This window comes from Globicephala melas, chromosome 15 (genome assembly GCF_963455315.2).
Source record: "Globicephala melas chromosome 15, mGloMel1.2, whole genome shotgun sequence".
NCBI classification, from domain to species: Eukaryota; Metazoa; Chordata; class Mammalia; order Artiodactyla; family Delphinidae; genus Globicephala; species Globicephala melas.
The window spans coordinates 7245752-7312073 of record NC_083328.1 but is presented as its reverse complement, the minus strand read 5'-3'; the positions used below and the strand labels follow the sequence as shown (position 1 = coordinate 7312073).

Below are 66322 nucleotides of genomic sequence, written 5' to 3'. Positions count from 1 at the left end.
AGGAAAAGACACAGAGCAGTGAGTTCGAGAGACAGGAGACCCATCAGCCTCACCCCCAAAACCCCACAGGACCACACAGGCAGGCTCCTCCTCGCACAAGACCTTTTATTACAACAGCGCTCTGAGGGCTCGGCCCACTGCCCTGCCACAGTCCCTGGGAGCAAGACTGGTCTTCCCTGGAGGACAGGACACGAGCTTCGTTGGGCTCCTCTCTTGGTCCAGGGGGAGCGCCTTTCCTTTCGGTGATGCCCTCTCCGAGGCCAGGTGATGCAAGGCCTTCCTCTCTGCGGACGCCTAGGGTCATACAGTCCACTTCAGGCACCTGCAAGGCAGAGGAGGCCCAGGATGAGCAGAGGGTCCAGGAGGCTGTGGGGGGAGGAGGGGGAGGGTGTGGACCCGGGGGAGGCCCCTCTCACCTGGTCTCCTGGTGGGTGCCCAGGCAGCGCACAGTACAGTACCGGGCGCCACAGCTGACACAGGTGTAGGGGGAGGGGAAGCCACAGACAGCACAGAAGGGGCGCTGGGGCCGGGATGGGGGTCCTGCACAGGCCGTCAGGTAGTTGGGGCCCTCAGCCACACTCAGGTTCTGCAGAGACAAGGGGGCTGGCCCTGTGACCCCTCTGTCCCCTTGCAGGAACACCTGCCGGGGCCAAGGATGTCTGCAGGTGCATCCCTGCCCTGTGGGGTCCTCCCCAGCCAGCTCCTCTCACCTGCTCCTCCAGCAAGGCCTGAAAGTTTTTTCGGAAGCGAAGTTTAAAATGATCACCTCGAGTTTTCTTCTTTTTCTTTCCTAGAGGTCAAGAGCAATGAGTTACTTGGCACGTGCCAAGGAAGACACTGGTTCTTTGCTTCACCGTTCCGATCCCCCATGTCCATTCATTGCCCAGGTGCCCACCTGGGTTCTAAGCCGGCCTCTCTCTACCACCCTTCCCTGCCCCCCACTTCTCCAAGCCAAGCCTTCCTCCATCTCCACCCTCCCTATATCTAGAGCTTTGTGTCCGAGCTCAAGGGATCTCAGAGCTCATCAGCTCCCGCTTCTTCATTCTATTGATACATACAGGAAAGGAAACTGAAGCACAGAAAGGGAGAGCAGCTGGCTCAAAGGAGCCAGAGGAGCTCCTGGATCACCCATCCCCCAGCCTGATGTCCTTACAAACCCTGACCAGGGCAGGCTCTTCCCTCCTCCTGCAGCCTTGTCTCCTGGCACCTGGCCCCCGCTTCCTCCTCCACCCGACTCACCAGTGTCTGCATCATCATCAAACTGAGGCAGCCGCTTGCCGAGCTGGGGGAGCCCTGCGTGGGGGTCGTCCTGGAAGTTGTCATTCTCCAAGGCCTCCAGCTGCCTGTTTATGCGGCGTTGCCGGGCCGCCCGGTCCAGCACCCGCCGCTGTCCAGGGTCCTGGGAGCGAACTAGATGGGATGGGGCCAGAAGAGTTATGGGGTCAGAGAAGAGAGAAGCTGGGGCAGCCTTGGCTCTGGGCCGTGTGTGGAAGACTTCCAGGGGTTGGGGAGGCACAGCTCTCTGATCTCATCCTAGTCCCCCAGCCCTTGGCCCCTGTATCTTCTCCCAATATATCACCCAGTCTGGCTGCTTCCTTCCCAGCTACCTAAGGCTGCCGTTTCAGTCACTCATGCCTGTTTTCTTTTTAAAAAAATATTTATTTATTTACTTATTTATTTATTCGCCTGCGCTGGGTCTTAGTTGCGGCACGCAGGATCTTCATTGTTGCATGTGGGACCTTTAGTTGTGGCATGCGGGATTCTTAGTTGCGGCATGTGAACTCTTAGTTAAGGCATGCAGCATCCAGTTCCCTGACCAGGGAACGAACCTGGGCGCCCTGAACTGGGAGCATGGACTCTTAGCCACTGGACCACCAGGTAAGTCCCCATTCATGCCTGTTTTCTATCCTTTTGGCCCCAGCCTTTCCTCCCAATCCCAGACCCAGCCAATGAAATGCCTCCTGGAGACCTCTCACTGCTGGCCGAAATCACACAACCATGGTGACGGAGACCACAGTACACTCGGGGCTTCCAGGCTCCACTGGGACCTTGATGCACTCAGACTTCACACTCAGCAATCTCATTTCCCACCTAAAAGGAACTGAGCCACCATGGAGAGATGCTCAACCATCAGCCTACCCTCAATCATAACTGCATGGGTACCCCCGTCCCTCCATTCCAAGTGGATGCACCCCCAGGTCCCACTGCTAAACCCAAACCCTCTACCTCTAGCTCGAGTCCTCCCTGACTCTTGCATCTTCAACCCGTCCCACTCAACTGGTACTTTCCCCTCCATAGAAAAACCTGATCAACTCTCACGTGTCTATCCAACTTCATACCTACTCTGCTTTGAGAGCGCAGTCCATGGTAAGTCTTATTTCCTTACCTCCCATCCACTCCTAACCAACCCCTGGCAAACCAACTTCCATTCAATGGGAACCACTCACACTCAGGACACCAGTGACCATCTAGGGCCAAATCCGGTGTGTTTGCTTGAGCTCTCCATAGCCTGAGACTGTGTCTATATGTCACATTTTAGTAATTCTTGCAATATTTCACACGTTTTCATTATTATTATCTTCGTTATGGTGATCCGTGACCAGTGATCTTTGATGTTACTATTGTAATTGTTTTCGGGCATCACAAATTGCGCCCATACAAGACGGCAAACTTGACTGATAAATGTGTGTGTGTTCTGACTGCTCTGGCAGTCGGCTGACCCAAGTCTCTCTCCCTGTCCTCGGGCTTCCCGATTCCCTGAGACCCAACAATATTGAAATCAGGCCAATTAATAACCTTACAGTGGCCTCTAAGTGTTCAAGTGAAAGGAAGAGCTACATGTCTCTCACTTTAAATCAAAAGCTAGAAATGATTATGCTTAGTGAGGAAGGCATGTCAGAAGCTGAGACAGGCCAAAAGCTAGGCCTCTTGCACCAAACAGCTAAGTTGTGAATGCAAAGGAAAAGTTCTTGAAGAAAATTAAAAGTGCTAGTTCAGTCAACACCTGAATGACAAGGAAGCAAAACAGCCTTACTGCTCATATGGAGAAAGATTTAGTGGTCTGGATAGAAGATCAAACCAGCCACAACATTCCCTTAATCCAAAGCCTAATACAGAGCAAGGCCCTAACTCTCTTCAATTCTACAAGGGCTGAGAGAGGTGAGGAAGCAGCAGAAACAAAGTGTGAAGCGAGCAGAGGTTGGTTCATGAGGTTTGAGGAAAGAAGCCAGGGACTTCCCGGGTGGCGGAGTGGTTAAGAATCCACCTGCCAATGCAGGGGACATGGGTTCGATCCCTGGTCCGGGAAGATCCCACATGCCGCGGAGCAACTAAGCTCGTGCGCCGCAACTACTGAGCTTGCGCTCTAGAGCCCACGAGCCACAACTACTGAGCCTGCGCGCTACAACTACTGAAGCCCGTGTGCCTAGAGCCCGTGCTCCGCAATAAGAGAAGCCACCTCAATGAGAAGCCCACGCACCGCGATGAAGAGTAGCCCCCACTCGCTGTAACCAGAGAAAGCCCGTGCGCAGCAACAAAGACCCAACGCAGCCAAAAATAAATAAATAAATAAGTAAATTTATTTAAAAAAAAAAATTTTTTTTTTAAATAGGAAAGAAGCCGTCTCCATAACATAAAAGTGCAAGTTGAAGCAGCAAGTGCTGAGGTAGAGGGACTTCCCTGGCGTCCTGTGGCTAAGACTCCACACTCCCAATGCAGGGAGCCTGGGTTCGATCCCTGGGCAGGGAACTAGATCCCACATGCTGCAACTAAGAGTTCGCATGCCGCAATTAAAGACCCGGCACAGCCAAATAAATAAATAAATATATTTTTTTAAAGTGCTGTTGTAGAAGCTACAGTAAGTTATTCAGAAGCTCTAACTAAGGGAATTCCCTGGTGGTCCAGTGGTTAGGACTGTGCGCTTTCACTGCTGTGGGCCCGGGTTCGATCCCTGACTGAGGAACTAAGATCCCGCAAGCTGCGCAGCACAGCCAAAAAAAAAAAAAAAAAAATCAGAAGATCTACCTAAGATAATTAATGAAGGTGGCAACACTAAACAACAGACTTCCAATGTAGACAAAACTGCCTTCTATTAGAAGAAGCCATCCAGGACTTTCATAGCTCGAGAGGAGAAGTCAATGCCTGGCTTCAAAGCTTCAAGGGATAGGATGACTCTCTTGTTAGGGGCTAAAGCAGCTAGCTGGTAACTTTAAGTTGAAGCCAATGCTCACTTACCCTTCTGAACATCCTAGGGCCCTTAAGAATTAGGCTAGATCTATTCTGCCTGTGCTCTATAAATGGAAAAACAAAGCCTGGATGGCAGCACATTTGTTTACAACATAGTTTACCGAATATTTGAAGTCCATTGTTGATACCTACTTCTCAGAAAAAAAAGATACTTTTCAAAATATTACTGTTCATGGACAATGCACTTGCTCACCCAAGAGCTCTAATGGAGATGTACAACAAGATCAATGTTGTTTTCACGCCTGCTAACACAATATCCATTCTACAGCCCATGGATTAAGAAGTAATTTTGACTTTCAAGTCTTATTATCTAAGAAATATATTTCATAAGGCTATAGCTGCCATAGATAATGATTCCTCTGATGGAGCTGGGCAGAGTCAATTGAAAACCTTCTGGAAAGGATTCACCATTCCAGATGACATGAAGAACATTTGTGATTCATGGGAAGAGGTCAAAATGTCAACATTAACAGGAGTTTGGAAGAAGTTGATTCCGACCCTCATGGATGACTTTGAGGGATTCAAGACTTCAGTGGAAGTAACTGCAGATGTGGTGGAAACAGCAAGAGAACTATAATTAGAAGGGGAGCCTGAAGATGTGACTGAATTGCTGAAATCTCATGATAAAACTCATGGATGAGGAGTTGCTTCTTCTGGATGAGCCAAGAAAGTGGTTTCTTTTTTTTTTTTTTTTTGCAGTACGCGGGCCTCTCACCGCTGCGGCCTCTCCCACTGCAGAGCACAGGCTCCAGACGCGCAGGCTCAGCGGCCATGACTCACGGGCCTAGCCGCTCCGCGGACTAGGGGCACGAACCCATGTCCCCTGCATCGGCAGGCGGACTCTCAACCACTGCACCACCAGGGAAGCCCAAGAAAGATAAGATTAGATTTTATCTTGAGATAAAATCTACTCGTGGTGAAGATGTGTGAGGATTGTTGAAACAACAACAAATGATTCACAGTATCGCATAACAGGGAATTCCCTGGCAGTCCAGGGGTTAGGACTATGAGCTCCCATTGCAGTGGGCCAGGGTTCAATCCCTAGCTGAGGAACTAAGATTCTGCAAGCTGTGTGGGGACAGACGGAAGGAAGGGAGGGAGGGAGGGAGGAGAAAGAAAGGGAAAGGAAAGGAAAGGAAAAAACAAAGACTTTTAAAAAATAGAATATTATATAACTTAGTTGATAAAGCAGTGACAGGCTGAGAGGATTGATTCCAATTTTGAAAGAAGTTCTACTCTGGGTAAAACGCTATCAAACAGCATTGCAGGCTACAGAGAAAACCTTCACGAAAGGAAGAGTCAATCAATGTGACAAACGTCACTGCTGTCTTACTTTAAGCGACTGCCACAGCCACCCCAGCCTTCAGTAACCATCACCCTGATCAGTCAGCAGCCATCCACACTGAGGCAAGACCCTCCACCAGCAAAAGAAGTTACAACGCGCTGAAGTCTCACACGATGGCTAGCATTTCTTAGCAATAAAGTACTTTTAAATTAAGGCATGTACATTTTTAAAAGACATAATGCTATTGCACACTTAACTGACTATAACGTAAAAATAAAAAAGATTTCTTTTGGCCGCGCCGAGCAGCATGTGGAATCTTAGTTCCCCGACCAGGGATTGAACCCGTGCCCCCTGCAGTGGAAGCGTGCAGTCTTAACCGCCGGATAGCCAGGGAAGTCCCTAAACATAATTTTTATATGCACTGGGAAATAAAAAAATTTGTGACTCACTTTATTGCGATATTTGCTTTATTGCAGTGGTTTAGAACCAAACCTGCATATCTCTGAGATCTGCCTGTACTAAGCTCTTTGCATAAATGGAATTCTTTAATCTTTACGTCAACCTTATGAAATAGGTATCATTATCATCCCCAGTTTACTGGAGTTCAGAGGTTAAGAAACCTGTCCAAAGTTTACACAGCTATTAATAAGCACCTGGGTCAGAATTCAAACCCAGAACTGCCCAGCATCAAAAAAGATCCTCTTCAGCGCTGTACTATACTGCCTCCCTTCCAAGTACCAGGCGGTTCTGGGAATACAACCAGAGCTTACAGTCAGGTGGGGAATATAAATGATCAAATAAACAAGCACAGTACAGGATAGTACATGCTAGGACAGGGAAGTACAAAGTACTACAAAGCACATGACAGAAACACATAACCGGGGCTTGGGGTAGTCAGTCAGGAAGATTTTCCAGAGGAAAGAATAGAAGTTAGCCTGATTGGGATGGGGGTGGGGTGTCTTAGGCCTTGGTACCAGCATGAGGGAAGGCCTGGATGAAAGACTGCAGTGCCTTCAATAAATTTTTTAAAGTTCTGTATGGCTGGTACATAAAGTATGTGTGTGTGGGGGGGGATGGGGATATGAAGTTAGGCAGACCATTAAGAATCTTACCTTTAAGTATCTAAAGGAATTTGGCTTTGGGACTTCCCTGGTGGTCCACTGGATAAGACTCCGAGCTCCCAATGCAGGGAGCCCGCGTTCGATCCCTGGTCAGGGAACTAGATCCCACATGCATGCTGCAACTAAGAGTTCACATGCCACAACTAAGGGGCCCGCCTGCTGCAACTAAGACCCAGCGCAACCAAATAAATTAAAACATTAAAAAAATAATAAAATAAAGGAATTTGGATTTGGGGATTTTATGGTGAGGGTGATGGCGATCCAGTGAGGGGTTTAAAGATGACATGACTGTATTTATTACAAGTCAATCTGGCAGAGTGTTCTGACCCTCATCTCTTTTTATCTGGATTCCTCAACAGCTTCCTAACTGGCCTTCCAATCTCTGAACCTGCACTACACAATAGAGCAGCCACTAGTCACATGAGGCTACTGAAATTTACATGTAGATTAATTAAGATGTAATTAATTGGGCTTCCCTGGTGGCGCAGCGGTTGAGAGTCCGCCTGCCAATGCAGGGGATACGGGTTCGTGCCCGGACCCGTGAGCCATGGTAGCTGGGCCTGCGCGTCCGGAGCCTGTGCTCCACAATGGGAGAGGCCACAGCAGTGAGAGGCCCGCGTACCACAAAAAAAAAAAAAAAAAAAAAAAAAAAAAATGTAATTAATTAAGATACATAAAATTTTAAATTCAGTTTCTCAATCTTGCCACATTTCAAGCGCTCAATAGCCACATGTGGCTACTGGCTGCCATACTGAATAGTGCTGATTAAGAACATTCCCATCATCCCAGAAATTTCTATTGGACGGCGCAGCTCTAGTCGCTCCAATCCATCCTCCGCATTGAAGCTGAACTCCCTTTCTAAGAGATAAATTTGTCTGGGTCACTCCCCTGCCTTAAAAGACCTTGATGGCTCTCCACCGCCCTCTCCAGAGAGTTCAAACTCTTCAGCAGTGTATACAGTGCCTTTCAAGGGTACCTTTTCCTAGCCTTCCAGCCTCTCTCCTCTGCAAGCCCCAGAACTGTGAACTTGGCTTCCTAAGCGATTTGCTTTTTCTTGCTCTCCTACCTTGGCAGGTGCGGTTCCCGCTGCAGGGAAGGAGTCCCCACGCACCTGCACTGAGCGAAACTGTGACTTTCAGGACTCAATCCAAGCGTTTTCCTTCCCTCCAGTCCCCTCCTTCCCAGAAGCTGGGTTGGATGCCACTCCTCCCCAAGCCCAGGCACGCTGCATCCCTCTACCATAGCACGTATCACTCTGAAATGCCGTGGTAAGTCTGCGCGTCTGCCCAGCTCCCGGAAAGCCAGTTCTTGGATGCTAAGGATATTTTTTTCTTTCTCCATCCCCAGGGCCCGGCTTGCAGCAGGCATGAAGAAAACGTGAACGGATGGTTTGGGGGTCTGCCCCGACGTCAGGACCCGAGGTCCTGGGTAGGAATTTAAGACTAATAACTGGTTGAGGGAATCCTAGGCCAGATTCGATTTTAGAGGAGGATAGGGGGCCAAGAGCCAGGGGCTCACATACCCGAAGTTTTCTTCTCCACCATTTTCACAACACAGCCGCCAGCTGAGCCTACTGCGCACGCGTTCTAAATCACGCGCTGTGGTTGGGTCATCACGACTTCCTGTGGCGCGTGCCCCTACGCGTGCGCAGTGTAATCCACCGCTTTGACTACGTAATGTTTCCTTAGAGACCAGAAAGCTTTCCGCCATATTTTATACGGGCAAAACTACTTCCGACCTCGGTGTAGTTGTGTATTTTGCGGGACCCTCGAAATGGGTCATTTTAAAGAGATGTTGCCAGTGATCTTTCAAGAAACGTCATTTTCCTTGGGTCTGTCTGAAGATACAGTCATCACAAAGGCATCCCATGGAGCTTCTCCCCTGGGCAGTGAAGATGATGGGCCGGAGTACCAAAGAACTTGGCTTCAGTGGGCAATCCCAGAGGTCCCCGGTGACCCTCTGCCTAAACCTCAACCCCCAGATCCCTTGGGGCCGCAGACTCCTCGGCCTTCTCCCTTCCTGCCGTCAAACCCGCTCCGCGCGTCCCCACCGCCTCTTTCTGAGTCTTCCGCCCGGCTGCTCGAGGCAGGGTTGTGGCAAAGACCCGCCTCCGCATCCCGCCGGACCCGCAAGGGGTCACTTCCCCTCTCCGCGTTTCACTTTCCTGAAGTGTTAGGCGCTGTGGGCCGGGCTGGCTCTAAAAGACCTCGGCTCGGGATCGCCAGCCCTAGTCCCCGCCCCTACCCCGCCTCCGGGCTGGGCGCCTCCTCCCGCTCGTTCAGTTCTGCCCACCGCCCGGGACAATCCTCGCCTTGTCTAAGGCCCGGCATCTCGAGTTTTCTGTAACCTCCGGGTACGCTTTTTTTTTCCCCAGGGCGGAGCCCCAAGCCGGCTCCTCCTAGCTACGGGCCGCACAGCCCGTAGTCCCAGAGCCTCTCTCCGGAGTTCGGGTCCAGGCGCACAGCCAGAGCCCGGTGCGGGCCTGTGTGCCCCTCGGCCAGCTCCCCGTCATGGCCTCGGGCCCGGGACTCCGGCTCCTGCTGCTACTGCTGCTACTGCTGTCGCCGCCTCCTGAGGCCTCGGCTTCAAATCGTCCCCGGGGCAGCGACCCTGTCAACCCAGGTGAGAACCCGGGGAGGGGCGAGTGGCGCCAGGCTGACCCTGGGGAGAGGGTCGAGGCGGGCCTCTCCCACGCCCAGCGGGCTCTCTAGGGCCGAATCACACGGCCCCTCGCCCACTCCTCGCTCTGAACTGTTTCCACCCTCCCCATGGGAACTGATCCTGAGTTTCTGGGTGTTACTCCCATCCCGCTTTCACTGGGGTCAAGTTTCCCTGGGTGGGAAGAGTTTAAGAGGGAATGTGGAAAAGAGGGGAGGAACCGGAGCAGAGTCAGAGGGAGGGGAAGGGGGCCTGCGGTGAGTGGAGCGCGCCGGGCAGCGAGCTGGGCGAGTGGGTCCTGAGTGTCAATTCCTGGCTGGTGACAGAGAAGCTGCTGGTGATCACCGTGGCCACAGGCGAGACAGAAGGATACCGGCGTTTCCTGCGGTCAGCGGAGTTTTTCAACTACACTGTGCGGGTGAGGAGAGGAACACCCTCATGGCCTCTAGAAGGGGGTGCGGGTGGGGTCTAGCCTAGGAGTGGGCTGAGGGCTGGATGCCTGGGACCCCACGGTGAGCCTGGTCAGGGCGGTGGGACCGCCTGGCCGCCTGAGCCCCTCCCTGGCATTCTGGGTCTCCTCCACAGACCCTGGGCCTGGGACAGGAATGGCGAGGGGGCGATGTAGCCCGAACGGTTGGTGGAGGACAGAAGGTCAGGTGGCTGAAGAAGGAAATGGAGAAATACGCAGACAGGGGGGATATGGTCATCATGTTTGTGGACAGGTAAAGGGGCTGGGGCTGGGGAGAAAGAAGAGGGGTGGACAGAAAGAGGGGGTGAGGAGACTGAGGTTCCTAGTGGCTGTCCTGCTCATCCTCCCCTTCCTCCCCCAGCTACGATGTCATTCTGGCTGGCAGCCCCTCGGAGCTGCTGAAGAAGTTTGTCCAGAGTGGCAGCCGCCTGCTCTTCTCTGCAGAGGCCTTCTGCTGGCCCGAGTGGGGGCTGGCGGAGCAGTACCCTGAGGTGGGCACGGGGAAGCGCTTCCTCAACTCTGGTGGTGAGTGGCAGAGTGTCCAAAGTGGTGGGGCATGGAATGTTCCAGGTGCCTGAGGGCTGGAGAGGGAGTGGGGACAGGTCCTGGGACCCTGGGAATCTTGGAGTCAGCACCTCCCCTCCCCCCACCCAGGATTCATTGGCTTCGCCCCCGCTATCCACCAAATCGTCCGCCAGTGGAAGTACAAAGATGACGATGACGATCAGCTGTTCTACACTCGGCTCTACCTGGACCCAGGACTGAGGGTAGGGAGGGGCAGAAGAGGGGGCCCGACTTGAAGCTCTGGAGGTGGCAGGCCTCTCAGGCTGAATGGGAGGGAAGGGGTAAAGAGGCTTCTTGAAAGACGTAAAGAGAAAAGAGTGGGAAATGGTGTCCCACCGCCTCTTTAATTACCTGCCCCATCTCATCCCATCCAGGAGAAACTCAGCCTTAATCTGGATCATAAATCGCAGATCTTTCAGAACCTCAACGGGGCTTTAGGTGAGGAAGAGGCAATCCGAAGGGGTGATGGGAGGCTGCTGGGGGTCCTGAATGTGGGAGAGGCTCCTGGTAGAACTGGGGTGATCTTCAACTCACCTCGATGTTTACTTCATCAAACGTCCGAATGGCTGATAGAGTTAGTTGCGCTGTGCTAATAGTAACAGAAGCAGCAGTGGTCGTACCTAATGTCTGTTTGACATACTACGTGGCAGGGCTCTGGGCCAGGGCTTTACTTCTGTAATTTCATTTAACACAACAATTCTACAAAGGGCAGGTCTGTGGTTATCCACAGATGGGGAAACTGCCTCTTTGAGGGGCCAGTGACTTGCCCAGGTCACACAGGTAGTAAGTGGTGGGGTGCCCCAGGGTGACAGCAGCCTGGTCAGTGCCCTCAGAGAGAAGATGTCCCATCCCCGCCCCACGGGTCACAGTCCTTCATCCTCTAGAGAAGCTGGGCAGCCCCCGCCCCCCCATATTTAGAAGCACATGCTGTTTGGCAGCTTTGGGGGAAAGGGAGTCTGAAGGCTGGCCTTTCTTCCCCAGATGAGGTGGTCTTAAAGTTTGGTCGGAATCGCGTGCGTATCCGGAACGTGGCCTATGACACACTTCCTGTTGTGGTCCATGGGAACGGCCCCACTAAGGTGCCCAGGTTGCTTATACCCTCAGCCCCAGCCCCAGTCAGTCCTGCCCGCACAGCCCCTGCCCCAGACCTCGCCCCAGCCCCCAGGTTCCTCCAGCCCTTCCAAGTAGTGAGTCCTCCCCAGCCCCAGAAGCACAGGTGCTGGGAGGGTTTCTCAGTGGCCACCGCTCCCCATCCTGCCCTGTCCCCTCCCTGTCTGCCCACCTCCCTCACCTCTGGCCCCAGACTCGTCAGCCTCAGCCTCTCACCGTCTCTCCCAACAGCTGCAGCTGAATTACCTGGGAAACTACGTCCCCAATGGCTGGACTCCTGAGGGAGGCTGTGGGTTCTGTGACCAGGACCGGAAGCCACTCCCGGGGGGGCAGGTGAGGAGGGGGTGCCAGCGTGGGTGGGAGAGCGCTTGGAAGCAGGAGGTGCAGGGAGGGCATTCCAGGCAGCAGTGGGTGGGGGCAAAGCCCCTGGAGACCCGCAAACCTGCCAGGGTTGTGGAGGACAGACTGGCGGGCTTTCCTCTGAGCCCCATCACGTTGTATCTTCCAGACTCCCCCCCGGGTGCTTCTGGCAGTGTTTGTGGAACAACCTACCCCATTCCTGCCCCGCTTCCTCCAGCGGCTGCTGCTCCTGGACTATCCATCCGACAGGGTCACCCTCTTCCTGCACAACAACGTGAGACACCCCAACTGACAGCCTCTCCCTCCCAAGGGACCCCGCCCCTGCCCTCATCAGAACTCCCACTCCCTATATCCCAGACTCCTTCCTGCACCCTTTCTGCTCACCTCCTTCCCCGCTTCTGTCCCTCAGGCACCATCTTTTCTGCCCTCTCAGTCTCCGCATCTCCCCCTTCTCCCCCCCGCCATCTCCAGGAGGTGTACCACGAGCCCCACATTGCTGACTCCTGGCCCCAGCTGCAGGACCACTTCTCAGCTGTGAAGCTGGTGGGGCCCGAGGAGGGCCTGACGCCAGGCGAGGCCAGGGACATGGCCATGTGAGTGAGCCTCGGGCGGGCGTTGGGGGGGGCGGGGGTGAAAGCAGTGGGGGAGGGGCTGCCACCCGCTGCAAGCCCCCTTCCCTCTCCATTCCCCATCCAGCCTCTCCTCAGCCTCCACAGTGGCGCACTTCCAGCCACTACGTGTGCTGTCCCTCCCTTGCCCCGCACAGATGGAAGAATCTGGGGGTCCTGGGGGAGGAGGCACAGAGGCCTCGGCCTCTCCCTTTCCCGCCCTCCCCCTCCCCCCCCAGTCTTTTTCTCCCTCCTGTCCTCTTGCTGATGCTTCTACCCACTTTCCTCCTCTTCTCCTCAGCGGGTAGGGGGAGTTCCACCCTCTCTACAGTTCCCTCTCCCCCCCAACCTGCTCCCGTTTCAGCTCATCTGTCTGTTGGTCTGTCACCTCCAGGGACATTTGTCGGCAGGACCCCAAGTGTGAATTCTACTTCAGCCTGGACGCAGACGCGGTCATCAGCAACCCGCAGACCCTGCGCATCCTCATTGAAGAGAACAGGTCACTCACCTGGTTCAGCCAGAGGGCCCCCAGATAGTCCCCAGGGAACCCCCCACTCCTCCCCTGGGCGTGGGGCACAACTCCGCCCGGCCCTCACCTCTGCTCGTCCACAGGAAGGTGATAGCGCCCATGCTGTCCCGCCACGGGAAGCTGTGGTCCAATTTCTGGGGAGCCCTGAGCCCCGATGAGTACTACGCACGCTCCGAGGATTACGTAGAGCTGGTGCAGCGGAAGCGAGTGTGAGTCCTGAAGCCCCTCCCCTGCCCTGGCCTGGGCCCTCGGAGACCCCTGCATCCTGCCGCACAGCCCCAGTCTCGGGGGTCCAGGGGGGCTGTGGGCAGGGACTGACCGTGCAGGGGGCATGAGACCCCTGCATCCTGCCGCAGAGCCCCAGTCTCGGGGGTCCGGGGGGGCTGTGGGCAGGGACTGACCGTGCAGGGGGCATGAGACCCCTGCATCCTGCCGCACAGCCCCAGTCTCGGGGGTCCGGGGGGGCTGTGGGCAGGGACTGACCGTGCAGGGGGCACGAGAGGCTTGACGGGGGAAGCCAGCGGGACCTAGCAGCTCACAGCTCTCGAGGGAAGGGGCCCCTGGGAAGAACAGGGCAGGACTGTGGGGCTCGCCCACCTAGCTGACCGGTGTGGGCGCCTCCAGGGGCGTGTGGAACGTGCCCTACATATCCCAGGCCTATGTGATCCGCGGGGAGACCCTGAGGACGGAGCTGCCCCAGAGGGAGGTGTTCTCGGGCAGCGACACGGACCCAGACATGGCCTTCTGCAAGAGCCTGCGGGATAAGGTGAGTGGGCCTGGGGCTCGAGGCGGGGCAAGGCCCTTGCCCCCTGTCACCCTTCTCACACCCGCCCCCCACGCCAGGGCGTCTTTCTCCACCTCAGCAATCAGCACGAGTTTGGGCGCCTCCTGGCCACTTCCCGGTATGACACGGACCACCTGCACCCTGACCTCTGGCAGATCTTCGACAACCCCCTGGTGAGTAGGCGGCCCTGCGCTCAGAAGGCAGTTTCCCTTCCTTCACTAAAGGAGGATGCCCCAGGCCTACCGCACGCTCATGCGCGCTGTGCAGGCTCTCCTGGTGCCTGGGGAGGGGGCTTCCTGGGTAGGAGCAGATGGAATGAAGAGGGCCCGGGTCAAGGTGCACCTCCCCCCATCCCCCAGGACTGGAAGGAGCAGTACATTCACGAGAACTACAGCCGGGCCCTGGAAGGGGAGGGACTCGTGGAACAGGTGAGCCCCACTCAGGACCCTGACCCATCGCATGGCCACCACCCCCTGGGTCCACCGCCTGGATTAGTGGTGCCTCAGGGTTTTCTGCTCAGGCATTGAGGGCAAAGGCGGAGCAGACAGGCCTGCAGCCCCCATCCTGGCATTAATCAGGGTGGTCCTCTCTTGTCTGTTGGGTATATTGGTGTATGGGTGAAATGATACTTTTTAAGATGAGTTTGAAATCCACTATCCTAGAACCCGGGGCTCCAGGACCCCCGTGCCATTTGCGCCATGTTTTCAGCACTGCTCCCACCTTCCCTGGCCCAGCGCCTCCTGGCCCGTCCCACGCTCAGATCCCCATTCCTGCAGATTCTCTCATCTCCTGGCTTCCCTTTCTGCTCCCTGCTTTCTCTCCCTTCCTTTGGCTGCCTGTCCGCTCCCCGAGCATGACGCAGCCCTGCTGTTCTCGCCCTGTCCCGCCCGTCCGCAGCCCTGCCCGGACGTGTACTGGTTCCCTCTGCTGTCTGAGCAAATGTGCGATGAGCTGGTGGAAGAAACGGAGCATTACGGCCAGTGGTCAGGAGGCCGGCATGAGGTGAGGGGCTGGGGCAGGGGGGAGGGGGGCCCCAGGAGGAGGGAGGTGAAACTTCCCTGATTGAGGGTAAATGGAATCCAGAGAGTGGGAGCAAAGAGGGGTCCCCAAGGGGGAGGGGCCCACAGGAGGCACAGCTGTATTCACTCACTCATCCATTCGTTCAAGTAACATTCACGGGGTGGATCCTAGACGCCAGCCCCTGACCTGGGTGGTGCAGGTCGAGCTCTGCCCTCCTGGGTCTCACCTGCTGTCAGCAGCAGCAGCAACCCAGCTTCTAAAGGCTGTGATGGGCAGCCCGGGTGCTGCAGGAGTCTCAGGAGGGACCCTTGACCCAGACGTGGGGGGACCAAGGGGCTTCACAGAAGAGGTGACATCTTAGCTGACACTTAGAGGACAGGAGGAGTGAGTCAAGCTAAGAAGTGGTCGAGACTTCCAGACAGAGGGAATACAGGCTGTAAGGCCTGGGAGCAAGAGGAGGGGGAGGCTGGCACTGCCCTGTCGGCTCAGTGCCCGCTGCCCACAGGACTCAAGGCTGGCTGGAGGCTACGAGAACGTGCCCACCGTGGACATCCACATGAAGCAGGTGGGCTATGAGGACCAGTGGCTGCAGGTGCTGAGGACGTACGTGGGGCCCATGACCGAGAGCCTGTTCCCCGGCTACCACACCAAGGTGGGCCGCTGCACTCGCCACCCCTGCACCTCCACCTTCCCACACCCCGTCCCCGTTGGACGTCTCCACATGATGCCTTTTTGGCCCCCGTGGTGTTTGGGGCCCCATAAAATGAGATCCTACAGGAGGGCAGCCCTGGGGGAGGCAGCCCGCAGGTACCAGTGAGAACCCCTCCCCTCCCCCGGACCTGATGGCCATCCCTCCAGCCTCTCCTCCCGTGTCCCTGTCACAGACCCGGGCGGTGATGAACTTCGTGGTCCGCTACCGGCCAGATGAGCAGCCGTCTCTGCGGCCACATCACGACTCGTCCACCTTCACCCTCAACGTCGCCCTCAACCACAAGGGCCTGGATTACGAGGTGAGTCCCTACTGCCCTCCACTTCGGGGCGCCCCCAGGGCCCCTCCCCGCACGCAGGACCCTGTGGCCCGCCCCCTCACCATCCCTGCACACACGCCTCGGTCACCTCCCGCCCCCTTGTCTGCCTTCTTTATATTTCTCAGTGACTTCGTGGGTATCCTCTGGACCCCTTCCGGGCTGGCAGCCTCACCCTTTCTCCTGGGTCTCCCATCTGCTGATGCCCAAACCTCCTGTGTCCTCCCTCCCTGATTCCCCCGGTCAGGCTCTCCCCGCTCTGTCAGCCCGCCGCCCAGTCCCCACTTCCGCTCACTCTGCACTCCTGCCCCTTCTCGTCTTCCCAGGGAGGTGGCTGCCGCTTCCTGCGCTACGACTGCGTGGTGTCGTCCCCCCGGAAGGGCTGGGGGCTCCTGCACCCTGGCCGCCTCACCCACTACCACGAGGGGCTGCCCACCACTCGGGGCACTCGCTACATCATGGTGTCCTTTGTGGACCCCTGACGCTCCACCACTCTGCCCAAGCTTCCCTGCCATTGTGCCTTCCTGTGCCCCCCTCCTCCTCGGAGGGGGTCTGTCCGGCTCCTCGCCTCCTGGGTGTATGTTCCGTGTGCCTGGGACTGAATGTGTCACCTCGCTCCCCACCACACGGCCCTCAGGAAGCTCAGGGAGCCCCCTTGCTCCACCCCTCAGCCCCCAAGAGTTCCCAGGGAGAGGGCTTCTGGGTGTTCACCACGTGATAAATTATTGTTTTTCAGTCTCCCTCTCAATAAAAGAGGATTTGTAATTCTTGAGTCCATTTATTCTTTCATCTACCTGTGGACCCCGTATCCCTCCCGCCACCCAGTGTAGAGGGGAGACCCGGGGTCTTCCAGAGGAAATGAACAGAGAAGAAGAAAAGGCAGAGACATGATTTTAGAGCAGAGCGGGAGCCTGGAAGCTTCCCTGGCTCCCATGTCTAACTCCCTGTCATTGCCAGAGCTGGGGGAGGACGTGAGGAGGGCCAGACCGAAAGAAGGACTTCCCTTGTTGGGCTGAGGTGAGAACCCCCCATCCCCACCCCTGCAAAGCCCCCAAGCTCTCCCCCCTGATTCTCTCCTCACCTGATGGCATCTTCTCCAGTGCATGACGTGTGGGGTGGCACAGCCCTAAGCTAAGCTCCAGGGACATTGCTGGGGAAGTAAGTCCCCCTGGGGGCGTGTGTTCTTTGAGGGAAGACAGGCTGGAACCTTACTGTGGCTTCTTGCATCTAAGCTGTTAGGTGGAATCAGGAGAGGGGAATCCTAAGGGTCAGCCCAGGAAAGCTTCCTGGAAGAGGGGGGATGGGATGCAGCCTTGCAAAAGACAAGACTGGGACTTTTTTTTTTTTTTACCGGAACTTCTAGTGGTCCAGTGGTTAGGACTCCTGGCTTGCACTGCAGGGACCATGGGTTCCATCCCTGGTGAGGGAACTAAGATCCCACAAGGCAAGGTGCAGCCAAAAAAACCCCAAAACAAGTGACGTTCCCTGACCTGGAAAAAGTGCTGGCTCTGCAGGCCTCTGGTCAGTGTTAAACAGGGCCACGGTCACAGTGATGACTGGCCCCAGCCCACTGGAGGGTGTGCCCACAGACCAGTGGGCTCTCTCTTGGAGGGGTTCCCCAATCCTTAGCCTTTCCCATAAAACCCTTCCCTCTGGAGGTCTCCCCACAGAGCCCTAAGCTACTCCTTAGGGAATATATCCTCCTGCAGGTCACCTACCGTTTAGGCGCCAGGTCCGGGTGACAAATGGGGAGCTCTGCTCTTCAGGGTACACACACATGGCAACCCCTGCTGGCCCAGACCTCTCCCAACCTTGCTCCTCACAGGGAGCCGGTCCTGACTTCCACAAAGTTAAACACCTTCCTCACCCCCAGGCTCCAAGCCACAGCCCTGGTCTTTCCTTTTGGTCCTACTGGTCACAGCCCTGTGAGCCCAAATAGTGGTTAACCCTTCCATGCCGGGGTTCACAGTGCTCCAATGTGCAGGTCAGCAGCGGGGGTGGAAGCGAGGGCAGAATCCAGGCCAGGGGTCAGGACCAGTGGGTTGGGTCAAAGAAGGTACGCTTCACGGCCGTGGTGGCTCCTGGGTGACTCCCCTCTGCATCCTCCTCCAGCCACCTCTTCCGGGGCCTCCAAGTGTTTGCCGTCCTGCAATGGGTCTTCCCCTTTTGGGGGGCTCACTGAGTCCCTGAAGACCTGAGGAACCCTGCGCCTGGCACTCTGCTTCCCCATTCCAGTACGGGAGGGAGGGAGGCAGGGCAGGGGTCTGTGGGGTGGAGAGAGGGAGAAAGACGTAGATTGGACAGATGCGCCTGAAACCATGGAACAGGGAAGGGGGAAAACGGGGGACCTGGGACTCGAACCTCTGGATCCTGAGTCCCCACACCCCCACGCACCGCCACCACCTCCCGCCCAGGTGTGCCTGGGACTCGAACCTCTGGATCCTGAGTCCCCACACCCCCCCAAGCACCGCCACCACCTCCTGCCCAGGTGTGCCTGGCTGCCTTGCTCCTGTATTCCTGGGCCGGGCCTGGATCCTAGCGGTCCTCGACCTGGTCTGACTCCATGGAGACAGAAACACACCTGGGGCAGGGGGCCGCTGCTCTGCCTGGGTCCACAACTGGGCCATCCGGAGACATATCCGTGACCACCTCCCCATCTCGGCAAGGCGCTCGGGAACGGTGCGCTGGCTGGGAGCAGGGCTTCAGAATGGACTCTCAGGACCTTCACCCCCGAAGTCCAATGTCAGCTCCCCAGTGGGGTGTCCCCCAGCTGGTTAAAACCGCAGGTCCAGATCCCTCCTGGAACTGCCTCTTTGGCTTCCACCCTCACGGGGTCCTGGTCAGAGGGGCCTGCAGCAACTTCTGCACAGAGGCCACTGGCTTCTCCCACCTCTTCCCTCACCTCCAGCCCCACCTGCTCACGCTGCCCTGTTGGTTCCAGCTCCCTGTCTTCCGGGACTACATCATGTGTGCTGGTGAGGAGAGCGCTGCGTCTCAGGAGCCCCAGTCCCTGCTGTCACCTCCTAACTGCCCTCCTCCTCCTGCATGCGGGCACTTGGTCCCACCTCTACTTACCTTCCCAGAGCCCTGCGCCCTCTTTTCTGGAAGAATCAGGCGTCAGGTCCCCCAGCCTCCGCCCTCTCTCGCAGGATCAGTGCCCTCGGACAAGGCCAGCGCCTCCTATCTCTTGTCCCTGCCTGGGGGCCTCCTGGCCGTGGGAGGGCCCCTGGAGGCGTGGGAGGCAAAGCCCGGAGCGCTGAGCTTGCGAATCCGGAATCAGAAGAGAGTTGTCAAGTTGGCACTGGAAGAGGACAGCGCTGCCCGGGAGGGAGCGCAGCGCGCGCCGGGCGGGGTCCGGAGTCAGTTGCTCCCGCAGGGCCTCCCTGGTGCCAGTCTTCTCTTTCGGAGAGAACTAGCTCATCCAGCAGTTTCCGAACCCGCCGGGCTCATGGGTGCGAAGGACACAGGAAGCGCTGCAGCCACTGCTGAGAGTGGCCCTGCCGCTGTTCCACGGCCTCCGGGCCCTCCTCCTGCCCTTCCGTACGCCCATCCACACCGTCGGCGAGCCCCGGCCTCTACCCGCTCCGCTATCCGGCCCGCCCACCTGCTTCTCCCAGGCTGAAGGCCCCTGCACCCTCCCCGCGCCGGAGGTGAAGGTCCCCCCGGTTGGGGCGTGAAATCCTGGATTCCGGCCACGCCTCCAGGCTGCCTTTGGCAACCGCGCCAGCCCTGAACTCTGTCCCAGTTAATCGCGGCGAGCGAGAAGGTGACCTGCGGGCGGCTGCTAGCGACCATCCCTCTGGCCTCCTGTTCCGCCCACAGTGGGGGCCCCGATCCCGGCGCAGTGAACCCCGCGGCCCAGCCGGGCGCAGGTAGACGCGCAGCACGAGGTCTACTTGGAGCGGCTCAAGCAGCTGTTGAAAGAGCACATGGCGCGCTCTGGCGTCCCCGCCGACAGGCACCTCCCCCCACCTAGACGCGCCGCCGGCCCCCACCGGTGCCCTCGGTGACTGCGGGTGAGGACTGAAATTAAAGGCGGGTACAGACCTGCGGTGTGTGTGTGTGTTTGTACTTGGCGGGGCAAGTTCGCGCGCCTGGCCGGGCCTCGGAGGGGACCAGACACTCCCGGAGACCCGCAAACACACCCGGGGCGTGCGTCCAGGATCTGCCGGCCGCACTCGAGATCAAAGAGTCTCAGCTGGGACCCAGTTGGTGGGCTCTCCGGCTTCTTCTGCGACCGCTCCCCACAACGATTCCTAATGCACGCGGGGGTGGACCTCCAGCGCACGGCCCCTACCCCGGCTCCCAGCCCCGCCCAGCGGCCAGCCCAGACCTACCGTATGGAGTTCAAAGATCAGTGTGTGAAGACCTGTGGCGCTCCGGATCCCAAGGTCTCCCCATCCACACAGCCCTCTACAAGCAACTCCGGGAGGCCCCAGGGGCGTGGCCACTCAGACGAGAAAGGCTTCCCCGGCTCGTACCGAAATCTTCATCGTTTGTCCTCCGGGTCCTGGAGCCCTGCTGGCAGAAGGGGAGCGAATGGGAGTCTCCACAGCCCCGCCGCCCTCCCGCAGTATGAAAACCCTGAAGAAGCGGCGGCTAGAAGTACTGAGCTGCTGCTATACTGAGGGCCTGCTATACTGAGCGCCTGCTATACTGCGCGCCTGCTATACTGCGCGCCTGCTATACTGCGCGCCTACTATACTGAGCGCCTACTGCTACGTGCGCACTTGCCTCTTCACGGGTGAGTGGTGCCCGGGGTCCACTGGGGAAGGAGGCAAGTGGGAGGGTGGGGGGAGAAAGGCTGGAGCCCCACCTGCCAGGATGTCCGAGGGTCAAGGGAAGGGGGAGGGGCCAGAGGTCCAGCTGGGAGATGGCCAGTGATCTCATTGGTGAGGGTGGAGGGGAGGAGCCACTGGAGTTTCAAAAGCTACAGTTCATTTTTCTTTCCCATGTTTCCCCCAGGCTCCTTCTGTTCCCTTCTTCTCTTCCTCCTCTTCACGTCGCTCTGGTATTTCTCTGTTCTCTGCTTGGTGTGGTTCTTCCTGGACCGGGACACACACCCCGCCCCCCAGGTGAGCACTAAACAAGGACCCAAGTAGTGAGAGGTGATAAATGGTGACTCCAGGAACTCTCCCACCCTCATCTGTCTGCCCAAGGAGGAAGGCGTTCTGAGTGGATGAGGAACTGGACTGTTTGGAAGCACCTAAGGGATTATTTTCCCATTAAGGCAACAGGTCACCCTCCAAGGAGATGCTCTGGTTCCTCCCTTTCCCCTATGTACCCCCCTATTCACCCCTCCCTATGCTGAAGTCTGAGCCCCCAGCTGCCTAAGTTCAGGCAATGGGGGAGGGGTGGGATGGTGTACCAGAGGGGGCCCCTTGTGCCCTTGACCCCATCGTAGGACCTTGAACTCTAACCCTAAGTTAAGTCTGTTGGTGTGGAGGGAATTCTGTTCAGCAGGTAGCCTGCTGTCTATGCTGTCTTCCCCTCCTCCTGCCCACTGCCCCCAAAACTGGTGAAAACGGTAGAGCTGCCCCCTGACCGGAACTACCTGCTGGTCGCTCACCCACATGGGATCATGGCCATGGGAATCCTCTGTAACTTCTCCACTAAGAGCTCCAGCTTCTCCCAGCAGTTCCCCAGGCTTCGGCCCTTGACGGCCATGCTGAATGGCCTCCTCCATTTCCCAGTCTATCGAGGCTACCTTCTATCCTTTGCTGAGTCTTGAGCTAAGGGGAGGAGGCAGCCACTCCCCCCACAGTGACCCCCACCCACCATTCCGCCCAGGGACCTGGCTTGAACATTGGCCAGGCTCACAGTGGGCGTCGGTGAATGGCTTTGGAGCAAGCGTCCTGCATCCTTGCTGGGAGAGGTGCTGCAGGGCGCACTGACATGGGCACAGGGGTAGGGGAGCTTGGAAGGAAAGGGATGGGGGGCTCACCCTTCCTAGGCTAAGGGGTGGGGTAAGGGGCTAGGGAGCCAAGGACGGGGTGGTGACTGTTCCCACACCTCCTCGTACCTGCGGGAGGATGTTCCGTGGACCAGCAGAGCCTGGATTTTATTCTGTCTCAGCCTCACGTCGGGCAGGCTGTGGTCGTCCTGGTTAGGGGGCCCACGAGTCCCTGTATGCCATCCCAGGGGAGCACTGCCTCACTGTCCAGAATCGAAAAGGCTTTGTCCACCTGGCACTGAGACACGGGTGAGTGGGTGCCCAGGGGTGCTGCCCTGAATGCTCAGAAGCCACAGTGCGTCTGGGGATCCACACTGTCTGTCCCTACACACCCGCACCCCTGTAGGTGGGCCTGTGTGTCCCCAGAGCTTACACTGTGACCACACCTAGAGGGCACTCTTGCCCCTTGAGTGTTTCCTCTGTGCCAAGCACCGGTGCCAGTTCCCCAGGCTTCCTCCCAGGCGGAGAGAGACAGGATCACAGTGCAAGTCACAGGACCCCGGGGCTCAGACGCCCTTGGTTCAAATTCTTTTATGACACCCTCTCAAAGGCAAATGCTTGCACGCTTCCTTACTTGTGAAATAGGGTTAATACCTACCTGGTCACCATGTTGCAGTTGTAGACTGTATGAGAAGATGTATATAGGAAGGCCCAGTACACAGTCTTTCCTCAAGTAATGTAAATCCCTCTTTCAGATCTCTTTTGTAGCCACTGTCATTTGCTTCAAATGGCCTTGGGAAGTGGAATCATGCGAGGGAGGAATTTGGGGCACTCCTTGAGACGCTGATCTGACCACCCGTCTTCTCTCTTGTCGCCCCTTTCCAGCACTTCTCTGGTGCCCGTGTACTCCTTTGGGGAGAATGATATCTTCAGAGTTAAGGCTTTTGCCCCAGACTTGTGGCAGCATCTGTGCTAGAAGATGCTGGGCTTCAAGAAGCTCCTGGGCTTTTCTCCTTGCATCTTCTGGGGCTGTGGTCTCTTCTCAGCCAACTCCTGGGGCCTGGTGCCCTTCTCCAGGCCCATGACCACTGTGGGTGAGTGTGCCCGTCTCCAGGGGAGAAGGCTGCCATCAGCTTCATAAGCAGCACATCACCTGTGTCTCCCCTCTCCCCTCAGTGGGCTGCCCCATCCCGGTGCCCCAGTGTCCCGGGCCCACCGAGGAACAGGTTGACCACTCTCACATGCTCTACGTGAAGGCTGTGGAGCAGCTGTTTGATGAGCACAAGGAAAGCTGCAGTGTCCCAGCTTCCACTCGCCCCACCTTCATCTAGCCCTGGCCTTACCCCTCCCCCCACACTCACCAGCCCCACCAGCCCCTGATCCCAGTGCAGTGAGACCCCCACCTACTGCCATACTACTGCACCAATAAAAGGTAGTTCTCTCACACCACTACTTCATAGAATCGGACGCCCACCATCGGATTCCCAGCTCCACCAGCAACTGACCGTAGCCTTATCCAAGTCACTTAAGCTTTTCAAACCTCAGTTTCCTCCTTATAACACGGGGCTACCTACTTCAGAGTTGCAGGGTTTCTAATTTTTATTGAAATACAACACAGAGAAGTGCACAGATCACAAGGGCACGGCTTGATTTTTCATCCACTGAACATACACGGGGTTGTCCTGGGAAGTGAATGAGAGGTACTCAGGCTCATGGGACGGCTGCACTGGCATCCTTGTGTATGGATTGAGAAGAACTGTCAGCCATCGTCCTCCCACCCATCTCTACCCTTGGATTTCTCTGCTGGGTGGGTGCCCACTCACCCAGGATGGAGCCAGGAGGAAACATCTGGAAGCCTTTTCAGAGAAAGAAGAGAGCGAGCGGTCAGCACTTGGATGGGCTGGGCTGGGGACGAGCCTTTTGAATGGGTAGAGGAGTCGACCCAGCAGGCTGGAGGAGGTTAGGGTCCATTAGAGCATCATTACAGCTGTTTCGGAAGCTCCAGCCCCAGACAGTGAGAATCCCACTGCGCCCGGGGCTATCCCCACTCACCTGCCACCCATGCAGACCCTAATGTGGGCTCTTCTACAGACCTATTTCTGGTCATTCTTCCAGAGCTCCAGCCCCAGCGGGTCCTCCCCTACTGCTAGTCCTTGCAGCCCTGAAAAGCCAACCCATCTGTAGACAAAACATAGCATCTGCATATCCGAGGAGCTTAATATCCTGCACTGCCCGCTGCCACCAGACGTTATCATTCCCCGGTAACATGCTAGGGATGCCAGAATCACCCTCACCGCCTTCCTCTCTCCCCACCTTCCAGAACCCCAGTCACACTTCCTGGCCTCCTGTCTTCTTCTTCCTGTCTTCTTAGCTGCTTCTCTTACTCCAGGCCCCCATCCCTCCCGTGGACTTCCTCTGGGACCATTCCTCAGAGAGGAGGGGTCTTGCCTCTCATCTCCCATCTAACACCTTCTCACGCTGGCAAGATGCTCTCCCTAAAACACTGTTTTCATCATGCCATTCCTCCTGTTCACTGGGACCGGATCCTCATTGTCAGAAGGTGTGAACTCCTCAGCACAGCATTTGAGGCACCCCGCAAACAGAGCCCTACCCTGTAGACACACAGGGTACCAGACAAAGAAAAGTGCTGTCTGCTTTTGCCTGGGTGCTGTATCCACCGAGACGTGGTCTTTGTGCAAATTAGACAAAGAATGTTCCAGGTTGGGCGGTGACAAACATGTGCTCTGGAATCTTCTCTTTGGGGGCCGGTGCCACGTGCACAGAGAGAAGATGGGTCACTAAACTGCCTAAAGGATCTATTGTAGTTTCAAGAGCTCTGGACTCCACAGTACAGAGCCGTCAAGGTTACCTGTCCCATTTCTCCTGCCGTGTATCTGGATAATAACCCCCAACACTGTGTGGTTTCTCCTCCTATCTGGAAGAGTCTAACTTACAAATATATGAATATATGCCTTAGGGGCACAGCTCATTGCCTCCTGGCAGGCCTTCTTCCTTCCCTGCCATTGTCCATGTGGCCACCAGAGGGCAACCTCTACTCACAAGGCCAATCTGTCACTCTCCTGTTTAAAGCCCACCCCTGGCTGGCCAGCCCCTACCTACAGGATGGGTGCAACCCAGAATTGCTTGTTCTTGCCAAGCAGGCTGTTTCTCAGCTTTGGGCTTTGCTCAGGCTTCCCCTTGCGCAGGAGGGACCCTGCCCTTCTTTGTCATCTGGAGGCGATTTTTTTTTTCTTGCCTCACCCCGTGGCATGTGGGATCTTAATTCCCAGACCAGGGATCGAAGCAGCTCCCCGGCCCCGGCATTGGAAACGCGGAGTTTTAACCACTGGACCGCCAGGAAAGTCCCCAGGGGGGAATTTCTAAGACGCACTTCCCTTGACCAGCCAACGTGTCAGGCTGGTCCAGGGCATCCCCTGCTCTGCATCCACGTAGTGCTTCCTGAAGATCTAGCACGATCCTCTGTGTCGCTTTAAAACATCAATTTATCAAAAAAGTTGGCTAGCTTCAACATTCATAAGGGCAATAACAGCACTGGATTGCAGCACATTAAGCCTGTTTAAAATCAATGGGTTCATAACGGTCTGAAAGTAATAACTGATCACCACTGAAGGATGCTGAGGAACGACCACATTATTTGAACAGTTAACAAATAAAGGGAAAAATGTAAGCATTTATCCGGTCTTTCCTTCAACAAACTACCTCTAAGGGTAATCATAGTAGAAGAGAACAAGTTTCCTTTTATAGGCATATTCCAACGGGGGGGGGACCCAGAATGACAGATTAAGAATATCGCCGTTTTGTAACCCCTAATAAATGATTGGATTTAGGTCAAACATCAATATTCGATAAAATTTCAGTAAGACAACCATATTTGAGCCTTTGGGGGAAGAATGCAACACCACCTATAGCTTGGACATGAAAAAACTGGAACTTTGGGAAACTTTCAATTCTGATTGGTTGAGGAAAGTAGAGGTGGGTGAATGTTGGACCAATCCAAGCGTTTCTGGTGAAAGAGAAGGAATTAGGGTGTGATCGCATCTCCTTTCGGCCACTAGTGACGTTTTCCTCCAGCACCTTTAACTTTTGGAGGTCCTTTCCCACACTGGAATGTATTCCACCTTGACTGCAGCTTTGTGAGATGCACAGTGTGTTAGCAGTTTCAAAAAATCAGAAATGGGGGGAAGTCTTATTTTTAAAAAAAGGTTGAGTGACTTATTTATTGGCCTATTGGCCTTGAAGTCAAGAGATGACTCTGATCCCTTTAACTCTTGGGGTGGCTTTGTGTGTGGAAGTCCAGGAACACGATCCTCCATCTTTTCACATTAGCACAGCCAGTGGGATTACCAGGTTATGGAGTGATTACCTTGGAAAGTATAAAACTGGGATGAGGTAGGTGAGAGGTCAACTTCTGTGGGAAGCGGGGGGTATGGGAGCTGGGCAGGAACGAGAGTGGAGACAAGGGGGTGGTGTCCCATCCTCTGCAGCACTTTACAGGTTTTAAAGGACGTTCACATCCATCCCTTTCCTGGTTCCTTGCAGGTAGAACTGCAGGTGGTTTTGTCTCACTTTATGGGGTGGGGAGCTCCCAGGAGTTAAGAGCCTGGGTCACCAGCTTGTCCAGAGTCAACAGCAGAGCTGCAGCCACTCCGGTTCCGGGTCTGCACTGCGCTCTCCCTCCCCCCCTTCGTCCACCCACCGGGTTAGCACGGGTGCCCAGCCGTGTGCACAGAGGTCTGTGTTCTTGTACTCGGGTGTCCCCAGGTGTACATTGAAGTCTTTCTCTCTGCGTGCTGCCCCGCGGGGGCCTTGCTGCCTGATGGCAGGTGAGATGCCCGCGGCTGAGATGTCCGTGGCTGAGTGGAGCTGAGCCTGCCAGTGCGGAGGGCTGGGAGGGGGGCGTGAGGCTGCTCGGCGACCCCCGGGGAGTGGTGGCCCGGCTGACCCGTCTTGGCCTTGCTCTGCTCCTTTCAGCTCTTGGCTTCTGCCACTTGGTGTCTCTACCCTTCCTGATCTTCATGGGTTTCCAATTTCCTCTATCAGTTTCTCCGACCAGGTCCCCAGGGTGTTGGGGTCCGCGTCCCCTTTCCAGCCGCTGTTACTTGTCTAGCAGCCGGAGGTCAGAGAATGGGGCTGACGTTGCGGGAGGTAGGGGCGTGGCTCCCGGAGAAGGGGGACTGGGCGTGGGGGATATTCCCGGACTCAACATAGAGATGCTGCGGGCATGGGGCCATAACTAAGCCAGCAATCAGGCCCCTCCACCGACGCTCAAGACGCCTCCCCACCCTCAGTCCCGCCCCCCACCGGGACAAGGGGCGGACTCTCGTCTGCAAGGCTAGAGGCCACCCAGCAGCGCCCACCTCGCCGCCCAGGGGCCACTCCGCTTTCCCAGGCGGCCCGCCACCCCACCGCCTGCCCCCAGCGCCCGCCAGCCCCCGGTGGCAACCTAGTCCGCTCCAGATCCGCGCCACGTTTCCTCTGCATCACTGGGGTTTCCTCCCCTCGGCCGAGCCCGAGCAGAGCAGCGACCGCGCGTACCGCCCGAATCCCGAAGCTCTGGGCGCCCGAGCCCGCGTGCAGGACTGAGCAGACCCGGCCTTCGCATCGGAACTCCGAGTCGGGACCGGACGGCGGCGGCCGGGTCCCCGCGCGTCATCGGAATTTGACCCTCGGAGCTCCGAGGTGACCCCGCTCTAGGTACCGTTCGCTGTCTGCGCGGCCGGCCCCGATCGGCTTCTCAGCAGCCAGTCCCTGGCCCTGGCTTGAGAGAGGTAGGGGGGCAGCCAGGCCTGGGGGCGAGGGGCTGGCATGCTCCTCCCCCGCGGAATGGGGGCAGCAGAAAGCCACGCCCCTCAGGGGAAGAGAGCCTCTGCGCCTCCTACCGCCCAACCCATCCCAGCCCCGCGTCCCAGATAACTTGAGACCCGACTTCGCCCAGGTGTTCAGAGGAGCTTTCCCTCCGCCTCCCATCGTCATTTGGCTCCCACCTGTCCCAGTCTGGTGGGACTGGTGCCCAGGGGGCCCCCTGCCTAGTACACAGCTTCCTTCGGGATCTCCCTCCCGCCTGCTTCCCCAAAAGACCGGGGACCACCCTCCAATACAGCCGCCCCTTCTCCATGATCGTGGCCCTCTGAGGCACCCCCTCTCCCCAGTTCGTTGGTCCATCTTCCTCATCCCCTGCCCCTGCCTCACTTCATCTTGTCTCCCCTGCCTCTGCTCTCAAGTCTCTGTTCTCTTCCAGCCTCTGCTGATTTTCTCCTCCCCGTGACCCCTTTCCCCACCACACACCACGGGGAGAAGGGGGTGTGTCAAGCTGCTTTCTATTTCTGGTCTCCTTGGGGAGGGGGCGCGTGCTAGGACTTGTTTGGCATCTGCTGTGCCCTGTGTCACGAGGTGTCATGTCTGTGACTTGGTATCAGTGCCTCTCCCCCACCCCCCATCGTCTCCAGGTTGCCTTGGTCTCCTTTCTGCCTCGGCTCCAGTCCTTTTCGCTCTCTTCTTTGGGCGCTTTGTGTAGCTGCGGTCTCTTTGACTCCGCCTCTCCTCTCTCTGCTTCCTCTGCTCCGTGTTCCAGCTCAGAGAAGCTGCGACCTCAGGGCCATCAATATTTCAGGTGTGTTTGGTGGGAGAGAGATGGGGTGGGGGATGGGCTCCCGGCATGCCCAGCGACGACTCCAATCATCCTCTCGCCAGAGTGGATCATTCATATTTATGAGATTGAGAGAAAGGATACAAGGATGATAAGGAAATGCTGCCCCCTTTCCTGGAGCTTGGTCCAGGGGGTGCTTGGACTACATTTCCCATAGTGCCCAGGGGCACAGGGCTGCCTCTGTCTCTGCCTAGACACCTAATGGGAGTTAGAATTCAAGGAGCCACATTGGAGGGTGGGAAGAGATCAGAGCGTGGAGCAAGGGCTGTGGGGCCAGCTGGCTGCTTTCACTTGGCCTGTTACCCCTGACCTGCTTTGTTCCCAGCTCCCACCTCCTCCAGGGTTGAAGGACCTTAGAACTTTTGCATCTCCCCCAAAGGGAATAGGAGTAGAGTGCCGGGGAAGAAAAGATGCAGGGTGAACTAGCAAGTTCCCCGTTCTTTCCTGTGACCCTGGGAATCCCCTCCCCTTACACACATCTTTATCTGAGATGCAGACACTCTTTGGCAATAGTCTCCCCATCTTGAAAGTAAGAGGGAAAATGGAGCCTAATGTCTGCACCTAGTAGGATGTGTTCCGGTCTACAAGTTGCTCACATTCTGCCCCCTTATGGGGGCAGTGGGGAATTGCTGGAATATCCCTGAAGTACCAGCTTGTATGTTCCAGGGACCCATGAACAGCTGATGAGGTTGTCTGGAGATCCAGATGGGAGCCACAAGATAACCTGCTCCTCTCTGGGACTCATCATCCCCAGAACCTGGTGCAAGTAATCTGACTGAGCTCATTTTTGGCATAGAAATTATTGACGGTGGGGAGAGGGCAGTGTGTGTTCCTCCCGCAATCTCATCTCTGCTTCTGAGTCAGCTTAACCCTTAGCACTTGGAAACTTTGACTCCTGCCAAGGACCCAGTCATGCCTATCCTTGCTCTTCAGGCTGGGGTCGGAGATCTCCCCACTGGCCTGAGATCCAGGAAAATTTAACTTTTAGCCCAGCTTTGTCCAAGCTGACTCACCTTAGGCAAGATCTTAACCATCTCGGGCCTTGATTGATTTCCTCTCTGTGAAAGGAATGGGTTGAACCTGACGGTCCCTAGTGGCCATAGCAGGGGCTCTAAGATCCTCTAAGAGCCTGTGCTTCTCCCTGCCCTCTGATGATACTGGCCTGAGCTGTCTTAACGTCACCCCAGCTTACCTGGGAGAGTCTTAAGCCTAAGAATTAGACGGAAAAGAAAGCGGGAGATGGAGCCCTGGTTTTGAAGCTTGTTTGTGTTGGAACCACACTGTGCTTACATAAGCCATGTTTGTGACATGGAAGCTAAAATTATCCCTAACCCACCCCTTGGTGCCCCTGCTGGTCCCATCTCCTAAACCTAGGTCATGTTCTTGTAAAAAAAAAAAAGTCTAATCACCCTCCTCAAAGTAGCTGGTATGTGTGTCCCCTGGGATGTTGGTTACTGAGGCTTATGTAGGTTATGTGAGTGGACAATTCTAATTGGCTGAAAGAGAGAAGAGGGGATTTAATTGGTTGATTTGGTTGGTCTGGAGGAGAGAGATCTGGAAATGAGGAATCATCCGGACTTGGGGACGGGCCTTTCTCTTTCGTCCTGTCTCTGGTCAGGGGAAAAAGAAGAGCTGGATGCCAAAGGGGTACCACAGGCCATTGACCCAAACAGGAAACTCTGAGGAATGGGAAGAGCAGGGGTAGCCTGAGTGGGAGATGAAGCAAGGATTACAGGAAGAAATTTCCCAAAAAGAAGAAAAGAAGAGAGAGAGGAGGGCGTGTGGATCCAGGGGCCCAGCCAGTGAGGGTGCGTGGCGGATGTGTAGAACTCGGAATAGCGGAGGAACCTGACAGCCTCTGTAATTTAGAATTCCGAGCACAGAAAGAGGGGAGCAGACAAGAGGGGGTAGTCTGGGGTTGGGAGCAGCTAGAATGGGGTCTGGACCCCTGAGTAGACTGAACTCTCGCACAAGAGGGCCTGAATGCAGGAGCAGCTAAGAGATGGGCTCCGGGGCGGAGCTAAGAGGAAGCTGGGAGTAGCAGGCTCCTGGGAGTGGAGCCAAAAAAAGGGGGCGTGGCGAGTGGGCAAGGACCTGATGCTCAGGGGTCTGGAGCATCTAAGAGGTGGAAGAGACGCCCGCGAATGATCTTTCCGCGGGCTCTTGAATCCAAGACCCAAGTGCTGAGGAGAGCTCCCTGGGCAGGCCCCGGGTCTGGCCCAGCGCCCGGGGTGGTGACGACGGAGTGCTCAGCGTGTGGGAAGAGGCGAGCCCTTTGAACAGAGAGCCCTGGCGGGGGTGAAGGCGGGGCGGGGGCCCCCTAACGGCCTCGGCCCGCAGATCGCCCTGGGGTCGGTGCACGTGATCGACGCTGGGGAGACGGCTCTGGTGGAGGGGCTGCGCGCGGCGCCCTGGGAGTGCGGCAAGGGCGTGGCTGGGATGCTGCAGCGCCTCTGCTCGCAGCTGGTCAAGCGAAGGCACCCGGGGATCAAGGTGGCACGACTCACCCGGGACGACCAGCTGGGGTCCCGGGAGCTGAAGCAATAGCACCTAATCACCAAGCAGGTGAGAAGGACAAGGGAGCTCGGATGGGCGGGCCTGTCCCCGAGGGGCCTCCGGGCGTTGTCACCCTATATGCAGCCAGTTGCCGGCTTTCCTTCGCTCCCGGCTCTGCCGAGTGGGGGCGCCCATGAGCCCTGCCCTGGGACTCCCAGTCCTTACCCAGGCCCTTTTGCCCAGGGAAAGTCGAACAGCTCCCGACTGCCCGTCTTTAAATCCTCCGTCCTTACTCCAGGAGGCTGGAGCCCAGGCGTCCCGACTTAGCGTCCCCGCCTCTCTTCAGGGACCCAAACATCCTAATCTGAGCCTTTGTCCTTCCCCTCCGTCTCCCGCATCCTACTGACTGATCAGCTTCCCTCGCTTCCACTCTTAGGGTCCACATCCCCACGACCCTGACTACTCCACATTGATCTCCACTGTCATTGGGGATCCAGGTTTTCGGAGGCCTTGCCCCTGGTTCCTGCATGCTCTCACATACCCCACTTCACCCGGCCCCGCACGGTCGGCCCTCGAGGGGCCCAGGTGGGAGCCCGTGGGTGTGAATGTGGGAGTGACGGTGCCAAGAGGAGCCGGGCTCGCAGCCCTCCCGCCGCCCGCCCCGCGATCACTCGTGCCCCCCCCCCCAGGGCATCCTTTTGGTCCAGCTCAACGTGTCGGCCCTGCTGGAGGAGCTGGGCGCGCGGCTGGCGGCTCTGCGGGCCTTCTCGCCGCTGCCCACGGAGGCCGTGTCGGAGGCTGGCGGCGTCGTGGCCGCCTCCCCTGCAGTCGCCCTCTGTGCAGCGCGACGTGTTTCCGGGCGGGACCATCATCCAGGACTGGCAGCCCTACCGGCCGAGCGAGAGTAACTTGAGCCTGCTGGCGGCCAAGGGCCTGGAGTGGCGCGTGAATAGCCGCGCGCGCCCGCGCGTGCTCACGCTGTGCACGCGCCCCTTCCCCATCCCACCTGGCGGCAACGGCACGTGGCGCTACGTCAACATCTACACCTTCGTCAGCGAAGGCGCGCAGGTTCAGAGCCAGCTTCTGTGGCATCTGCAGCGCCAGGCCCCGCGTCTCGTCCACCTCAACGTCATGTGCCAGCTCTTCCTGGCGCCCCAGCTGTGGTTACAGCTGGCTGATTTCTGCCAGGCTGGCTTGGGGCTCGAGCTGGTCAAGGGTTATACCGAACAATACCTGCTGGAGGCCGACATCTAAGGCCTCTCCAGTCGGAGGGGAGAGAAGATGCACTTTAGACCCACCTCCTTCCTCGTATCCCCCCAAAGCCCCGCCCCTGCTGTTTTCAAGCTCCGCCCCTCCCCCTGCCCTCGGCCGTCGGCTCTGCCGCCTACACTTACCCGCAGTCCATCCTTCCCTCCCCTTTTCCCCTCACATCTCTGTCTGCCATCTTGACTCTAGCTCCCCCAAACGCAGTTGCCCACAACCTGATCTGAACCGCCGGGTTTGGGGAAGCCACTCGCGCTTCTGTTGTCCACCCATTCCCTCTCCCTACCAAAGAATGGGTTCCTTCACAGCTTCGGAGCCTTTCCCTGTCCGTGCCCCAGCCTGGGAGTGTACTCTGCCCTTTGTGGCTTCTCCCTTCTGCCGCGTCGTGGATGGAAGCTGGCAGAGTGTGTGCAATGCCCAGTACCCGGCCAGGAGCACAGTTGCCCAATACGTATTACTTTTCTTGCTCCCGATCTTTCTCAGGCCCCCAGAGCTTGCCCTCTGCTCCTCTCCTCACCGTCCTCTCAGTCTCCCGTGCCTGGACCTCTCTTAGTTCTCCGTTGTCCATTTGTCTGCCCCTCCATTCCCCTTCTCCATGGTCTCTTCATCACCCGCCCTGTGTGTAATATGGAGAAGGACCTGTAAAGGAAATAGATTTATAATGCCCCACCCCGATTTGGCCCCTGCTTACGCTCTGGTGATGCACTTTTCTGAGGCTGCCTCCTCTGACTGGGGTTTCCTCCAACTTTGCACAGTGGTGCTATTTTGCAGGCTCCCTTCCCTATGCCCCCAACCAGGGACCCGAAGCAGGCCCGTGAACCAGAGGGTTCTGGGTGGAGAGCCTGGTGTAGTGGAGGGCAGGTCGCTCAGCCTGGTGCGAGTCTGTCTCCTGCTTCTACCCAGGCTGCCTCCTAGCGTGACTGGAACCCCCTCCTCCAGATATTTCTGGACACCCCTCCCATCCTCTTGTTCCTTTATGCTTTTTGTGGACTTTGACAGTCTTCTATTTAAATGCAAGTAGTAACAGCTGCATTTGCACAGCGATGTCTCCTACACGGGATCCTCACGTCTCCCGCAGAGGGAGGAGAGAGAGGCTCAGACTCAAGTGCCTTCCAAGTGGCTCACAATAGCTGGTAGCCTGGCAGAGACTAGAAACCAGGTGTCCCCAGCCCAGAGCATACCTCAGAACCTCACTGTAGCTGGAACTTCTTGTTGGACAATGGACAGCGAGCACAGGGTTCGCTGGGGATGGAATCAAAGACATGGACAGAGGAGGGCGCCAGGAGGTGGAAGAAGGTGGACAAAGCAGACAGCCGCTGCTCCCTTCTTTCCCCCCCGTTCCGGCTGCGCTGCTGTGCCTTGCTTGGCTGCCTCCTGCACCTAACCAAGCTGCCCTCCTCCCTGTCACTTCAACCATGGCTGTACTGCAATAAAACGGGCCCTTGGCCCACCTTCTGTGTCTGTTTCACTTCTTCTCGGTGGGGAGGGATGAGCTGCATTGTCCTCTCCCCCTTCCCCAGCAGCCTGTATCAGAGAGGATCTCTAAGCCCTGTGGCACTGGGGCTAATGACTTCCTGGAGGGGAGCTGGGGAGGGCTGCTGGCCGTTGCGCGCCCCTACCCCCCACACCAGCCAAGCGGCAGAAAGAATTGATTGCTCAGAACCGAGGCGGGCAGCGGCACGGCGCTTGGACTAGCCCCCGGCCTCGCTTTCCCCTGGACCTGGGAGTCTGCCGCTGCTCCAAATTCTTGCTCTCTCGCAAGTTCCCCTTGGCATCCAGAACCAGCCTGCCTCATTCCCACGATCCAGGCATCTAACTCCCAGCTCTCGGCTCTCTCGCGGCCAGCGCCCTTGCTTTCTCCCCATTCCTGGGTGGGCACCGCACGGAGGGGGAAGAGGTGGAGGGAGCCTGGGCGCCGCCCCGCGGGAGCAGAGCTCCGAAGCGGCGGAGACTGCGATCCCGAAAAGTACCACGCGGGGGCGCCAGGACGTGTGCGGACGCGGGCAAGGCAGCGCAAGGTGGTTTCCGTCCGTGTGAGTGTGTCCATGGGCGTCTTTGTGTGTCTGTGTTTCTGTACATGTGTGTACGAATCAGGGGGTGTCTGGGTGGGATATATTCGGGGCTACGGGCCTGGCGTACCCCAGAATCAGGTACTCCAAGTGGCTTCTTGACGAGGAGGCGCTTGATAGGTTACTATGTACGTGTGGATGGGGAAGCAGGGGACTGTGTGTATCGTCGCGTATGCAAGGCATAGCCTGTGAGTCTTGGATTTTTGAAGTTATATTCCTTTAGGGCTTTTATGCCCTCCCACCATCCTGTGTAAAAGAAATCGAGGGCTCTCAACCTGAACCTCCATTACACTGGTCACATCTTCAGCATGTGCCTGGACAGGTGACTCTGCTGGACCAGGTGTGACATTGTGTTTGTGTAAGTGGGTGTGTCTCAGGATATCAGTGTAACTCTGAATGATACTGTTGTGTGTGTGTTTGTGTGACAGGTGGATGCTGGAAGAGGCTGGTTCAGGATTATGGAAGTACAAAATTTCCTTTCTCCTGTTAGCTTGTGGATACCACCTTCAGGGGTGTGTGTGTGTGTGTGTGTGTGTGTGTGTGTGTGTGTGTGTTCCTTTCTCCGTCTTTCCAGTGGCTGTCTCTGTGTCTCTCCTCATCTCTGTCTCTTTCCCTCTTTCTCTTTTCCTTTCTTGGTGACTCATCTCTGCGGCTTTGCCCTCCCCCAGCTTGCTGGGTCTCCCCTCCCCCACCCAGGAGTGGGTGGGGGTATGAAGGAATGGGACCCTGGGACTAAAAATCAGGGTGAGCACCCCTTTATTACTCATCATTCCCAGATCCACCAGTGGCCCGTAGCTCTCTCCCAGTCCCCTTCCCAGGACTCCCCACCCTCCTGAACTGGGGTGGGCAGGGGATAGGCAATGATATGTTCTAATGGGGTCACTTCCACGGGGTTCTTCAGCACTTTCTTTCAATTCAAGGTGGAGACCCCTGCCTTTCTCATAAAGTGCCCCTCCCTGCCTGTCCCCCCCATAGCTGACGCATTGAAAGGCTGCAGAGGTGAGTCACCGGTTGCGGGGAAGGGAGGAAGAGAGGGGAGGTGAGCTGCGGGGACCCCCAAGCCCCTGCCCTCTTTTCCTTTCCCAAACCTTCTCAGGGAAAAGACCCAGTGCTCTACCCCCTCCCTGGGTTTTCCAAATCTTCAGCTTGGATCATTACTTGGTTGGAGCCCATCTTCTCTTACTACCCTCCTGGAGAGTATGAGAGATTCAGAAACAAAGATAAAGAGACGGATTTACACAAACATCTCAGAGCAAACACCAGGCATCCCCTTCCTGGTCCGCTTCTCAGCTTTGCCTTTCCCAGCTCTGTCTCTCATTCCTCTTTCTTTCCTGCCATCTCCCTCCTCTTCCAAACTCCAGGAACCTGTCCCCAGTCCAGCTCTTTTCCAGAAGCCCCTAGAGGCAGCCAGGTGCGAAGGGCATAGCACATTTTTGAGAGGTGGGGTACGTGTGAACGAGCTGACCCAGGCAGGGAACTGGGATAGAGAGAGGCAGAAACAGACCCAGAGATTCAGAGTCCATGCAGACACAATCCAGATTGTGGAATCACCAAATCTGTTTCCCTGGCTTCCATCTCACTGCCCTCTCCCCCGTGTCATAATGACTGAGACTCTTGGGATGTCTATTTCTGAGAAGCTCCCCTGGACTTCTGGGCGGAGTGGAGGAGGAAAGCATTGGGGAAGAATGCAGGAATGAGGGAACACTCTAAAAAACGCGGGGCAAGACTTGAACTTGGGGGCTGCAGATGAGTGGCTAGGATACTGACGCTTTTCTGCACAGAAATCTAGAGGTGAAGGTAAGTGGGGGAGGGGCAGGAAAGATCAAAAGCACATAGCAGTCCACATAACCTGTAACATACATCAACTGACATGGAAGGACCCAGATAAGTGCACAAAGACACACGTATTATTGACACACCAAGCCAGGCACAATTTTCAGACACCAGCAGATACCCAGACTGGATGCACTCAAACTCCCAACCGCACAGGTATACAGGCACTCAGAGGGATCAGGACCCACACACACTCACACTTACAGAGACACCTGGAAACAGGCAAAAACACAGCTCCGCAGATTAGAAGAGAAAATTACATATTTAAATTGGAACACTACCATGCCCATCCACTTTCTAGCTGATTAAATACACAACTGGTCCCCCCATTTCCATTTCTTTTTCTTTCCCCCTATGTTTCACTAATCTCAGGACACACACAAACGCAATGCACACGTATGTACATGCATGTGCACATATACAAGCCCACAGGAACACAAACAATTTCTCTAGATGCCCATCTCCGTCATCTCATACTTGGTCTCTTAGCCCCATCAGCCTCTCAGGCTGCCCCCCCCCCACCTCGCCTCCCTCCCTCCCTCTTTCCTTCTCTCTTGGATGGCTTCCCCTCCCCCCAACAGATGTCTGAGCCATCTCTCTCTGATTCATCCTCCTCAGGAAGGTAACGTGACCCCCCCCATTCCATCGCTCTCGGTAACCAGGCAGGGAGGATAAAGGGGAGTGGGTTGAGGAGGAAGACGAATGAGGGGAACCCATAGGGGCAGAGGGATGTCCTAGATAGTCCGGGGAGGGGATGCGGCACAGTCTCAGGTCTGTTGCCCCCTCCTCTCCTTCTTTGGCATCTTCACAGTCACCTTGGTTCTCCTATTTTTTTTCTCTTTAGCCTGATGCTTTACCTGTTCCAGATGCCTGCCTGCCTGCCTCCCTCTCCTGCCCCCATCTCTTCTCTCTTTCCTCTCTCTCTACTTCTCCCCACCTCTTTCCCCGCAGAGCTGATGGGTTTTCTTCTGGGAAAGTGGAGCCACTGATGGAACCGAGAAGCCACTGCTGGCTATAGAGGGAAAGCACGTGAGCGTGTGTTTGTGTGTTTGTGTGTGTGTGTGTGTGAGAGAGAGAGTTTGAGAGAGAGAGAGAGAGAGGAGAGGATGAGGGTCAGTGCTAGGAAGAGATGAGGAAGGGGTTGAGGACTGGTTCTGAAAGAGTCTCTGAGCTCCTGACATACAGCTCTGATCCCGGTTTCCAGAGTCTTAGGGCGCGGGTGCCCTGTGTGTGCCCACAGGCACCCGTGTCCGCAGTCCTTGTGTGTCTGGCATGTGTCATTCCACTCCCCCCTTTCCCTGCCCACGCCCCCGCACAGCTCTCTGCCTGCACCGCAGCCCCCCTCCAGCCTCCCTCCCTCCCGTTCATTTCTGCAGTGGCTGCTCCCCTTGCCTCCCTCCCCTCTCCCCTGCCCCCCTCCTCATTTCCGTCCTCCCCCACCCCCGCCCACGGCTGGTCTCCCTTCACTGGACCCGGCTCGCTGATGGATTCTCTTTGCGCAATCTGTGCGTCATCGCCCCCCATCCCCCCGGAACCTCTAACTGTCCAAGCCCCCAATCCCAACCCCTCTGGCAGGAGATGCGGACGAGGGGTCTGGTGGCAGAGAGCGGCGATCTCTGACGTTGCACTCCCACCCTCCACGCCCCCCTCCATCGCGTTTAAATCTTCCCTTTAAGCAATGGAGAGAGATGGAGTTGAGTCACCCCCCACCTGCGCACCCCCCTCCCCACCTGGTCTGCTCTCGTCCTCCAAACGTCCTTTGGGGGGTAGCAGCGAGAGGGGAAGAAGCAGGAGGGTGGTGGGGAGAGGTGGTCTGAAAAGGGGCCAACAGAGTCAGCTGGACAGAAGGACAGACACACATTTTTTTCTCGAGACACGCACAGACCATGAACAGACACGACACAGAGGCACACACATCCTCAATCTTTTCCCTATCTCTTCCAACTCGGATCCTTTCCGACAGCATCACCCAAGCCTCAAGATCCACCCATGTGCCCCTGCCCATGGCCCGCATCCCGCACCGCAGATCCGCGGACAGCGCCCGCAGGCGCGCAGAACCATCCCTCCTCTCTCAGGTTCACGCCGTCCTTGGGCGTGTTCCCCACGCACCGTGCAGTCGGGGAATGGGGAGTCTGGCCCCCTCCTCAGTTTTGGAATCCTTCTCTTCCCCCTTCCCAGTGTGGATCTCCTATGGGTCCCAGTCAGACGCTGGGAGAGCCCCCACCCTATTCCGCTCGTCGGGCTCCCGCCGCTGCAAGTTGCTCTGTAACCCACCCTCCCGCCTTGCAGCGTCTCTGAATCCACCCTTCCATTCATTCTGCCATTCATTCATTCATCCTTTTCTCCTCGTCCCTCCTTCATTCATTCATAGCCCCCCTGCCCCGCCCGCCTCAGCATTTCATTCATTCATTCCTTCATTCATTCATTTCCCTGGTGCCAGGATAGCGCACACCCCTCCAAAGAGGCCTGCAGCGCGCAGGCGCGGGCCGGGAGAGGCACGCATCCTCCAATCGCTGGGCGGCCTCCCGCCTCTAGGCGCCCGCCCGCTTCCCCATGAATGAACATTGACGTCAATGGGGCGGGGCGATTCCCACGTGACCCCGCGCGCTCCTCTTTATAAGGCGGTAGCGGCGCGGGCGCTGTCCAGCGTGCTGAAGCCTGAGCGAGCGAGTCTCCCGGAGCCGCGCGGATCCAGCTGAGCCCAGCCCACTGGACGCCAGACCTCGACCATCGCTCGTATCCTAGCCACCGCTCGGAGCCGAGGCGGACGAGTCCCGATCTTCCCCTGTCCCCACCCCGCCCCGACCCTCCTCTCCACCTCCCGCGTCGTGGCACCAGCTGGTAAATACTCTGCTGTCCGTCCCTCAAACCCTCAGCAGCCGTGGGCGTGAGGGAGGGTTCTCTCTCCCCCAGTTGGGAGTGTTGAAAACACAGCGGGGAGCCCCCGGGAAGGGTCCCTGGTAAATGGGGGAGTCGCCGCTCTTCTCTCGCTGCTGAAGTCGCCCACGCACCATCCGGGGAGTCCTGTGGGGAGGGAGCAGAGATTTTTTTTTTTCCCCGTATCCTTGCTGCTTAGTACGTGGGCGCTGCCAGTGAGCTGGCTCAGGGAAGGGGGGCGAGGAGGCACCGGGGGAGCAAGGGTTGCAGGCGTTTTCCCATTTACACGACTCCAGAGATCGGCACATCTTCCTCCTTTGCTCCTAAACGTCCCTTTTCAGGGTAAGGTTAGGGGGATAAGGGAAGCCCCGGCTTTCCTGATTAAAGGTGGGGGAAGGGAATATAAAATCAGAGAGCGGAAAATTCTTACAGAAACCCTCTCTTTCTTTGGTCACTTCTATTTTTTCACAGTCTCCGGCAGCGCTTCGGTCATGAAATCGCTCAGGTTGCCGGCTCCTGTCCTCCTCTGCTTCCTTCTACTGACCAAGGGGTTGGGAGCAGCGCCCCCGGGGCACCCTGAGGCTCAGCCACCTCCCCCCAGCTCTGAGCATAAAGAGCCGGTAGCCGGGGACGCAGTGCTCGGGCCGAAGGATGTTAGCGCCCCAGAGGTCCGAGCCGCTAGGAATTCAGAGCCGCAGGACGAGGGAGAGCTTTTCCAGGGCGTGGATCCCCGGGCGCTGGCCGCGGTGCTGCTGCAGGCACTCGACCGCCCGGCCTCGCCCCCAGCGCCTGGCGGCTCCCAGCAGCGGCCAGAGGAAGAAGCAGCAGAAGCTCTGCTGACCGAGACCGTGCGCAGCCAGACCCACAGTCTCCCAGCGCCAGAGACCCAGGCGCCCGCGGCCCCGCCTCGCCCTCAGACTCAGGAGAATGGTCCCGAGGCGGCCGACCCCTCCGAGGAGCTCGAGGCGCTAGCTTCCCTGCTTCAGGAACTGCGAGATTTCAGTCCGAGCAGTGCCAAGCGCCAGCAAGAGACGGCGGCAGCAGAGACGGAAACCCGCACGCACACGCTGACCCGAGTCAACCTGGAGAGCCCCGGGCCGGAGCGCGTGTGGCGGGCTTCCTGGGGAGAGTTCCAGGCGCGCGTCCCGGAGCGCGCGGCCCTGCCGCCGCCTGCTCCCCCGCAATTCCAGGCGCGTATGCCCGAGAGCGGGCCCCTTCCCGAAGCCCACCAGTTCGGGGAAGGAGTGTCCTCCCCCAAAACACACCTAGGTGAGGCACTGGCACCCTTGTCCAAGGCGTACCAAGGCCTGGGCGCTCCCTTTACCAAGGCGCGCCGGCCGGAGACCTCACTCCTGGGCGGCTCTGAGGCGGGAGAGCGCCTTCTACAGCAAGGGCTGGCGCAGGTGGAAGCCGGGCGGCGGCAGGCGGAGGCCACACGGCAGGCCGCGGCCCAGGAAGAGCGGCTGGCCGACCTCGCCTCCGACCTGCTGCTCCAGTATTTGCTGCAGGGCGGGGCTCGGCAGCGCGGCCTGGGGGGTCGGGGGCTGCAGCAGGAGGAGGAGCGAGAGACCGAGAGGGGGCAGGAGGCGGCGGAGCAGGAGAGACGCGGCGGGGAGGAGAGGGCGGGGGAAGAGGATGAGGAGGCGGCGGAGGCGGAGGCGGAGGCGGAGGAGGCGGAGAGGGCGCGACAGAACGCTCTACTGTTCGCCGAGGAGGAGGACGGAGAAGCCGGAGCCGAAGACAAGCGCTCCCAGGAGGAGACGCCCGGCCACCGACGAAAGGAGGCCGAGGGGGCAGAGGAGGGCGGGGAGGAGGACGACGACGACGAAGAGATGGACCCGCAGACAATCGATAGCCTCATTGAGCTGTCCACCAAACTCCACCTGCCAGCGGACGACGTGGTCAGCATCATCGAGGAGGTGGAAGAGAAGCGGAAGCGGAAGAAGAACGCCCCTCCCGAGCCTGTGCCGCCCCCCCGGGCCGCCCCCGTCCCCACTCACGCCCGCTCCCCGCAGCCCCAGCCCCTCTCCCCAGCCCCGGCTCGGGACGAGCTGCCCGACTGGAACGAGGTGCTCCCGCCCTGGGATCGGGAGGAGGACGAGGTGTTTCCCCCGGGGCCCTACCACCCTTTTCCCAACTACATCCGGCCGCGAACACTGCAGCCACCCGCTGCCTCGCGCCGCCGCCACTACCACCACGCCCTGCCGCCTTCGAGCCACTATCCCGACAGGGAGGCCCAGGCGCGGCGCGCCCAGGAGCAGGCGGAGGCAGAGGAGCGCCGGCTGCAGGAGCAGGAAGAGCTGGAGAATTACATCGAGCACGTGCTGCTCAGGCGCCCGTGACCGGCCCCGCCCCCGCGCGCCACCGCGAGCGCCGCCACCCCCCTCCGTGTCGCTCCTTTCCCCTCTCAGTGTTTGCATGCGCCCGGCCCCGCCCTCGGCCGCCGCCCAGCCCCGCCCCCGTCCACCCCTCCGCCCGCGGGCCGCCCCGCCCCCGGGCTACGCCGGGACCTGTCAGACCTCTTCGTGCGTCGGAAGCCCGAAATCCCAAACTCACTCACGGGTGTCTCGGGGCCAGCAGGGGGGGGCGGGTAGTTTGTGCGAGTTCCCTGCCCCCGCGGGGCCCCGTCCCCACCTAGTCCCTCTCGGGATGTCCCGGTCTGAAACCGGAAAAAGGATTTCCAGTTAACTGTGTGAAGAAGTGTCTGTCTCCCGCCCTTTGGGCCTCCCAAGAGCCTCTCCACCCTCTCCGGATCGCTGTGAATTTACCCCTTCTTTCCCTACTCTGTTGTAAATACCCCTCACGGAGGAAATAGTTTTGCTAAGAAATAAAAGTGACTATTTTATTAGGACTTTGTTCTCGGTTATTCACCCGTCCCCTTGGGCCTGCGTGGTCCTTCCCAAGGGGCGGTGAGGGAAGCGCCATCCACAACACCCATCTCCTGCTCAACAGCGAAGGTTGAGTGACAGAACCTCTTTCAACCGTATTCGGCGTGGGGGAGGGGGCGTAGAATAGGCTCACGTCCTTTAGGAAACCCTAAATTCCACTTCCAGCTTGGGGGTTAAAGTCACAGGTCCCCAGGCCCTGGCAGAGAGATGCAGAGCGGACACGGTGCCACAGCTCTGAGCCACCTAGTAAATCCTTCTTTGCACGATCTCAGGGCCACCTAGGCAGTGCTGGTGGCTCCCGCCACCCCTGCTCTACCTTACCCGCCCACCTCCCTTAACTGCTCCCTAAATTCCCTGGTCCTATGTACCTCACAAGACATGTGGGGAGGAGGGGTTGGCAGCCACGGAAACATCCTTTTAACTGCTTCTCAAGCCTTTTCTAAGCATAGAGGATGGGATACATCCTTGAACTCTTGAGTCTCCTCCCCAAATGAAACTAAACCAGGTGAATGACCACAAAGAAACCTCAGAGGAGTGAAACCATGTCCCCAGGAGTTGCTCCTCCCTGTCTGAAGGCAGCTCAGGGAGCTGGAGGCACCTTGGTCAGCGGTCACTGAGCTCACAAATCTGTTTGGGGGGAGGGCGGTGCCAGGTAAAATACAGGACACTCAGTCAAATTTGCATTTCAGATAAACAATGAATACATTTGCACAGGACACACTTATCCTAAAAACATTATTCATTATCATAATAAATTGAACTGGGTATCTTCATTTTTTTTGGGGGGGGGGCTTAAATCTGGCAACCCTAGTTCCAGGGATGAGTGGAACGGGCAGTGTTGCTTTCCCGTCCTGACTGATCGCAGCAGCCCTCCTTCACAGAGCCTAAGCCAGGCAAAGTCCAGAAATGCTTTTCCTTTTATTTTAGAGGAAAAGAAAACAAAATCAGACACTTTCCCCACCCCACCCACTTAGCTCCTGCCTCACCGGGAACTCGGAGTGAAGGAGGGACAGGGCCCAGTCTTCTGTAAAGCCTACCCTTCCCCCAGCCCTCCCTTTCCTCAAAGTAGCAAGGTTAGAAAAAAATTAACTATGTTGCTCCTCCCCTGGAACTGAACGGAGGCCCCACTGCAGCCAAGAAGGAAGGGGAGGAGACAGATGAGGGAAAAGGACTTCCCTCTGGAGACACGGAGGTCCCCCTCCCAGGCAGAGAAGCTGCCCTGGCTGGCTGCGGGGAGGGCTGGAGGTAGGTTATGGGGCAGGGAGAAGAGAAGAGCCCTGAAAACCTTTTCCCTTTAACCTGACATATTTATATATTTACAGTTATAAGGGTGGGGGGGAGTTTGGGGTGACATTAGTTCTTCAAAGGCAGGGGATGAAAGCCAAATAGCACCCCCGACTTGGTCACATTTTCCTGCCTCCTAGCTCCTAAAACCTTCAGTGGGAAAAGAGGAAACAGGAGGTAGGGGGTGGAGGGAGGGAATGTTTGAGGGTCCTGAGCCCACAGCTCACTGCAAAAGAAGGTGAGGCAGCAGAGGAGGGGCAGCTGGGTCCCACCAAGAAAAGGGCCACCGATGCCCTGCCTCTCCACCAGCTCCCCACATGTCCACGTGGCCCCGGGCGGAGGCTAGGCCAGACCCATCTCCTCCAGCACACTGCGCGGCGACTCATCCTCCTAAGGCAGAGACAGACAGAGGGTGATGTGGAGACGCCAGGAGAGGCAGACAGGGTGAGGGAGTGGAGGGTGGGCAAGACAGCAATCGTCAGGACAGACAGAGGAGGGGGAAGCACAGAGAGACACGGGGAGGGAAGAGAGAAGCCAACGTGAGCCCAAGGCTGGAACAGCTGGGGACCCTTCAGGGGAGCTCTCCAGCTTCCCAGGAGCGCCTCCCAGGTGCACCCCCCAGAGCCAACCATGGCAAGGAGTGGGGTCCAGGTTGAGTCCCCCACCACGCAGAGAACCCAAAGCCAGGAGCTTGGCGAGCAAGGGGCTCGGCCTCAGTATCCGAAGGGGAGGGAGGAAAACTGGGACTGGGGGCTGGGAAACTGGCTTTCCCAGGGCTGGGGGTGGCAGATGGTTGGGTGCGGGGAGGGAGTAAGAAGTTGGCATCAGGTCCCCGAGGAAAGGTGGACCAGACTGCAGAGAGATGAGTCATTAGGGTCTGAGCAGAGCAGTAGCAACAGGGTGGGTGTGTGAGTGCCAGGGCACGTGTGTATGAGTGTGCATGTGTGTGTGCATGTGTGTGTGTGATGGGGGAGCTGGACCAGTGAGATGGCAAGTTGGATTCTGCCCTTTCTCCTTCTGCAGGGATGAGCCCCCCCCCGCCCCCCATCTCTCCCCCTCCTCAGAGCCAGCTCAGGCCGGCTTGCTCATCATTGCAGGTTCCGGTGACTCATCTCCCTGCACCAAGGCTCAGCAGTGGCACAGCAGAGAGGGGGCAGGCAGTAATGGCGTGAGGGCGGGGGTGCCGGATAGAAGGGAGAATCAACAACCAGGCGCCCTCGACCCCAACCCCCAAATCCCCATGGCAAAATTTTGCTTCTGAGAAGCAGAGGCTTTGAGTATGTGTGTGTTTAAAAAAAAGAAAGAAAGAATGACCTATCATGTGCCCCTTCTCCAATTCTCTGAGCAACCCTAAATGCCAAGAGTAGCGTGGGACAAAGGCGATCTGGCTGGGATGAGATACCCTGGGTCTTGGGAAAAGGAGGGGGGAACTGGCACAGGCGGCCGTCCGCCACCCCCACTACCTCCCACCCCGAGCAGTTAGGGCTTGAGGGCCAGCTGGCCAACCAGGCGCCTTGGGGGCCAGACGCCACAGGGAGGGTGGGAAGGGGCAGCTGGGGCCCGCAGGCAAGGTGTCCAGAGCAGGGAGGGTGCCCTTGGCCTTGGTCCTCTTCCTCCTACCCCTCACCGTCCCGGCCCGTACCTCCTGCAGCAGGTCCGCCTGCTCGATAGCCTTCAGCACACTCTTCTTGGAGGTGTCCTGGACGTCACCCCCCATCAGAAACTCATCCAAGATGAAGTAGGCCTTCTCAAAGTTGAAGATGATGTCCAGCTCGCAAACCTGGGAGGAGGGGGGGGAGGCAGAGCTGAGTGTCAAGGTGCATCTCCACCCCACTTTCTTCTCATCACGGTTCCATGGCCTTCGTGACCACTCCTGCCCACCTTGGTTCTTGCCCCAGGTCTATGTCCTCCCAACCCCTAGGCCTTAGTCCTTGGTTTGGCTTTTCCTTCTCCTTCTCTTGCCTCTTTCTCTGTGATCATGAGACATTAGTTGCTCTAGTCTACCCTTGACTCCTGTTGCCTTCCCCCCAGATCTGCGACACAGTTCCTACCAGAGGCTGGGCTAGCTTCCCTCCCTAGGCACAGTGACAGGGCAGGGAAGGAGATTCTCGATCATGGGGTAAATGACTTCGGTTCCAAGCAGCACTGTGACACTAACCAGCTAACTCTACATGTCATTTAATTTCTCTGAGTCTCAGTTTTCTCATCTGAAAATGGAGACACCAACACCTACTCATAGGACGGAATGAGGAGCAATCAGGAGAACCTGAAAGCACTGTGTAAATTATTAAGTGGAATACAAATTATGGAGTTATTACTATTCCCCACCTAAGATCTGAGCTCACTGCCAGTGCCCAGACTATAGCCCAGATCAGTTAATTCAGAATCTCCAGGGGTGAGACATAGGCATCGCTATTTTTAAAAAAAACCTCTCCAGAAGATTCCAAAGCAAAGTCAAGGTCAGGAACCACTGATAAAAATCTGAACATGGCCTCTGTCCTTGTGTGAGAAGTTTGAGCTGAGCTCTAGATGGATTGACTAAGTGGCAGACTCTGGTCCCCACCCTCCCCCCCAGGCTGATTAAGGGGCATGGCTAATAGGCTTAAGGCTTAAAGAGGGAGATTAACTACTGTTGTCACTGTTCCAACTTCCCCTCTCCTGAGTCTTCCAGGGCAGAGATCGGAAGGACCCCAGAGTTTGGTAAAAAGAGGGGATTGCTGCGTATAGCAATGGGTGGATGGGGAGACTTACGCTGCCGAAGTATTTGTCCAGGAGCTCCACGTACCGGTGGATCAGCTCCAGCGTGATAAGCTCGTTGTCTTGGCCCTCGATGGCGCAGCAGAAGTAGAGGCTGGCATATCTGAGGACAGGGGCACGGGAGGGACGGCTGGGACGGCTCCTGGGGCTGCTTTGGGACCCAGGCATTTTGTGCCCAAACCTCTCATTTCCCCCCATTCCCAGTCTGTGCCCCTACTGGACACAGGCGGGGTGGCCCCAGGGCGTGCAAACAGTAACTCACTCTGCCTCTTAGTGCCTCTCACAGACGCAAGCTCTTTCCCTCTCGACCTCTGACCTGTTCAGTTTGACTCAGCAAAAACCTGAGCCACGAATTCACCTGCTCAGAGGAGGAACTGGGAAGGGCTGGTGCACGTGTGTGTGTGTGTGTGTGTGTGTGTGCGCGTGCGTGTGTGTGTGTGTGTGTGTGTGTGTGTTAGGAAAGTGGTGCAGGATCTATGACTGTTGAATGAGGCTGCCAGGGACGTGTGCAATAGACAAGATGGGGCCTTCGGGACAGAGGTAGGTGCATGAAGTAGATGTCAGGCTTGAGCAAAGCCAAAAGGGAACAAGAATTTCTTCAACGTGAATTTGGAAAGTAAAGGCGGCTGGAGTTCATCGCTGCCCTCCGGATGTCCTTAGCTCTAAGCTCTTCCTGACCTAAGGGACTGCCTATGTCTTGGCCAGGTGAACCCATCCCAGACCCCAATCAAGCAGGATCCAGGCAGGTCTGAAAGTAGGTGGGGAGTCACCTCTTATAGACAACTTTGAGGTCCCTCCACTCCAGGAAGCTGCACATCTTGGGCTTGCGAGCCAGAACGACCTGCATTAGCTCCCGAACCATCTTCTTTCGCTCTTTGTCCGAGGTGGCCAGGTACCATTTTTGTAGCCGCAGCTTCCCCTGCCGGCTGAACAGCAGCATAAATCGCATCTGGGGGTGGGGGGGAGTCAGAGCCAAGGGTCAGAGATTTGGTTCTCTGAGCTGGTTTCCTCCAGAAATACACAGCCCCAAACCCATCCCATCTACCTCTTCTCTACTCACGGCTCCTACTTTCTTCAAAACATCAGCCCTTGCTGTCAACACTGGCTACTCCCACCAGCAGGTGCCTTTCCTTGTAGGGGGTGTCAGAGCTTCTGAGTCTGTCATTTGGGTTCAAATCCTGCCTCTAGTAGTTGAGTAATTTGCCTTGGGCAATTACTTTATGTCTCTGGGCTTCAGTTTCTTGGTGTGTAAGATGGAAATAATAAAAGTACCTACTTTCCCGAGTTGTTAGGTGGGATTGAAGGAGTTGATACGTGAAACAGTGCCTGACACGTAGGGAGCACTGTAACACATTAGGTATCATTATTATTATTTCCTGATCTCCTGTTTCCTAATCCTGTTTTCCAAAGGTGGGTAAAATGCTATCACGGTGACAAGAAGCCCATAGCTGATGTCAGAGACGTCTGCTTTCTTTCCTGCTCTTTCTATCCACCACCACGCTGAAATCAGGTATTTTGTTCTCAAGAAGTTACCTCAATCCTCCACCCCATCCTAGCCATACACCCTTGCTGATGTCCCCAGCACACTGCCCTCCAGTGCCAGTCCTGTGCTCAGGGGTATTCTTCACGTTAGCACATGGTATTGGGAGCCCCGGATTCCACCCTCTGCTCTCCTCGGCCCTCCAGGCATTTGGCCAGACATATTCCTCTTTTCCTCCTTTTAGGGTGCCTCCTGCTGAATGCCCACACTTCCCCAGATACCAGGTGACCAATTTCCCTTTCAGTCCCTCAGTTTGGACACAGCCATTCAGGGTGGCTCGCCTAGGCAATGTTTGTGGAACAAGCCCAGGGGGGTGGACTGGGGAGTGCAGAGCCCTCACTACCCCGTGCAACCACAGCTTCCCAGTTCGGGGGGTGGGCGGGTCCGGGCCACATCCTGGAGTCATCTCCCTCTCCCTGGAGCTCTTCTCTCCGTGTACATTACCAGGGCCGGAGTCCTGGGTGTGCGGAACAGCACTAGTTTAGACCGCTAAGGATCAGAATTCGAGAGAACTGGGGGTTTTTTTGGTGGCGGGGAAGGGGAAGCGCTGCTAGCGTGGCGGGTGGTCAACAGAGGGGCACAAGGGAGCCGTGTGCGGCTACGATGGGAGGTGGGCCGGGAGCAGGAAGACGGAAGGCCCGAGTTCCGGAAAGAGGATGGGGTGGGGGCCGGAGAGCCAAGAGCACCGGAACCGGGAAGCCAAAGCCTGGGTCCCCGAGAGCAAAACCTCGAGCCCACTTGGCTTCCCCACCTCACCCCCGCCTCTAGGTGAGGCAGGACGTCCACTCCTCGGACCCGGAAACTATCCCCTCGCACACACCGCCCTTCCCGCCGGCCGCCGCTGCTCTGGGCTGCACGTGGACAGAGGGTCTCGGTGACTTGCGACCCCCGCTGCCTCCCTCCGCCAACAGGCCCCGGAGCCCCCATTCCTCGGGCGACTTCCCTGCGGCAGTGGTTGGGACTCCTTGGATCGCGACCCGCGCGCCCCCCGTGGCTCCGGACGGTCCCACCGCCCCCTAGTCACCTCCCTCTCTCCCCACAAATGCGCCCCCTCTCCGCGCCTTCTCCCTAAAGCCATTTCCAGCTGGTCTTCCTTCCGAGGCCGGCTAGCCCACCCGCCCAGGTAAGTGAGGGCCTCTGAGGACCGGAGGGAGAAAGAGCGGCTCACACCGAGGGCGGCCCCAAGGACCCCTGCAGGTGCAGCCCACGCCCCTCGGTTCCCCCTCCCCTCCCTCTTTGCACAGCCTACCATCCTGCAGCCTCCGGCTCTGCGCGTCCCTCTTCGGCCACCGTAGGCGCCAGCTCCTCTCCCGTTCTTATCCTTTTGCCTCCTTCCCTCCCTCTCTCTTGAAGCCCCGCCCCGTCCGCCGCGGTTCAGAGAACCAAGGCTTTGCGTACTGCGCAGGCGCCAATGCTGCGGAGCGCGCGGGCGGGGCTGGAGGTGGAGAAGCGGAAGCCATGGCAACCAGGTCCTTGACTTCAGCTTTGAGTAGCCCTGTCGTCATGGTAACAAGGCTGTCTTGTGGGCTGGTTGGAGGATGGGGGAGGAGGACAATGAGGTCCTCGCGCTTTGGAACCTTGGGGGAGAAAGGCGGGTAAAGGGGTGAGAGGTGGATGAGGTGACCGCTGGAGTTTGTGAGGAAGTAGGGTGGTTTAATGGAAGGGGCGTGGGCGATTGAGAGGGAGCAGGGTGGGAATTGTCTGTAGGGAAGGAGGAATGACGAGGAAGGCAAAGACAAAGGGTGGTGGTAGGGCAGGCATGAGAGAAGTATGGAGCTCAGAATAGACATCTACTGGGAACCTGCTAGATGCAGCAACAAAGTAAGAGGAAGATGTAGGTAATGAGGCAGACGAGAAATAAAAAGAGAAAAGGAGGGGCTGAAAGAAAAGTGATGTAAGGAAGAGGGGGAGAAGCATGATTAAGGCGAAAGAGAAAGAAATAAAGAGAATCTTAAAAAGTTGGCATGGGTTAAAGCTAAAAAGGGACAATCGTAACCCAGACACAAGTGTAAAGATGAGAAGGATGTAAATTGTAATACAAGCTTTTTGACTGAGGATGTGCGTGTGTGAGTGTGTATATTTGTGTGTGTGTGTCCACGTAGTAAAGGAGTTTGCATATAAATGGATAAGAGGAAAATCTTAAATTTTGTCATGCCGAAAACTTAATGGCATATTTCTAGATAATTGTTGGTAACTAATGATGCTATTGTTTTTGAGTAGCACTTGAAGCAAATGTTGGTAAGGCTCTACCTGTCTCCACTTTGCATTCTTTTCTTCTTACTCTTTGTTATGGAGGTCATATGCTTTAGTTGCAAGGGGGTGGGCCTAATCACCTGGGATGCAATCTGGTCTCTGCTCTCTACTTGATGTATAGTCTCAGGTGGGTCCTTTAACCCTCCGTTTACTCATTTAAAAAATGAAGATACCTACTTTGCAAGTCCGATTTGATGCTGTATAGAAAGTATCTGACACACTGTGAACACTTGATATTGGTAGCGATTACTACTATTTGCCTTTCCCAACTTCTTTGGTCTACTACTTTTTCTTCTTCCTTTTTTTTTTTTTTTTTTTGGCGGTACGCGGGCCTCTCACTGATGTGGCCTCTCCTGTTGCAGAGCACAGGCTCCGGACACGCAGGCTCAGCGGCCATGGCTCACGGACCCAGCCGCTCCGCGGCATGTGGGATCTTCCCGGACCGGGGCACGAACCCGTGTCCCCTGCATCGGCAGGCGGACTCTCAACCACTGCACCACCAGGGAAGCCCTTCTCCTTTCTTTTTCATCTCCCTTTTTCCTCTGCCTATATCATAGGCTTGCCAATGGCATAGACATTGGCTGAACTATCTTGGTGTTATTTTTTAGGTCAAGAATCATATCAATAAAGCAAGTTGTCATCATGGAGTGAAAAGGAGTGGGAGTGTGTGAGAAGGGCAGAAGGCAAAATAATAAAATGTGCTCATAGGGGAGAGGAGAAGGTTGTGTATAAAGAAGTAATAAGCAGTGAGGTAAAGATGTAAAGCAGAGGGCTTCCCTGGTGGTGCAGTGGTTGAGAGTCCGCCTGCCGATGCAGGGGACACGGGTTCGTGCCCCGGTCCGGGAAGATCCCACATGCCGCGGAGCGGCTGGGCCCGTGAGCCATGGCCGCTGAGCCTGCGCGTCCGGAGCCTGTGCTCCGCAACGGGAGAGGCCACAGCAGTGAGAGGCCCGCGTACCGCAAAAAAAAAAAAAAAAAAAAAAAAAAAAAAAAGATGTAAAGCAGAGATCTAGGCAACAGCCCGAGGAAGTGTAGAAGATCTAGAGATGTAAACTCCTACACACCTTGGAAAGATGACACTTTCTAGAATTCCTTGTCTCAACATGCCATGCCTAGCTGCAGAGAAGATAAGATCCATGAGAGAATTGTGAGAAATAGGGGTTTTGCTCACGTAGAATCATAGACTCAAGTGGTTTAAACTAACTAGAAGATGATGGACCTCATTTATCTCTTCGTGGTTAGTGAATGCTACACGTAGAGAATCTATGGGTTAGTGGGTCCAATGAGCTTGTGTCTGCAGATGAGGTCGGATTTGACGCAGTAGGCAGTTGGGAGTCATTATAGTTGTCTGAGCTGCTGAATAACTTGGTGAAAACAGCTTTGAAAAAGTTAATCTTACAGTAATATGGGGGATGATTTGAAAGGACAAATGGAAGGCTGGAAGATCATCTAGGGGGCAGTTTTGGGAATCTAGGCACAAAAATGAAATGGAGAGGGACAAATTGGAGAGATACCTGTGATGGGCCAATCACCTGAATTTAGAACTCATCTAAGTAGAGAAGGAAGAAGAATCAAAGATGAGTCTGGAGAATTAGTGGTGCCATTTGTATAAATGGAAAAATAGAAGAGGTGAGATTCTCCCTCATTAGTATGGATGGTGTTTTTATTGTTATCCTGCGAAGCCCATGTTGACATCTCCCCAAGCCTTCCCTCTTCCCTCATCTGGTTGGAGCGGTGGTTCCTGCGGTGGGTGGAAGGGTGATCCACGTGGCCTCAAAGCCTTTCATTTCTGAGTCTATGATCTGTGTTTCTCTCTCTTGTGATGATGCTCCCTGCCACCTTTTTTTAAAAATTTATTATTTACTTATTTATTTTTGGCTGCATTGGGTCTTTGTTGCTGCGCGCGGGCCCTCTCTAGCGCAGCGAGCCGGCGCTACCCCTCGCGGCGGTGGGCGGGCTTCTCATTTGGTGGCCTCTCCCGTTGTCAAGCACGGGCTCCAGCAGCCGCAGCACGCAGGCTCAGTAGTTGTGGCTCGCGGGCTCCAGAGTGCAGGCTCAGCAGCTGTGGCGCACGGGCCCAGCTGCTCCGCAGCATGTGGGATCCGCCCGGACCAGTGCTTGAACCCGTGTCCCCTGCATCGGCAGGCGGATTCCCAACCACTGCGCCACCGGGGAAGCCCCCGCCACCATTTTTGGTGTATTCTTTAAGTACTCATTGTTCCCTGACGATGTCATTTGCACTCATCTCTGGTTTTTTTTTTTAACTTCTTGTTTTTAACTAAGCAGTTGGGACCTTATCATATGCTATTCCTAAGGGTCCTGAATACTTTCTGTGGTAGATGTTTGCCATTTTTTTTCACTTCCCTGGCTCTAAACCCCCTTCCTAGGGTTTCAGAATCCCCACCTTACGAGTCTAGGGGGAGATAGAGCAACCTCCCAGTGTAGCATTTGAATTTCCCAGATATTCCCTTTGGCAGCCCTCTTTGTGCCCACAGCATGGGCATGTCTGCTGGATTCGGCCAGTCTTTACTCTCACCTGGACTTTGGTCCAGGAAGGAATGAGGGGGGATGGGGTGACGAGGATAGGTAAGACTCTGGCAGAGGGTCAGAGGACAAAACCTAGGGCGCAGGTGGAGTGGCGCCAATGGCAGTGTCCCGTACCAGTAAGAGGTAGGGTGGGGGTACCTGGTGATTTGTAATTTGGGGCTCTGTCTCCAGTGTGAGACCTCCTGCTGGTTCTCTGGCCCTCCTGGCAATTCCCTGAGCTCCCCAGTTTCCTTTTCTGCTTCATTTAGCCAGAGTTGGTTTCAGTTCCTGGTAACAAAGGACTCTGACTGGTAGACTAGGTAATCATGCCACACTGTCTGTTGATGAGACATGTGAGTTGTAAGCTCCTCTTGGGACAGTGTCTTACTCATGTTTTATTTCTTTACAGCACCTAGCACAGTGCTTGTTGATTGGCTTCAATTATGATTGGTATACATGGTTACCTAATCGAGATATTTAAATCTTGCCTCTCACCCCAAATATGCTAAATTCTAATTTTCTATATAATAGTACATATTTAATATCTATTATTCCTGCTAGAGGATAGACTGCCTTCCTTTGTTGTTTCTCCTGTGCCTAGCACAGTGCCCAGCACACAGCAGGTACCCAAGTGTTGTTGACGAAAGGTACACTGGATCCTCCACTTGAAAATTTCATTGTCAGCTCAAACTTCACTTGCCCCAAATGAGTAACTTCCTTCCTCCTTCCCCTGAAACCATCCCATTTCTTGGTTTCCCATTGTGGTCAACATCGCCCCCTTTTCCTAAGTTTGCAGACTATCAGCCTGGGACATGAAGGATCACAAAAAGCATGGCTTATTCAAGGGACGTAGGTCAGACCTGCCTGATAGACCAGGAGAGCGTATGGAAAAAGGGGAGACGGGCTGGGTTATCAGAGGAGGGAGGCAGCAGTCTGAAAACCAACTTGATGACTTGGGAGTTCATTCTCAGACACGTCCCTGGAACCTGCCTTGCTATTATTTTTCCTTTGTGATTTTGTTCATATTGTTTTCTGGAATGCGCTGCCATTCCCCCCCCCCACAGACCCAAATCCACCTTATTCATCCTTTAAGATGGAACAAAGCAGCCGGTCCTGATGACCCTTTACACTCCAGTGATCATTTCTAGAATGTTTCTTTCAACCATTTTTGCAGTGATTCCCGTAACGTTTCAGCTTTTTGGTGAGTATTCTCCGTAGATGCTGGCAGACCTCATTTAACTGCGCTCTGCTTTACTGTGCTTCTCAGATACTGAGTATTTTATAAATTGAAGGTTTGTACTGTAGCAACCCTGCACTGAGCAAGTCTACTGGTGCCATTTTTCCAGCAGCATTTGTTCACTTCATGCCTCTGTGTCACATTCTGGTAATGCTTGCAATATTTCAAACTTTTTCATTATTATTATCTTTGTTATGGTGACCTGTGATCAGTGATCTTTGTTACCACTGTGGTAACTGCAGATGTGGTAGAAATGGCAAGAGAACTAGAATTAGAAGTGGAGCCTGAAGATGTGACTGAACTGCTGCCATCTCGCAATAAAACTTTCATGGTGAGGAGTTGTTTCTTCTGGATGAGCAAAGAAAGCGGTTTCTTGAGATGGGATCTACTCCTGGTGAAGATGCTGTGAAGACTGTTGAAATGACAGGAAAGGAATGAGAGTATTACATAAACTTAGTTGATAAAGCAGCGGCAGGATTTGAAGGAATTGACTCCGATTTTGAAAGAAGTTCTACTCTGGGTAAAATGCTATCAAACAGCATTGCAGGCTACAGAGAAATTGTTTGTGAAAGGAAGAGTCAATCAATGCAGTCAATCACTGTTGTCTTATTTTAAGAAATTGACACAGCCGTCGCAACCTTCAGCAGCCATGACCCTTATCAGTCAGCAGCCATGCATCAAGACAGGACCCTCCACCAGCAAAAGATTACAATTACTGGCTCAGATGATGGTCAGCATTTTTTGGCAATAAAGTATTTATAAAGTAAGTGTATCTCCGAGGTACGCCTGTACTTGAGAGTAAGAAACATCAATCACTTACATGATTGTTGTTTTTTTGGCCTGCGCTGAGCATGAGGGATCTTAGTTCCCTGACCAGAGATGGAACCTGCTCCCTCTGCAGAGTCTTAATAACCACTGGACCGCCAGGGAAGTCCCTCACTTACTCTGTTTTAAAAGTGCTTCACCGCCCCCAGTATACAGTTACACGCTTAAAGAAAAACTTGTTAAATTGGAGTTCAGACTTGGCGAGATTTCGGTTGAAGCCATAGCTGCTTTGCTTCAGAAGCTCTCCACTGGCGCCAAAGCGACCTCTGGTGGCCAGGGGAGAAAAGGCTACATTTCAGGACGCTGGTGTTCCAGCTGGTAAGGCACCGGTGTGCACACAGGATGCCCTGGTGACGGGCCTGTGAGGGCAGCACCTTTGCTCCTGACTGCGTCTGAGCCCTCTGTGTTCAGGGAGATCTGTGTTCCCGAATGCCACAGAGAGGGCGGTACAGTGCAGTGGCCAGGAGCACAGGCATGGCTGGGGCAAATGATTCAACCTTCCTGTGTCTTACCTTCCTCATCTCTACAGAAGTGCACGCCATGATCAGTACAATGAAACTTACTTCAGGAACCGCCTGGGAAAAAAAATGATTTGGAAAACAGATGGTGTCTCCTTGACAAACTTCATTCTGATAGAATCTTTTTACCCTTGAGGGATTTACAAAATCCATACTCATTGCCCACACCTGGGCAGATAAATAATTCCAGTGGGTGAGGTGAACAAGAAATCTGCCGTTATGATAGATGCAGGCAGATCTTGTGGAATTTTCATCCCTAGAAATAGACAGAGGAAGAGTGGCCAAGGAGGACTGGGTGGGCTTCACACTGTGAGGCTGCCTCACCGTCTTTGTCCTCAAAATATCTGAGAAGAACAGAAGGTACTGTTAAATGGGGCACTTCCTGGGGCAAACTCCCTTGGTGGCGAAGAGACCTTCTGAAGAACTCTTTTCTTCTGAGCCTTCTCAGCATGTATGGACAGTGTTTGAATTACATCCTGCAGAATTAAGGCTCTAATGTGTTCTGCTTTTGGAAGCATCTTGTGCAAAAAGGAGGCTCTTTTGGTCTCTAAGCAAATCTGTCACAGATGGGTAGCTCCTCAACAACTAGCCCAGTGCCTGGCATTGGTCATCTTTTCAGGGTATAAGGAGGACAAAAGATAAATCTGGATCCTGGTGTCCTAAATTCTTGGCCTTCATGAGCCTTTATGAGCCTGAAGCGGGATCTGTATGAGAGGAAGGAAGTATTCCTGCAGGAAGAGGAATCCTTTAGCCCCAGCTGAAGTTTTGGCCATAAACCTCAGCGTAGAAGTGTCTTGTGAACTGGCTCAGGCTACATCTAGTTTTTGTGTACGGGCTGGGCTGTAAGGCTAGGAAGAGGCAAAGTGGCCTCTCTGGCCTTTTTCCCTGTAGTTCTACAACCATATCTTAGTCCTTCAGGGCTTGCCAGTTGCACAGTGAGAATAGGAAAGGAAAGACGGAGAAGTCATTGAGGTTAACGGAGAGCATCTCTCTCTAAAGCTGAGAGTAGCTTTGGGGAGCTACTCATTCTAGGCCTCGTTCCTCTGGGTCTTGCCCTTGTTCCCACTGGCTTTCTAAGGGGAGAGGAGGACCTTCCTTCCAGGCTTGATGGCACTCGGGGGCCTCTCTTACTACATCAGCCTCGGGGGAGACAAGAAATCCTGAACGTAAAGAGAGGAAACCATGAGGAGGAGGTGTAACAACCACATCTCCTTGGAACATCCTAGTGCATTGTGTTGGAGGCCCCAAGAATGCCCCTGGACTGACCCTGAAAGGGATACAGGAGCGGAAGGGCAGTGAGAAGGCCTTAGTACATGTCGAATGACTGGGGAGGGAGTCAGTGAATGGAGACCTTTTCTAGATTTACTCTCCAAAACATTATAATCAAAATTTGCTCCAAAGAAGTCTAACATAATATTAGGGAAAATTATAACGTGAAGCTTCTTTCAGTTCAAGGTCTAAAAATCTATCTTTATTCATGGCAGTGGGGTTATTCAGGAAAGTTGTGAAGGCTTTTTTAAGCTTCAGAAAACGTAGGATTCTTACCAGGCAAGAGGATCACCTTTGATTGTTTTGTACCATTTGAAAATGGTGGTGTCACCAACATAATCACCTTCTTGCAGGATTAGGAGATTCTTAAAAGATACTTAGTCCCATTGCTAGGAAGTTATCTTATGCATATACGAGCATGTGTACACTGGGATAAATGTGCAAGGATGTCCGTCTCAGCATTGTTGGTAACAACATGACATTTTTTTTAAAAACCATGAAACAACCAAAATGTCAATCAGTGATCCACTTTTACCCTTTCAAACAGTTTGAATGTCTTAGTATGAGCAGGTGTTCCTTGTCATTTAAAAAAATCACCTCTACCCTGACTGCTGACTCATCCCCACCAAGTGGTCATCCTGGCTGTGCTTGAACACTTCCAGTGATGGAGAACTCACTACCGCTTAACTATCAGACAATGTTTTGATCAAGAGCCTCTGGACAATAATTAGTTCCTATTAAGACATGATCTAGGTTTACGGGGGGGGGGGGCTGGGTCTATCAATCCCATCTTCAGGGCTCTGGAGCTGGATAGCATGCAATTTTGACAGCTAGTTCTTGGTATTTTTTCCATTTAAAAATTATTTTTGAATATATGAATGGAAAATAATTGGGGGAAGTATGTCCTCTGGCAAAAGCCTTCAAGATACTGGAAGAAGACAATAAAGGACTGTTCAGGATAACATTTTAAGGAGGATATTAAGAATCTATGTAGGGGCTTCCCTCGTGGCACAGTGGTTAAGAATCTGTCTGCCAATGCAGGGGACACAGGTTCGAGCCCTGGTCTGGGAAGATCCCACATGCCGCGGAGCGACTAAGCCCATGTGCCACAACTACTGAGCCTGCGCTCTAGAGCCCACGAGCCACAATTACTGAGCCTGTGCACCTAGAACCTGTGCTCCGCAACAAGAGAAGCCACTGCAATGAGAAGCCTGCGCACTGCAACAAAGAGCAGACCCCGCTCGCCACAACTAGAGAAAGCCTGTGTGCAGCAACAAAGACCCAACGCAACCGGAAAGAAAAAAAAAAAAAAGAATCTATGTAACCTAGGGGCAGGACAGGAATAAAGATGCAGACATAGAAAATGGACTTGAGGACACGGGGAGGGGGGAAGGGTAAGCTGGGACGAAGTGAGAGAGTGGCATGGACATATATATACTACCAAATGTAAAATAGATAGCTAGTGGGAAGCAGCCGCATAACACAGGGAGATCAGCTTGGTGCTTTGTGACCACCTAGAGGGGTGGGATAGGGAGGGTGGGAGGGAGACGCAAGACGGAGGGGATATGGGGATGATATATGTATAGGTATAGCTGATTCACTTTGTTATACAGCAGAAACTAACACACCATGTAAAGCAATTGTACTCCAATAAAGATGTTAAAAAAAAGAATCTGTGTAACAAAAGAGCCTTGTTCTCAAAGAACCTGCTGTGTCAATGGGGGTGGGGAGGATAACATGCACACTCGAAGAGCATACGCACATGCACGCGCTGTTACACACCAGGAGAAAGAAAGACGTGTCCATGCCAAGCAGAGACCGATGATGTCGACTGGATCCAGGGGCTCTCCATGGTGGGGGAAATGGATCTGGTCTGGGTTTTGAGAAATGGGGAGTGGGGTAGGCATGGGGGAGGGTGGGGACATTTGGTGGGGAAGGAAATGGCATGAACAGAGATGGGAAGTGACAGGGGCAGTGAGCAGGTGTGTCTGGGCAGGTGGCAGGCGTTTGGGGAACCCTCTTTCCTTTTTGAGGATGATGCCCAAAGGGAGAATCATGTCCTGCACAGTGTATCCCTGGGGGTCTTCTTGCAGAGCCCGGTGGCCAGCCCTGTGGATTCACCCATGACGGGACAGTGAGCCTTGAGCTTGTGGGTGTGTGTTTCATAAAGATCCCTTTCACCCGAGAGGTCTGTGAACTGACAGGGTTTGGATTTTGTACCGTGTGAAACATGGAAAGTCAAGGCCAGGGACGATTTTGGAGTATTTTTATTTATTTATTACTTTAAAAAAACATTTTTTAGCTGCTTCTATATCAAAAGTGAAAAAGCATAGAATTCACCACACTTTCAGGAACGTTGGACCCCACGTTTGGGTATCCTTGAGGGTACTGTGTGTGGCTCTCATTGTCCAGTGCATCATGAAAAAAGAACAAAAACACACAAAGAACGAAGATTTTTCACTGAGGGGCGTAGTGGGATGATTAGGGTTCTATTAGGTTACATTCATTCGACGCCTACGTGCAATTCTTCAATACATTGGTCTTCATGCCTTACCCACCAGCTAGTTGGCTTTCAGAAAGATTAGCTAACGGGGGTAATTGAGCCCGAGCTTCTTGCTGTCTCTCTCATTCTCTCTCTCTCTGTCTCTCTCTCTCTCTCTCTCTCACGTGTCCACAGCTCACACACAGCAGCCGGAAATGACACACTGAAGTGAGTCACCAATGCGGCTGTGAGTCACCATGTAATTGGGGAAAGTTCTGTCCTGCTAGGTCGTGTAGCCCCTTGCACTCCTGCTCCTAAGTATATTGGAAAATTTTGAAACAACAGCTCTGTCTGCCTTCACCCACCACATCCTTTTGGTCCCTAACGTGGGCTGAAGTTGGACAGTCCTGGCAGGGGTCCTGCTCCACGGAGTGGAAAGGCCAGGAGAGGAGCGATGGGATTCGGGCAGCCACCAGGTGGCAGTGTGGGCCCTATCACTCCCGCTGCCAGGAGGGGAATGACAGGCAAGTGGCCACTCCTGAGGTGCAATGACACAGACCACAAAGGAACACTATGAACAAGTTTAAATAATAGGTTTTCTCCATAGTCCTTTCTCTCTCACAAGCACACAAGGACAAGGATGTGATAAATGCTCAAGGACACGCCTGGCATCCCACCCTCCCCACCAGGATATTGGCGCCAAGAAGGAGGCATAAATCTCATCTCTCTCCCTCTATTTCTGCAACATAAAGTTTGTGGGAAGCAGCAAGCTGCTTCTCTGAGTAAACAAGTCACCTACACTCCAAAATAATATATGCACGCTGTTTCTGGGGAGGGAGCAGCCAGGCCTGGGTGGGTCTCGTGCCTCTGAGCTGGGGGAGGACGGACCTTGACACGAAAGAGTGTTTCTCCCGTTGGCCTTCTTTGGCCTGCAGCCAGCTTTCTCAGCAGCGGCAGACAGTGCAAGAGTGACGGCAACGTGACCAGAACACAAATTATTTCTAGCAAACACACAAAAGCTCCTTCCTGTAAGCCTTGCGGCGCCTCCTGCCAGGGCCTCAGGGGGATCCAGGTCCGAAGACCCGAACGGGCAGAGCGATGGGCTGAAGCAGCCGCGCAAATGATCCTGGGAGTTCTGCAGTCTTGTTGGGAGACCTTCGGGGCATTGTGCTTCTGAAGTCTCTCCCAGGGTCTCCGCTGGGGAGTTTAACTCAAAGGTCCTCTTTCCCCCTCCTGGGAGAGCCGGAGGTCTAAGAGACAGATTCGAAAGATTTACCATTAAAAAAAAAAAAAAAGATAAATATCTTCTCTTTCTCCAGAAAAATGAATTAAAATAAAAATTCTTTGCTCCGGAGTTTCTTCTTCTTGGACATCTCCAGTTCCGTCCCAGATGAGGGCTGCATTTCCCATGGTCAGGGTTCCATCACTTGGCCCATGAAAAGGACAGTTCCTGAGGACGGAAGAATCATGGGAGATGAGAAGGGGGGGAAGGGGAACAGCACAGCTCACCCAGCTGGGTGTTTACGGATGAACTGAGATACAGGGAGATGAGTGAGTGCCTGGAGGCACAGCTGCTCTAGTGACTAAGCTGGGACTGGGGGACAGACTGAGCACCCCGTCTGGAGAGAGCACTGCCTCCGAGGAGGGGAAGGGGAACAGAGCTATGATTCCTTGCCTGGAGTCCTCTTGGGGGGAGTGGGGGTGTCTACACCTGCCCGGACTAGTGCCCGAGTCCAGGAAAGCAGGGGGGGTGGGGGGTCTCCCAGGCCCCCGGCTCACCTGTGGGGTTGTGCCGCACCACGAAGAGGAAGGGTCTGTCCATGATGATCTCCTCGGGGGCCATTCGGGCTGAGACTGTAAGGGCTGGAAAAGAAGGGACCACGTCTTAGAGCGGAGGGACGTGGGCACGGAAGCCTGGATTGGTCACAGGTGATCCAGTGACAGTGGCACTGGGATGGGAGGGTTTTAGGAGACTCAGTTATTCCTGGATGTGGACCCTAAAAGTGTTGGGATGTCCTCTGAGGCCTGGTTTCCTCCAGGAATTGGGTAGAGATCTCTCAGGTAGTCACTCGCAGGCACGTTTATCTAAACCCTTTTGGGGCGTATTGGAAGCAAGTGCCTCTAAGGTGACTGACCACTGAGAGCAAAGCCAGGACCTCACAGTCAGAGGACCTCAGAGCCAGTGGGGAGGGAGCAGGGTGCCGGGGAAAGCAGGCCTGTATTCTAGTGGGATCGGGGTGATGCGCTCCACACAGGAAGCGAAGCTCTACCAGGAGAGACCTGGTTGACGTGGGCAGTGGGGTCTTCCTGGTTCACCCAGGGTCTGGGTGCCAGACCGCGGGCCCTCCTGGAAGCCTGGGGCTGAGACTTGCCAGACCTCACCTGAACCTGACTCACCTGTGGAGGAGGACGCCACCGTGCCGCTCTCATTCACCTCAATCTTCACTTTCTGCAGCGCCTGCGACACGTACAGAAGCTCTTGATCTGAAACAGAGGTGGATACCAAAACACATCAGCTTTGGTTCTCAGTGAGAAGCTCCTTAGTCCTCTTAGGGACCCCACTGTCCACCAGGGGAAGAAAGTGAAAGGAAAACCTCTTACCTGAAAGTCTTGAGAAGTCTGCCTGGTTTGGCCTAAACATGTCGGTCATTCCCAAGTTCTCCAGGGGCCTCCTGAGGTCAATTTCACTCTCCAGGGAGAACCTGCAGACAGGAGCAGGACACAGCTCAAGCTCAGGCCACCTCTAACCCCACCAAGTATCTCCGTCCCCACAGACCAACAGGATGGGGACTGATGTGAAAGTAGAAGTGGGGGCTTCCCTGGTGGTGCAGTGGTTAAGCATCCACCTGCCAATGCTGGGGACATGGGTTCGAGCCCTGATCCGGGAAGATCCCACATGCCACAGAGCAACTAAGCCCATGTGCCACAACTACTGAGCCTGAGCTCTAGGGCCTGCGAGCCACAACTACTGAGCCCACGCGCCTAGAGCCCGTGCTCCGCAGCAAGAGAAGCCACCACAATGAGAAGCCCGTGCACCGCAACGAAGAGTAGCCCCCACTGGCCACAACTAGAGAAAGCCCGTGTGCAGCAACGAAGACCCAACACAGCCAAATAAAATAAATAAATAAATAAATAGATTAAAAAAAAAAAAAGAAAGTAGAAGTGGGAAGCTTGTTTTTTCAAATCCGTTGGCAAGGTCTCCTCCTTGCTGGGAGATTCTAGTACTAATGAACATTTTCCTGCAATCTCCCCACCCCCTTGAACCTATGACTAATTACTTTCCTCAAATAAGGCAGTAGTTTGAGCACAATTATATTCAGTCTGACTGGGGAGGGAGGGGGCAGGGCAAATTCTTCTGCAAGGATATTTGAACAAAAAGCCGGTCTGTAGATTGTGTTCTGAGAGCTGAGCCTGAGGAGGACTCCAGCAGCGAGGCTTTGGGGCTCTCGCTCTGCTTCCCATCAGGGCACAACTAATTACCTCTATTTTTTTTTTTTGAGAGAGAGAGAGAGAGAGTGCGTGCTAACCAACTAAATGATCCTCTTTCCCTAAGCCGGGCATTATGGCATCTGGAAATTTGGGGTAAGCATGGTGGGAAGCTTCCCCACAATTCTGGAATTATCCAGCCTCACCCTCCGGCACCCTCTTTGCTTCTGCAGAAGGATTTTTAAAACTCTGCTTCGTTGGAAGCCAGCTAGAAGCTGTGGTTCTGGCTGTTTCATCTGCGGAAGTGATTCCTTTTGTCTCCATTGTTTAGATGCTAACTTGAAGAGAAGGGGGTGGGAGTGAGGGGCATTCCTAAAAGAGTGTAGATCAATGTATTCCCCTCCACCCCAACCCTGCATCATCTATCTCTCTGGCTCTTCCTTTGGCTAGCTTTTGCTGGGTATTCAGAGGGTGGTAAATGTGGGGCATGGTCTAGAAACTGCCCTCCAGCAGAAGAGGGATGATGAGAGGAATCTTAATCAAACCCAGGCCGGAGTGCTTCCCATCAGCCACCCACACATGTCCCTGTCCCTACCCTGCAGATGTCACGTTTGGGAAACTCCACATGGGGGTGGCACTTCCAGGGAACCAGGGGAGAGGGGCGGGGGTAGGCAGAGGGGACTAGAGCATTGGCAAGTGTGGCAAGAGCAAAGGGTGGCTTACTTGGGCAGAACCAGGAGGCGGGTCAGTGTGGTCATGTTCCCTCTCCACTGGCTGATGAGCTGGGCATCCAGAATGCTGGTGAGGGCAGAGAGAGGCACCTCTTTTTCATAGGGGGCAGCAATGAACATGCTGAGAGTGTTCCCATGGTAGGGCAATTCCAGGATGTCGTAGTAATGGCCGTCGGGGGTGGTGAACTCAGCTGTGAAGACACCAAGACGGTGCATTGGCAATGGCTCCAGTTCTTGTTGGTTCTAACCCAGCAGTGGCTCTTCAACGAGTCCTCCTGTCCCCTCCACTCTTTGGAAGCCAGCTCTCCATCCTAGCTTTTGAGGCTCCCCCACCCCACCACTCCCCTGTTCAATGTCTTTATTCCCATTTCCCTTCTCTTCTGCTAAATCACAGTGTCTTCTGGGTTCTCTGTCTCCTGTTGGCCTTCTTCACCTTCACAGCCTTCTCCCCAGTACCCAGCTACTAATTCATTCCAATCCCCATCTCCTTAATCTCAACTTTCACATCACTCTTCCCCAGAAGGATCTGTGAACCCCAGGTTATCACACTAGAACCACATGAAGATGAGAGATGGGGTCAAAGTGGTCAACTATGGGCCTGAGGGAATTTCTGGATTTCAGCTTCATCTTGCACAAGGTAAAAGCTACTTCCTGCTGCTCTGATAATCCCAGTGTCTCCTACCTGGGGAGTCTTTGTCACAGCTGGGGTGTATTCTAGGGTTTCTCCTCCCTTAGAGGGGATGCCCCCCAGGGATGAGGTGCAGTCACTGTGGGACTTGGGGAAGGGAGGGTCCTGCACTTACTGTAGTTGAACTTGTTGGTCTGAGCCATCATGGGCACAGAGACAGTGCTGCCATCGGACTTGTGGAAGAGGCGGTGGTGGGTGCTCGACTCTAGAAAAGGCATCTTCCACTGGCCGTTGAAGTAGAGGGCGTTTACCAGTACCAGGCGTGTCAGCTGGTCCACAGCCCCTTCGCCAAGTAGGTCGCTGATCATGCCTGTGGGAAATCGAGGCGATCAGGAGGCTAGATATTTTTAAATCCTTTTAGATGGTCCTCTTTGGCGCCCAGTCCTCCAATGGATGTGTGTCAGAAGGGATTCCGTCAGAAGACAGACTGGGTAAGGTTTAGTGAACCTATCTAGTTGCTTTCAACCCCTTTCATCTTCCTAAGAGTCTCAGAAAGCCTTCCAGCTCACCACACTTTCGTGGTCTTGGGATCCTGTCCAGGATCAGACCTGGAAATATGTCTCCCCTTACTTTGCTCCCTAAGCTGCAGTCTTGACGGGTTGTGTGTGCCCCTTGTCATGGTTATTACTGTTCTTATAACACCTCGCAATACTTTTTAGGGATGACTTTAGAGTTGGTTCACGGGGAAAGCCTAATTATGGAAAAACATGATGCTTTGATTCTTAAAGCACTTGACTTGTCTACAGAGCAGAAGATGCTGGAAGGGAGAGGTTAGGACACTTAGGATTTGAATCCCTTTTCTCTGCAGGCCCTGGGGACTGGCCTTCTTTCCCTGCCTGCTCACCTTTTGTGTGTCTTTTCACCCAGTCGTTGACGATGAACCTGGCTCTCTCTGTCTCTGAGAAGTCCACCTGCTTGACTGTGGTCCGGAACAGCCTGAAGAAGTGGGGCATGAAACCCTGGACCAGCTTCAGATCCCGCTGCACAAAGATGGCATCAGCCGTGCTGATCTCATCCTTATTCCATGGCCCCATGAGCTCCTTGTACAGTTGATGGAGGGCAGGGGCCATGCCCTTCTCTGGGCCAAAGCGGGGAGGAAAGGACACATTAAGGTCATCTCAAACCCAGGGCTCCCAGTGGAGCTAACTTCCCCTAACCCTGCCCACATGCACAGGACTCTTCTGCTCCCCCAGAGGTCTCTGGTTGGAGATTTCATTCCAAACCTTAATCTTTCCTGCATCTCCCTCTTTTCTTCAAAAATCTTAGGTCCTAACCCTTATCTTTGGCTTGGAATATTTTTCTCTGTTTTTAAGTTATAAACCCTAATTTTTTCTTTTAATAATAACAATAGCTATCAGGCACTTCACATGCATCATTCTAGTTGACCCTCACAACAGCCCCATGTGGTCGATACTTTTATTGTCCCCATTTTGCAGATGAGGACACCGAGGTTCGGAGGGGTTAAGGTCACACAGTATATGAGTGGTGAGGCAGGGCTGTTTTATACCAGATCCACTGGCCTGTACACCTTGTGACTGTCCAAGAACCAAGTGACACAGGGTGTGGTGAGAAGAAGATGCAGTGGTCCATCCCTGTGTCATGGGAGGACAGGAGTTGGCTCAGCTAAGCTGGGGTCAGCCCTTCCTCTGCCTCTGGTCGGTTACACCCCTGTCCTGGGAAGACCACGTGAATGCCCGCCTCCCACTCTGCCCCATCTCTCACCATCAATCTTGAATTGCATCGCCTCTTGGATCTGCTGCTGCGTTTCTCCTCCTGTGGTCAGCTGTAACATGGCCATGACTGAGGCTACCCCATAGGGTGAGAAAACCACGTTGAGGTCCTTGGAGGCCTGCACCACCTGCTGAAACACTTTCACTCCAAAGTCTGCGGCGAGGTGGGCCGCCGGAGACTGGTGATGGTAGGAGGCAGACCCTTCACCACAGATGAGGGCCACGCCCAGTGCGAGGCAGGCGAAGACAGGAGACATCGGCATCCTAGAGCCAGTGGAAAAAGATCCGATGAGGGAAGAGTTCCGGAAGGATGGTGAGTGGGGAGGGGTGATGGGACCCCAGCCGCGGCCAGGCTCCCCATGTTTGCCGCTAGCAGATGATACGTGAACAGGAGGGCAAGACAGAAACCGTGATGGGTTCAGATCCTGAGTCTTTTCCCCTCTGTCTCAGCCCCAGGGAGTCTTAAGTGCGTTTTCACCTGCGGGAATCTTGGAACCCGCTGGCTCCACCCTCCAAGAGATCTCCTTTCCCTTCCAGGAGGCTGAAAGGTGAAATTATAATAACATCTGTGATTTACACGATGCTTTTTAATTCTCTTGTGATGCTTTGTAATTCTCTTGTAATTCTCTTTCACAATCATGGCTTCATTCAAGTTAGCAGGCATGAAAAACCCCTTTCCTGCGCTGGGAAGGGGGAATGTCTCCATGGAGAGGGTCCAAGAGAAGTGAGGCCCTTGCTTCTGGGTGGTGGGATTGTTGGGGGGTCCTGCCCATCTTCCCTGCTCTCCTGTGATCACTGATATGACGGGGTCAACTCAGGGCTGCAGGTCTCCGGGGAAAGAAAGAGGAACACCGGGGCTTGTCTGCAGAGGGGTGCTCCCTGCCTTAGCCCGAGGTCCGGAGATGGAGAGAGTTTGCTTTTACTCTTACCTGAAATTCTCAAGGTGCCTTGTGACTGGCAGTTTGTCCTGCTGCTGCTGGGGCTTCGGGTGTTGACGGCGGTGGCTACTCCTCTGCTGGGGAGGGGGTGTGGCTCTTTGGACAGCGCTCTTGGTCTTGCAGCCAGATGCGGCTGTGCTCCTCTGGAGGCTGCTGCTTCCCTTTATACCAGATGTGGGCCGGAAGTAGATTAACTCATGGCCCGGCCCCGCCCACTTTCTGGCTCTGGAAGTCTGTCTGAACAGCAGCCGGGCCCCCTCAGCACCTCCCTCTGTGGGACTTGCTGAGGCATCTGTGTGTGTGTGTGCGTGCTGCCCTGTGTGTGTACATGTCAGAGAGGGCTTGGAACAATTG

The 66322-nt window shown here is 55.2% G+C and overlaps 8 protein-coding genes across 11 annotated transcripts in view; 5 read left to right on the top strand and 3 right to left on the bottom strand.

Moving 5' to 3' along the window:
- ZNHIT1 (zinc finger HIT-type containing 1) overlaps window positions 1-8826 on the bottom strand; it is a 19290-nt gene extending 10464 nt beyond the window's left edge. For 2 of the 3 annotated variants that reach the window (XR_009558965.2, XR_009558966.2), the window contains exons 1-5: window positions 8174-8826; window positions 1240-1410; window positions 711-790; window positions 417-586; window positions 103-322 (exon numbers count right to left, since the gene is read on the bottom strand). Coding sequence is in view for 1 of the 3 variants with exons in the window: in XM_030872102.3 (XP_030727962.1) it covers window positions 301-322; window positions 417-586; window positions 711-790; window positions 1240-1410; window positions 8174-8195 (465 nt within the window). In the remaining 2 variants the exon portion in view is untranslated. Of the gene's footprint in view, window positions 1-90; window positions 323-416; window positions 587-710; window positions 791-1239; window positions 1411-8173 lie in introns of those variants that run through there. The other variant, XM_030872102.3, reaches the window with a different exon arrangement.
- Window positions 8827-9009: 183 nt separating this feature from the next.
- On the top strand, window positions 9010-16537 carry PLOD3 (procollagen-lysine,2-oxoglutarate 5-dioxygenase 3). The gene is made up of 19 exons (XM_030872101.3): window positions 9010-9273; window positions 9636-9727; window positions 9895-10031; window positions 10140-10303; window positions 10433-10545; window positions 10717-10780; window positions 11324-11421; window positions 11684-11785; window positions 11961-12086; window positions 12284-12405; window positions 12815-12919; window positions 13033-13158; window positions 13574-13715; window positions 13793-13906; window positions 14093-14161; window positions 14631-14735; window positions 15259-15405; window positions 15638-15763; window positions 16105-16537. Exons 1-19 carry the CDS (start codon window positions 9162-9164, stop codon window positions 16258-16260), a joined length of 2220 nt encoding a protein of 739 aa, XP_030727961.1. The 5' UTR covers window positions 9010-9161; the 3' UTR covers window positions 16261-16537.
- Window positions 16538-18518: 1981 nt separating this feature from the next.
- On the top strand, window positions 18519-19788 carry LOC115861061 (putative diacylglycerol O-acyltransferase 2-like protein DGAT2L7P). The gene is given in 4 exon segments (XM_060284446.1): window positions 18519-18753; window positions 18928-19086; window positions 19181-19339; window positions 19601-19788. Coding segments are annotated over 4 exon segments (741 nt in total).
- Window positions 19789-20317: 529 nt separating this feature from the next.
- MOGAT3 (monoacylglycerol O-acyltransferase 3) lies at window positions 20318-23002 on the top strand. The gene is given in 8 exon segments (XM_070043596.1): window positions 20318-20408; window positions 20744-20839; window positions 20929-21004; window positions 21290-21497; window positions 21806-21884; window positions 21887-21980; window positions 22557-22765; window positions 22848-23002. Coding segments are annotated over 8 exon segments (1008 nt in total).
- Window positions 23003-26076: 3074 nt separating this feature from the next.
- NAT16 (N-acetyltransferase 16 (putative)) lies at window positions 26077-33511 on the top strand. Its single transcript, XM_030871395.2, is given in 5 exon segments — window positions 26077-26081; window positions 26981-27223; window positions 30585-30903; window positions 31524-31655; window positions 31657-33511. Coding segments are annotated over 5 exon segments (1131 nt in total). The 3' UTR covers window positions 32089-33511.
- Window positions 33512-38627: 5116 nt separating this feature from the next.
- On the top strand, window positions 38628-41724 carry VGF (VGF nerve growth factor inducible). 2 transcript variants are annotated; one of them, XM_030872103.2, is made up of 2 exons: window positions 38628-38840; window positions 39348-41724. In XM_030872103.2, exon 2 carries the CDS (start codon window positions 39368-39370, stop codon window positions 41216-41218), a length of 1851 nt encoding a protein of 616 aa, XP_030727963.2. In that variant the 5' UTR covers window positions 38628-38840; window positions 39348-39367; the 3' UTR covers window positions 41219-41724. The 2 variants fall into 2 exon arrangements, with proteins under 2 accessions (XP_030727963.2, XP_060140234.1); XM_060284251.1 differs by lacking the exon at window positions 38628-38840 and adding an exon at window positions 38858-39218.
- Window positions 41725-42662: 938 nt separating this feature from the next.
- On the bottom strand, window positions 42663-48716 carry AP1S1 (adaptor related protein complex 1 subunit sigma 1). Its single transcript, XM_030872104.2, has 5 exons — window positions 48595-48716; window positions 46576-46754; window positions 45800-45908; window positions 44691-44828; window positions 42663-43438 (listed from the first exon to the last, which is right to left on the bottom strand). Exons 1-5 carry the CDS (start codon window positions 48595-48597, stop codon window positions 43391-43393), a joined length of 477 nt encoding a protein of 158 aa, XP_030727964.1. The 5' UTR covers window positions 48598-48716; the 3' UTR covers window positions 42663-43390.
- A 10794-nt stretch (window positions 48717-59510) lies between these two features.
- Window positions 59511-66089, bottom strand: SERPINE1 (serpin family E member 1). The gene is made up of 9 exons (XM_030872105.3): window positions 65960-66089; window positions 65023-65294; window positions 64145-64378; window positions 63416-63610; window positions 62605-62803; window positions 61057-61157; window positions 60853-60939; window positions 60235-60318; window positions 59511-59905 (listed from the first exon to the last, which is right to left on the bottom strand). The coding sequence occupies exons 2-9, from the start codon at window positions 65291-65293 to the stop codon at window positions 59868-59870; spliced, it is 1209 nt and encodes a 402-aa protein (XP_030727965.1). The 5' UTR covers window position 65294; window positions 65960-66089; the 3' UTR covers window positions 59511-59867.
- Window positions 66090-66322: the final 233 nt, after the last annotated feature.

Bases quoted from the DNA above. Each gene is read 5' to 3' on its own strand.
- PLOD3 (XM_030872101.3), top strand. From the start codon at position 9,162: ATGGCCTCGGGCCCGGGACTCCGGCTCCTGCTGCTACTGCTGCTACTG. The intron at 10,546-10,716 runs GTAGGGAGGGGC...CATCCCATCCAG, and splicing joins ACCTGGACCCAGGACTGAGG to GAGAAACTCAGCCTTAATCT. The intron at 10,781-11,323 runs GTGAGGAAGAGG...TTTCTTCCCCAG, and splicing joins GAACCTCAACGGGGCTTTAG to ATGAGGTGGTCTTAAAGTTT.
- AP1S1 (XM_030872104.2), bottom strand. The intron at 44,829-45,799 runs GTAAGTCTCCCC...CCCTCCTCCCAG, and splicing joins TGGACAAATACTTCGGCAGC to GTTTGCGAGCTGGACATCAT. The intron at 43,439-44,690 runs GTACGGGCCGGG...TCTCTGCCTTAG, and splicing joins AGGCGGACCTGCTGCAGGAG to GAGGATGAGTCGCCGCGCAG.
- SERPINE1 (XM_030872105.3), bottom strand. From the start codon at position 65,293: ATGCCGATGTCTCCTGTCTTCGCCTGCCTCGCACTGGGCGTGGCCCTC. The intron at 64,379-65,022 runs GTGAGAGATGGG...GCTTTGGCCCAG, and splicing joins GATGCAATTCAAGATTGATG to AGAAGGGCATGGCCCCTGCC. The intron at 60,319-60,852 runs GTGAGTCAGGTT...CTTCTTTTCCAG, and splicing joins GGTGGCGTCCTCCTCCACAG to CCCTTACAGTCTCAGCCCGA.
- VGF (XM_030872103.2), top strand. From the start codon at position 39,368: ATGAAATCGCTCAGGTTGCCGGCTCCTGTCCTCCTCTGCTTCCTTCTA.